The sequence below is a fragment of the Mustela erminea genome, chromosome 16, assembly GCF_009829155.1.
Source record: "Mustela erminea isolate mMusErm1 chromosome 16, mMusErm1.Pri, whole genome shotgun sequence".
Lineage (NCBI taxonomy): Eukaryota > Metazoa > Chordata > Mammalia > Carnivora > Mustelidae > Mustela > Mustela erminea.
In genome coordinates, this window is record NC_045629.1 from 83147975 (window position 1) to 83219432 (window position 71458).

A 71458-nucleotide genomic window follows, 5' to 3' on the forward strand; every position below is an offset into this window, starting at 1 on the left:
CAGGCGCCTGTCCCTCCTCCACGGTCAGGGCTCAGCTCACCTCCTCTTGGCGTCAGGACTGGGCCCAAGCGGGGAGGGAAGGGTAGGAAACTGAAGGCGAGTCCGGAACGCTTCCTCGGAGCAAGGCGGTTCTTGCCGCGCTGTGTAATTTCTCAAGACTTCATTGTCCCCATTTAGTACTTGTGGCAACAGAGGTCTAGGGAGCCGAAGAGATGCACCCAGCACTGAGTAGATGCGGGCTCCAGAGGCCACTGCAGGGCCAACAAGGTGCCCTCTCGACTTCCCCAGACAGCCTCTCTCCATGGCCTCTCGTCCCTGCTCAGGAGATGGTCCTGGGTGCGGTGGGCTGCGTCCAAGGCTGGAAGGCGGGCGTCCAGAAGATTCCAGCCTGCCCCCTGCCCTGGGGCATGGTGAGGGTCCTCCCCTTTCCGGGGTGCCCCATGAAACCACCTGGACTGGAGACTATTGGAGGGAAAAGTCGCCTTGCCCCCAGCTCCCAGGGCCGGACCAAGACCACAAGATGAAGGACTGCTGGCCGGGCTTGGATTGAGGGCTCCTGATCACTGGTATTGGAGCAGAACAGTGAGAAAGAGGTAGGAAGTCACAAAGAGGATGTAAAACCATGTTTGGCAGGATGCCGGCTGCTCCAGAGCTGAGCCCGAAGCCTCCTGTGCTCTCCTGATGCTCTTTCTTGCTTCTTGGTTTTACCAGCCTGAAATACACTAATTGGCCAGAAGTGAAAACAGGAAAAAAACAAAACCAAAAAAACACATCTCAGTTCAGCAAAGGAAAGCCATACCAGCGGCTGGCCCCCTCCCACATCCCTGTCCCAGGGAGGAGAGCTGTGCCCCCGCCAGCCCGCCCTCCCCTCTGGGGGTCCACAGAGCTCCCTCGTCCTGGCTAGGTGCCACAGAGGGGCACCCCCGGTTCCGAGGAAGCCCCAGCACACCCCATGGTTACCGGTGCTCTTTGAAGGCTGCAGAACCCAGGGCTGAGTGCGCTGCTTACCTGCAGTCACCTAGGAGGCAGCAGAGCTGACTGCCCCTGGCTGCTAGCCACGTGCTCATCCCAGTGTCGGATCCTGGCATAGCGGCTGCTTTGGGGTGCCCTGGGCGTCGTTCTGCCCGCTGACCTGAGCAAAGACACTGTGCATCTTGTAAGCTCGTGAAGTAACAGCGACAGAGCCATGTCACCCACCGACCCCCCTCCAGGCCAGGCCCCATGCGGGGGGTGCAGGGCGGTGCGGGGCCTGCGAAGTGGGAGGAGGTCTTTCTTCCCAGTCCCTTCAGCAACACGGTGGTTGGCTTTCAGCTTTGCACACGTATCCGGAGACCGTGAACCCAGAGAAGTCAGCCGCCTGCTGGAAGGGTGGCCACAAAGGGTCTATATCTGTTTTCTTCCAGATGCTCAGGTTGAAAACAACACGGATCTCGGACCCCACACTGTTTCTGAGCTCGGGGACGCAGAATGGCTCAGCTGGGCGATGCTAGCAGAAGCTCTTGGGGGCGGGGGGGCTGCATCGTCTGGAGGTTTGACCAGGGGTGTCCACGGCCCCCCCCCCCCGTACAGCTGCGTGGGTATCTCTAGTGTGGCAGCCAGGTTTCTATGAGAGACAGAGAGAGAGAGAGAGAGAGGCAGGGGCAGGAGGGGATGCAGAGGCAGGAGGAAGCCACAGAGACTTGGAGCTGAGGCTGTCATGTTGCAAACCCCACTCGTGCTTCTTTCTGTTGGAAATAAGGGCCAAGAGCAGCCACGCTCATGGGAAGGGGAGGGGTCGGGCTCTGAGGGGTGTCAGGATCTGTGAGCAGGTGAAGCCGCCCTAGACTCAGAGTCTGGAGGTGGCCTGGCTCCCCATCTGCCAGAACCCCTGCCCAAGGGTCCTCACCGTTGCTGCCACCCCCACCACACTGACAGGGTGCCAGTCCCCCCATAGTGGTCTCTCGTGAGCCCCCCACTGGGCTCCTTCCCTCTCATTCCTCCAGACACCCACCTCCATAAGAGTGACCCGGTGCCCCACCATGGGGCCCCAGCACTGCTACCCTCTCTTCTGTCCATCCAGCTGTCGGTCCCCAGGACATCCTCAGTGAGAGTGGGGTCCGTGGGGTCAGGGACAGTGACGAACTCAGACTGGCCTAAGAGAAGACGGCGTGCGTGTGTGTGGGCGTGTGAGATTCCATGAGCATGGAACAGAATCTTGTGGGGTTCAGGTCTCAGGTGAGAGGTTCTCCCCATCTCTCAGTTCTGCCTCCTGGTCCCAGAATGGCTGCAGACTTACACCCCTCAGGGAGAGGTACGCACGGCCCCCAGAGTGCAGGGCCAGCGCCCACACCGTGGGGCCAGCTCGAGTCCCACGCTCATTTCCGAGTCACTTGAATTGCTGGGTAGATGCAGATCTGGGACTGGCTGGGCCATATCGATGCTTATTCCTGGAGTCAGGGAGGGCAGGGACACCACTGACACCACAGGGCAGAGAGGGGGTGAAATGGATTCTCCGGGGGCAGGCTGGAGGATGGGCTATGGGAGGAAGCCTGCATGGCAGTGGAGGGACAGCCACTGAGGTCCCCTCAAGGATTCCACGTGCGCACCTGGTCTGGAGCCTATGAACCACCCACACAGCCCCCACCCTCCGAGGCCGCCCCTTAGGGCCTTGTCAAGGTTCCCATGTTCCTCCTACAAACCTCGGTGTCCCTCCTGGGAAAGTCAAATGGGGCCCACAGAGGCCCTTGTTGAACTCGGTCTGAGCCTCTTGGAAACAGGTCTGGAAGTGGGGACCAGAGGACCTGGCTACTGAAGGAAGGGTGCACACGTGCCAGGAAAAACTGCTCCCCACGGGGCTGGGCTGTGTCTCTGGGAGGGTGACTGACAGGCCCCGGGAAGTGGGAAGGGGCAAGGGGCCCTGAGGAGGGGCCAGCAGAGGTTTCAGGGGAGACTCCATTCTGTCTGCCATTCGTAGCCCTGGGGCGGCAGTGAGCGGCCAGGGAGGAGCCTCGGCCTGAAGCCCGTTCTCTGATCCCGGCAGAGCAAGTGCCGTTCGGGGCCGTCAGCCTGACATCTTCCATTAACACTGCAATCCATTTTTAATACAGTCCATTTTTCTTTAATTTCAAATCATATTGGGTCTGGTAGACTCTTCCTCCGTTATTGAGTCGTGCACTGTGAAGCCGTTAGAATGCTGTTCCGAAGGGCACGCTGGCCTCGTTAACGCTTCCAGAGACCCTCCCTGGGAATCCAGCCCTGACAGTCGGTTCAGAGGGTCAGAGTGGTGCCAGCGGCCCCTCCAGAGCCCACGGCAACCGTGGCTCCCCATCCCCCCACTGAGTCTTGGGATTGAACCACTTCCCACCTCCACCCCCACCCATGGGCCCCTGTCCCCTCCGAAGTGAAGTCTGCAGACTCCCTCACTGAGGACCACAGCCCAGCCACTACCCGGTCCCATCTGTCTGTCTCAGCTAAGTCATGCTTTGGGAGAACTCTGCGTGCTTCATGCCTTCTGAGACTCACCACTTCTCCCCAGAACCCTCCAGGTGTCCCTGGAAATAGCGCGACAACCCTTTACATTGTCCCCATGCGTCACGTCGAGCTCATAACCCCTCTGCCCCAGCACGGCCTGTGCCCTTGCCCATATACCCAAAGGTGAGATCACATCCCATTCAGCCCAGAATCCCCACTCCTGTCCGTGCCTGGTACACAGCAGACATCCAGGGGACACCTCCATCCTGAGGAGCCCCTAACCTGATGGCGAGATACAGCCCTTGTGCTGGAAACGGCTGTTGTCCTAAAGAAAGGGCACAGCCTCTGCCTTCTGCAGCCCATAATCTAGTTAAGAAGAAACAACTTTATGCATGAAAGTGACTTGAGAACATTGACTGAGAACCATGCGGGCCAGTGCAAATGAATGCAGTGCACCCAAGGTTGAAATTAGGGAAAAAAATGCATTAACCTGGTGGCTTAAATTAAACCACAGCCACAGCTCTCTTCAAATTAAGTCCCTCATTCATATTGTTCTTCGTCACATTGGAGGAGCTGCTGCTGCTGATGGCGCCGTCTCTCCCCTCCCCACGAATTAGGATGTGGCCCGCAAATGAAAGGACACCCTGCCTGCATCCTCGGGAGGCGCTGTGGACCCTGCAAAGAGCTGACGCCTCAGAACTGGTGCCTTTTCTTTCAGTTCAAAGGTTTCCATGCACCAGTTACCAAAATCAGAACAGTCAGATATGCAGAATGTTCGTGTGGGATATTCATGGTCCTTTCTCAACATGAATTCCTTTTTTTCCAGAATTTCAATGACCCAGACATCTGCAAAAACGACTCCCTTAATCATTAGCAAGGCATGAAGGTCTCTCTGCATACTTGACATTCCTCCTTGTCTCCCCCTTCCTTTACCAGGGGCCTGAGTGTTCTGTCCTTCACGTGGCAAGAAAAAACCCTCCCTGCCCACTTGCCCAGGCTCATCCTGGCCACTGCCCCTCAATCCTTCCCCACCCGCAGCACCAGCTCTTTGCAGTGGCTCATACTCACGCAATACTGGGAACCCACGCTTTTTCCCTTTACTTGGATAATTCTTCCCATGTCCATGACTCGGCTCAGGTACCAGGAGCTTCAGGATGTTGTTTGCTTTGACGTGCTCTGATTACATTTCTATATCCATTTCCAATCAGAAAGAGAACCTCTCAAAAGCAGGTTCCCAACCACCATGCTCTGTTATCAGAACACGAAAAGAAGCTGAGTTAATGTATTCATGAGTCTATATGTATGATTTTTTCTTGCTGCCTGGTCCTTTCTGGAGATGCTCAAGAGGCACTGTGGTCACATGCTTGAATCGTGGAATCTGCAGCCGTGGTTCAAATCCCAAATTGGCCACCTGCTTTCTCTATGACCTGGCTTACTGTGATAGCCTCTCTGTGCTTAGTTGATTATTATTAGAAAAGGACAAATAACCATGCCATCCCACAGGCCATTGTGAAGACTGGATGATGTATAGAAAATTCTCTGCACAGTGACAGACAGGTGCTTGCTTTTTTTTTTTTTCATCAACATATAATGTATTATTTGTTTCAGGGGTACAGGTCTGTGATTCATCAGTCTCCCAAAAGCTTGCTTTTTGAAGAATACTGATTAAGGGCCTCTAGCATCCTGGAGCTGGCCATACAGATGGGAGCTATGACTGCACCATACCACTACTATTATTATTTGTGTTACTACTATAACTACTACTCTTGGTAGTACCAGTACAGGTGCTCCCAGGATGGAGTGGTATGAATTGATAGACCTCCAGAGAAAAGAACAGGTTTCATGTCCTGAGCCTACAACATCAGTATCAAAAAGCGATGGAGAAAACATGGTCATGAGATTCAAAGTACAGAGGAAGAACCGAGATTCCATATGGTGGTCTGGACTCACACCTTTCATTCCAAACACAGAAATGGCTGATGAAAATGGAGGGTTGGGGCACTTGGCTGCCTCAACTCTTGGTTTCAACTTGGGTTTTGATCTCAGGGTCCTGAGATCCAGACCTGCACAGGGCTCCACACTCAGTGGGGAGTCTGCTTGAGATTCTCTCCATCCTTCTCCTTCTGCTCCTCCCCCACTCTCTCTCTCTCTCAAATAAATAAATAAATCTTTTTTAAAAATGGAGGCTCTCCCCCTAGTTATAACTGTATCTCAAAGCTTAAAACCAAGCGATCATTTTAAAGAAATGTATAACGTGTGAAAAAGAGGGTGAGCCTTGGAAGTTCTGTTGAGAAGGTCCAACGCAACACCATGTGAGTTACAGAGTGAATTGGAGAGAGAAAACATTCCTGAAGATCATGATTATGAACATTCTAGAGACAAAGATATAAATCCTCAACTAAAAGGAGCACAATTTGTTCCAAGTAGGAATAAGACATATGTTAATGAAATTGGTAAATATCAAAGAGAAAAACCTTAAAAGCCATGAGGGATAAGAGAAGAAGGTGTATTTATGACCAGTCACATGTCATGCTGAGAAACAAAACAATAATACATCCAAATTGCTGAGAAAAAATAATGTCTTACCTATAATTTTATACCCAGCAAGACTAACGTTCAAGGAGGACAAAATCAATACTTTTCAAATATATAAGGATTGAAAGAGATTACTGATTCTGAATTCTCACTGAAAGAACAAATTATATAATTCAGCAAGGAGAAAACCCCAGGGAGAAGAGTTAAAATTTAGGAAACAAAAAGGTTGCATTGATTGATATAATATATTTGCAAATATAATTCACTACTATTAAAAATATCTCAGTAACTTCCCATGCTTACAAATAGAAGCTAAAATAAAATTTTACATAATAATTCATGGTGAGAAAGTATGTTTAATGCTTAAGGCACAGGAAGGTCTTAATCATGCTCAGCAGGAAGAGGGAGATTCTGAATGTCTCTATAATTTCTGGAATTTTTTAAAGTTAATTCTCTGTGTCATAATTTTAAGTAACCACTAAAATGTGAGAAATGTAATTCATCATTGCCAAACCTGCTGAGATATAAAAGAGAAATGTATCAATCTAATAGAAGGCAAGAAAGGATGAAAAACAGAAAGAAGAGTAAAATCGAAAGATGATAGAAATAAGTCTAATTAATCACAATAAATACAAATGTATTAAAAAGATTACAAAATTGAAATATAAATGGAATTTATATATATGTATAGGGAAAGGTTAAAATAAAAGCATAGAATACTAATCGTAATAAAGCTAGCAATATTGATATCACGTGAAATTGAATTTAAGAAAGTTAATGGTTGAACAGGAGAAGCATTTCCAATTAAGTTAGGAATAAGACATGATTGCTTGCAATCAGCACTACATTTCACTGGAGGCTGAAAGCTGTGCCATAACAAAGGGAAGTAAGACAATAGAAAGAACCAAAAATGTGGTTATTTGCAACTTATACCATTGTCTGGGAAAATCTGGACAAGTGATTAGAGCTGAGAGAGAATCAGCAGAGTTCCTGGATATGGTGATCAATGTATAAAAACAGAGTAGTTGAATATAGAATAAGCATTTAAAAAATCAATAGCTTTCTCTTATACCATAAAATAGCAAATAAGAAATATAATAGAGGAAAAAAAATCCATTCGTGATAGCAACAAAAACTGTTACCTTGGAATAAATGTAATAAAATATGCATAAGAATTGTTATGAAGAAAATGACAAAATTATAAAACTTATTGGAGGACGGTACAAAAAGATCTGTATAAATGAAGAGATTTTCATGGATGGGTAGACGTAATATCATAAAGATTACAATTGTCTCCAAATTAATTAATAAACTCAATGTTATCCCAGTCAAAAATCCCAACAGTATTGTTATGTCAAAATTGGCTCACCAATCCCCAAATTCATGGGGTGGGGGTAAAGTTCAAGAATAAGTTTGAAGAAAATGAGTTTAGGGAGGGGGTACTTTCGCACTACAACATAAGCAGTATATGAAGGCACGGTACGTACACCTGGAATACGCTGGTGCAGGGGATCACAAGTGGGTCAACGGAACAAAAACAGAATACAGAATGGCTCTGAAACAGAATGACATGTATACGACAGCTTGATGAATTACGGAGGTAGTACTCCGATCAGTGAATAATGGATGGATGACTTAATATGGGAACTATCCTTCAGGAAAAAATTAATTAGATTCCCTCCCTCACCGTACTCAATATAATGAATTCTACGATTAAGGCATAAATGAGAATTTTGAAAAGTCTTTACATTTTCTCAAAATAATTATAGGATATTTTCATTACAATCTAAAAGTAAGAAATAGTTTCTTAAGCAAGACTCGAAAAGAACAACACCCAAAGCAAAAGACGGATGAGTGTAACTACGACAAATGAAAACCTTTGGCACGCACACATACACACACAAAACCCAAAACCCATAAGCACGATTACTGGGAATGCAACAACAGGGAAGAAATCATTTGCAGTACATACAGCAAAACACTAGTGTCCAGAATATACAAGTAAGTTTTACCCATCGATAAGAATGGAATAAACAACACAGTAGAAATGTGGACAAAGGGCGTGAACTTTGATTCATCAAAGAGGATTCCCAAGTGGCAACAGAGGAGAAAGATGTCTCAGGGAGAAGCAAATTAAAGAATCGATACTGTTTCACACCCAACACAAAAGCAGATTCACTGGTGCAGCAGTGCGGGGGCTGAGGAGGACAGGGACGCTGGGGAAATGTCTTTCTGTGCAGCAGGAAGGCCTCATTGTTCCAGCACCGTGGACAGCAGCTCGCCCAGCCAACCTTTCCCACTGCGGACCCTGCGGCGCGCCTCTCTACCCTCTTGACGGCAAAACCATAGGCAATATAACCTAACTAGCACACACTGTTGGTTTTTTGGCTTTGTTTTTGTTTGTTTCTTTTTTTACTTTTGGTTGAAGTTTATTGCTTTTTTTTTTTTTAAATTTCTTTTCAGTGTAACAGAATTCATTGTTTTTGCACCACACCCAGTGCTCCATGCAATCCGTGCCCTCTCTAATACCCACCACCAGGCTCCTCCAACCTCCCACTCCACACCCCCTCAAAACCCTCAGGTTGTTTTTCAGAGTCCATAGTCTCTCATGGTTCACCTCCCCTTCCAATTTCCCTCAACTCCCTTCTCCTCTCCATCTCCCCTTGTCCACACTGGCTTTTTTTTTTTTTTAATCAATATCATGCCCCATCTATCATGTAGAGTAGAAACAGAAGGAGAGCGATTTATAGTAAATGCTATGTAACTCAGTATGTAAATGTTTAGGCTCGGCTAAATGGGAGACTCAGTAAAGTGTCCAGTGCTTATACTTCCTTGATGAGTTAGTTTGTATTTGAAATATTTAGCTGAGTATTCTCTCCACTGTCCTTGACACACCGCATTTTGAAATAAGATTACTTTTTTAGAAATACTTCTGGGTGTGTATAACCACTGGTAATCGTCAAGGCAGTGCAGATTAACAGAGATGCAACCGTGTGTGCTTGGAGCGGATTGCGTGCTGCACAACCCGTGGAGGGGACGTTTACACACGGCAGGATGAGCCCCTGGGCGGTCTGCTACTGGGGCGGTGCTCAGACACCATTGTTGACGTGATAATCTGAAATGGTGCCGGGATCTCAGGAAAGGTCTGAACAAAACACATCTCAATCTAGCAGCTATTACATGGTAGTGGCATCTCTAGGTTCTGCATATACAGTTCAGTTTATATTAAACCCGTGCAAAAATATCTTTATTTATACATTAAATGAGGTAAACATTTGCCAGCATGAATGCTCAGTTAGGGCCTGTGACAGTTATGAACAATTCAGGGCAATTCTTCCTGGGCGCGTTGACTCACACACTGTAGGATGTCTAGACTCGTGCCCTCCAAGCACTGGAAAGCACTGAGCCCTCCCGCAGTAGGTGATGGCAGGGATGGCAACCCTGTACTAGGCACCGGAGCCTGGGGACCACCCTCAGGCCTGTGCACCGGGGTCCTTGCACACAGCTGCTCTGGTGAATGTTCAGGGAATGACCACGTGTGATGGACTACCAGCCAGTGGTTAAAAATCAGTGAACTTAGGGGACTTCCAGTACTAGTAATGGTGGACTCAGGAGTTACGACCAACTTTTCAGCTCAAACTAGCTCTACCGCTAAAAGCAGCCTCTGAGAAGCGCTGAACAGTGGGGTAGGATAGAGTCTAGAAATGGACCTACACGAACACCATCCGATGAGATGTTTACGGCAATTCAAGGGCAATGGCCTTTGCCGTGGAGCAGGGCAGTCTTCCCGACAAATGGTGCTCAGCCAATGGGCCATCAACAAAGAAATCTTGACCCACAGCTCTCATGTTACTCAGAGAGTAACTCAGACTGAGTTGCACACCTGAAAGTGAAATGCAACAGTACAAAACTTCTAGAAAATACAGAGGACATCTTTGTGACCTTGGGTTAGACCAGGACTCACCAAACCATGACCTGTGAACCAAATCCAGCCCAAGGCCGGATTCACATGCCCCTGGTGACAAATGGCTTCGTATTCTTAAAGACTTGTGAGGAGAAGAGAGAGGGAGGGAAGACACACACCCCACGACAAAGCAGGCACCAAGAACACTCGGACAAGCACGGATCACATGTCCACACAGACTCTAAGATTTATCATCTGGTCCTTTTCAGGCAGAGTTCACCGATCCTGGGATCAGCAGAGTTTTCTTCATATGACAGCAAAAGCATGATACACGAAGGAAAAACATTGACAAGCTGGGTTTTATCAAAATTAAAACTTCTGCTCTGTGACAGACACTAGAAAGGAACGCAAAGATGTTTTCATGAGAGATGTACTTGCGTCTGGGGGAAAGTATTTGCAAATGATCACATACCTGATAATTAACTTGTATCCAGAATTTATGAAGAACTATCATAATTTAATAAAAAGAAAACAAAAAACAAGTAAGACGTGGGCAAGATATCGGAATATACATTTTACCCAAGAAAATATACATTTTACTGGTGACAAATGAGCAGATGAGAATCTGCTGGACATTATTCACCAGCAGGGAGATGAAAGTCAAAACCACACAAGTTAGCAATACTTCCCTATTAAATACTTATCTATTAAAATGTGAATATATACGGATATGTGTGCGTGTGCGTGTGTGTGTGGTGGGAACAACTATGCACACGTATGTGCGTGTGTGTGTGTGTGCGGTTGTGCACACATGTGCCGAGTGCCGGGAAGGGTCAGAGCAACCGGGACCCTCACTGTGCTGGTAGGAATGCAGAATGATACAGCAAGATCTTCAGGGACACAGTGAGGCATTTTCCTAGAAGTCAAATGTGCGCCCCTGGTACGGCCTGGCGACACTCCCCTAGGTATTTTCCCAAGAGAAGGGCAAGCCTCTATTTCCTCTAACCCTGTATGTGAAGGTTTATTGGGGAGCCCCCGGATGCGCTCCAGCGGGTGGAGGGATGAGCGTCGCGGGTCCCTCTGTACCCGGGCGGGTGGGTTGTCCCTTGGCAATGTGCAGGAGAAAACTTGAAGCACCCAGAAGCACGCACGTGTCTCAGAGGCCGACCCAAATGCCACATGATCTACGATTCCTTGTGCAGGAAAGAGACAGAGAAGAGTTCAGGCGTTGCCAGGAGTCGGCAGTGGGGCAAGGGCTGGACCCCAGAGGGGCAGGACCGGGACATCTGGACCCTGAACCCTTCTGTTCCCTAACTGTGACTCTGAGCATTTGTCAGACCTGGTCACCTGCGTACCGGAAAGAACGGAGGTTACCACACGTAAGCAAATAAGGATGCAGATGGTCAAATATTTGCCCCATTGTAGCTACTTAGAGGAATGGGGGATCTTGGAGAAATCTGAAGGAAAAGCCAAGAATGTTCCCGGTGGCGACGTGTGTATCGGAAGGCTTGGAAATAACTCTGTTCCAGCTACAGGCAGGTGTGAGCGAACTGCGTATGTGACGGATGATGTGGCCAGACTTCAAAAGCACATTGACTGGAAAAGGTAAGAGTGGAATGAGCCCAGTGAGAGTGTAATTATCCCAGGTTCTTAGTGAGTCCTGATCTACACTCCCCTCCTGCTGCCGCGAGGGAGATAGTCCGTTTTCTCTGGGCCCAACGCAGCCCAGCAGATCTCAACTTATCAAAATCACCCATTTCCTTTATATTTTAAAAATTGGGAGCACAAATGGCAAAATGTTAATTTGGGTGAGTGGATGTGGGTGTTAGTTTTTAATTCATTGCAAAAAAAAAAAAAATCTATCAATTAGCCCAGAGCTGGTTTTCCCTGTGCCTCTCGGCCTCAAGCCCACACTCACTTCCCCTGCTCTGCGCCTGGGGTTGGGGCTGCCCAGTCTTGTCCCTACACACACACACACACACACACACACACACACACACACATGCACACTCCGCCATCTGACAGCTTTCAGTTTCTCCCAGTGGTTGGCCAGAAGGCAGGCTGGGGAGAAGGGACTCCAGGGCACGCGTCTGTCTGCCCAGTACCCTATAGCAGCTCTTAGAGCTGCCCCGGGAGACCCCAAAGCCAGCCTCGCGGGCTCACCCCTAAGCTCCTGGGAGCTGCAGAGTCACCAGTTTTGGGACATGCTGTTCCCTGTCACTCGTGTGGCCTGAGTCAACTCCCACCCCCTCTGTCTGCTGCCCAGGACACCCAGGACAGCCCTCCCAGGCCAACTCCGCGGGATCCCAGCTGATGGCATGTTCTGGCTTTGTCAGCCCCGCAGCTCTCCTTCCTGTGCGCCTGCTGGCCCGTGAGCCCACCCACCTTCTCCAGCAGCCCGGGTTCAGCTCAGCTTCTTCCCTCCACCTTTCGTGGGCCTGATGCTCCACTGAACCACAAACGTTCATGTCCATAAGATCTGGTTTAGCAAAAATGCATTCCTGCGGCTCAGCTGCAGAGCGAGGTCCCCTGAGGCAGGGACACGGAAAAGAATATGGTGGTCCTTACCTCCCGGGGACATCAGACCCATCCTGAAGACAAGTGAGAACCAACGAGTGTGTTCTCTGCCCCACGTGGAACCGCGGGTCCCCAGCATAGCTGAAGCCTGGACTGCCCACGGCCGCGGTTGGATGGGTTGAGGCCGGGACAGCTCAGCCCAACAAGGTCAGGGGCTGTGGCCGGGGGCCACACCCTGCTGCTGGGGAGCCACTGACGACCGTGACCAGGGGGGTTGACATGATGGAAGCTCTCCAGGCCGTGTAAGCTGTGAGGGTCCTGCGGGGCTGAGTGTGCTGGGTTCGGGGCACAAGAAGGTCATGGGGCTGTTAGGCTCCTTGGAGCCTTCCCTTGAGTTAAGACGATGCCTCCACCCGACTCCTGACAGCTCCTGGCTGCCCCGATGTGGGATCCGTCAGCAAGCCGACAGGATTGAGCCCCAGACGTCCTGCACCCACTCTGTCTCCACCCTGAGCCACCTCTGCCTTTGAGCTTGGGCACGGGGGTCTTTGAGCCTCGCCCTGCCCCTCTGCCCGGTGCCGCTGGACAGACCCTGAGTCCTCCTGTGGCCTCTGGCTCTCCCGCTGGCCTCCCTCCTGCACCCCTGCGCCCCCTTTCACTGCCCCCCCCGGGTCTGTGCTCCAGTGACCCCGCCGAGCCCTTCCTCTGCTCTTCCAGTGGGAGCCGCGCCATCCCACGAAGCACAACCTGGGTTTGCCCCTTTGGACAAACTCCGGCACTCGCTCATGGCAAAACCCTTAGAAAACGGCCCGGTTTGACGAAGGGCCCCACACGAACTCTGACACCTGCACAGCCGGCCTCGTCGTCAGCGGCGAGGGAGTGAGGGCCACATGGGGCGGCAGCCACGGGCAGAGGCCAGCTCGCCACCGCCAACCACCCGCCCTGGAGGTGTGGCCGAGCAGGCCGACAGGGAGGACTGCGGAAGGGACACGTGTGCACACGGCTCCCACCAGACCCTGCTGGCTCGCAGAGGAAGGAGGGAGAAGCTCCTGGAACCAGCAGGTGGGCTCAGTGAGGTCACAGCTTCGAGAGGAGCCGAGTCTACACACCACAGTCCCCGAGGCAGAGGCCGCGCTGGGCCCTCTGGGGATCCTGGGGGATGTGGAGGCAGATGGGGGAGGGGCGTGAGGAGTGTCCCTGCCCTGCTCCCTGGGAATGGTACAGTCGTGGGGTGGGGGGGACAGTGCAGCCTTTCAGAGCCGGGAAGGGCACACAGGACAGCTGAGGCCTCCTGCTGAGAGGTTTCATAATTAGAAGCAAAATCAAAGAAAGCCCGGCCAGTGACAGCTTCAAGCAGGGCTGCTCTGGAAACAGTGCCAGGACTTGTCAGATGGGGCGCCGACTGGAAAGAAAGGTGTGAGTGTGTGAGTGTGTGAGTCTGCTCGTGTGTGAGGACGATGGGGGTGTGCGAGTGCCTGTGCGCGCCTGTGAGTGACTCTGTGTGGCACGTGTGAGTGCGTGTAGTGTGCCAGGTATGTGCCCGCCTGCTCGATGCCTGCTTGCGAGGGCAAGTGTGCTTCTGTTTTCCTCGGAAGGTCCCTGGCATTTTCCCAGCGTCACGGCCCGGTGCGCGGACTGGCAGCTCGGGGTCCGGGAGGCTCTGCCCAGCGGGTCCGGAAGCAGACTCGGCTCCCTGTGTCTGGCAGGCGGGTCAAGCTGCTGGCGCTGAGCGGCAGGACTGGGTCCCAGGACACGGTGGTGGGAGCAGCAGCATCGCCAGGCCCTGCTCCCCCAGCCACGTGCTGCAGAGCGGGGTCAGGGTGGAGAGGGCCCTTCTGGGAAGCCCGAGACCTAGGGCTGCTCCGAGCGTCAAGGAGCTCCTTCTGGAAAGCAGGGGCGCGTCAGGCGGGCTAACCCTGGAGACAGACTTCCAGCCACCTCAGAGTTCGGCAGGAACAGGGAGTAGGGAAGAAACTGTTTCCTCCTCTATGGACGGACCAAGTCAAGCAAACTGCACAGGCCTGAACACAATTAAATGTCACAAACCGACCAGCTCCCCTGTACCAACTCCATTCCCAGGAGCCAGCCCTGGCCCCCACTCCGCCCCTGGACGGCCCACAGTGCAGCCCCACCTCAGGCTAGGCGGCCCCACAGAGCTGCACCGGCTGACCCCAGTAGCTGCCTCTGCCTACTGCCCAGAGCCCCTGCACGCAGCCGCAGGACGAGAGCCCGGCTGCTGCCAGCCCTCCCCCACCTTACCTGACAGCCTGGCCTGGACGGGGTGAGCGGGCACCTGGGCAGGAGGTGGCCTCCTGGTAAAGTTAACCACCAGGCCTTGTGGCAGCTCTGGAACCTGCCAGAAATGCAATCTTGTTGAGGGAGCACGGATCTGCTGGGGTCAGGGGTCTATGAGCCTGCATGGGTGGGGAGATCAGGAGGATCCCAGCTGTGCCTCTGACCACGCCGCCTGCCGAGGCCTCACGCCTGGGCTGGGCCGGGCCAGGGTCCTTGCGTCCCATCTGCCCGCAAAGTCGGCGCCATCCTTCAGAAGGGAAGCTGCCATCCGCGGACGAGAGGCCTGAGTGGAGTCTGACGGGCTCCCGGCTGAGACCCGTCAACTGTCCCAGTGTGATTTCTTAATCATTTTGCAAGTAATTAGCTGGCATCCTCATTAGTGCACGGGCGCTCCATGAAAGTTTCAGGGGGCAGGCAGCTGCGCGGGCCGAACTCAGATTGGGTGACTGTTAATTACAGACGGACCCGCCAGGGACAGACGCCTTGTCAGGTTCGCTGCCTGTTTGTTCATGTTTCCCCACTTCTTGGAAATGAAAAGCAAAGTGCTTGTCACTCACCTTTGTGCTCGTCTGGAGAGACAGAACAGGACAAAGGGGATAGAGACCCGTGGTTGGGACGTGGCGAAGGGAAGCCGCGCGGCTTGGTCGGGGCAGGGACGGAGAGGAGGAAGCTGTGCGGTGGGTGAGGGGCAGGCTGTGTGCAGAGAGGGTCCGCGGAGGGCGGGCGCCCTTTCCCCGGCTGTGCGTGTGTGTGTGTGTGTGTGCGCGCGCGCGTGTGTGTATGTGTGTGTGTGTGCACGCGTGTGTGTGTGTGTGTGCGCGCGCACGCGTGTGCACAGGACACCAGGCCGCTGCCAGCCACGGGGTTGGGAGCCTCCCAGGGCCACACGGCACCAGGGCATCGACGCTCTGTGAGTGGGAAGGAGGGACACACCTGCTTGTGTAACCAGACGCTCCCCACGTGCGTCCAGCACTGCCGGCCGAGCATCCTGCTCCGCTCACCTTTCCCACCACTGCCCCAGCCTTGTAACCATCCCTGAACTTTACAACATTAACAGGTAACTCACCAGCCTTGAATCCTGGAAAATCCAGCTTATGAACTCCCGATTTGTCATAAACCTACTGTGCCCCAGGACGCACCCAACATCCTCCCAATCCTCCCAGAACCCTGGGATCTTGTCCAGGAGGACGCTGTTGTCACAGACGTGGCCTCTGCCCACCACTGTGCTCACGGGTGGTGGACAGAATTCCTCCCCAGAATTTCGCGTGACCAGCTCTCCAGGCCAGGTACCACCTCTGCTGTCTGACGGCTCCCTGACTTTTGTCTCCATCGGGCTGTGAGGACCCCCTCCTCCCCACTCCTCTGGATAACACGCTGACTCTCTGGGCTGCACACCTGGAGGGGTGGACCCAGACCCTGCTTGCAGGGTCTCTCCTAGCCTGCTTCCATGCCCTCCACACTGTGGCCCAGCACCTCCAAAGCCCACCTCTGGTCTCAAGCAACCAGCGACCCATCCCACACGCCAACCTTTACCTAGATGTGGGGTTTGTTCGAACTAAAATTAATTAAAATTAGAAGCAACTAAAAATTCAGTTTCTTGGTTGCACTAGACACATTGCAGTTGGTCAGTGGCCTGTTGTGGCCAGTGGCTCCCATCACAAAGAACATCACCATCTTCTAGAAAGTTCTGTTGGATACTGGATAAAGTAGTTTATATTTTAGGCTTTGCAGCCCCTATGGACGGTCACAACTCAACAGTACCACTGCAGAGCAGAGAGGTCCCAGGCAAGAGACTAGCCAGTGGGCGCAGCTCTGCTCCAGGGACACGTTCCCTGCAGAGCAGGTGGCCGGCCCCTGGGCAACCAGAAGCCCGCTCTCTCCTGGGGTTAGGGAAGTGGGCAGTGAACTTTTGCTTTGCTGCAATAGTCTGGTGATGAAAGCCCTGACTATGGACATCCTGCACACTCGACTGTATTTCAAGGATGTTCTCCAGGAAACGGCAGAGTCGCCAGAGGCAGAGGGGGTCCAAGCAACTGGAGGGGGGCACCAGAGGTCAGGCCCCAGGACAGCAGCACCACCACTGGACGTCAGAGCTGGCTGTCTGCAAGGCGGAGAAGGGGAACTCCATGGGAGTCTCTCACAGATGAAGATTTGGGGGGAAGAGGAAAATGTGAAGAAAAGGATAAAAATTCCAGGAAGAACAGAAAAGCTCCCGGGGCCGGGGGTGGGGAGACGCAATTAGTGTGCCCCATGCAGAGTCCTGTAGGACTTAGACGCCACTGTAGGTGGCTTCTAAGTGGCGGTAGTGGTGGGAGAGTTCACTGGCTTCCAGATTGAAGATCAAGCCAGGACACAGCACGGTGTGCAGCTCTGTGAGCTTGGGCGGTATCCCCGCCCTCAGCCTTAGGGGACGCGGGCCACAGACGAGCCAGGTGCCCTGCCCAGGCGCTTGCGTGCCAGGACCTCCATTCTCTGCCAAGGGAGGCAGCCGGCACCTTCTGTGTCCGGTGGAGAAAGACACAAAGCCTAACTGCATTATGTAAAGTCACAAATTAAATCCTGATGCTCTGGTTGGGGAGCAAGGGGATGGGAGCTGAAGCCGCTTCTCGTCCTGAAGAAGGTCAACAGATGATGCCAGGAACCGAGAACAGAAGTTACAAACAGGGGTTGAAGAATTCTATTTGAAATATAAATGCAATTACTGGAAGATCCAACCAACGGGGTTGCGGGAGGTCGACGAAGGTGGGCAGGGACAGGAGAGATGCGGAAGGCAGCTGTTTTTATGAGATGCTGATGTCGTCTACTGGTGCCTGTTTTACAAATGAACGTACGGTGTGGATTACACTCTAGCAACTCAATAGACACCAGGCGATTTCTTGGGCTTGCTAGACGTGCTCTGTGCAGTGCACCTGCTGGTCTCTCTTTGCCGTCTCTGAGCCAGTCCTGAAACCACATAAAATGTTCCATTGTTTGTTTCATGATGGACATTTCGGGGACTCCTGTGTGTCCTCATGGCGCTGGGATCCCAACCCACCCGGAGGACTGGGTGAAACTCCCTGACCAGCCCAAGAGGCAAACAGGAACCCAAATACTCTCAGCACGGCCAGTGGCTGTGCAGGGGTGCGTCCTGCCCCTGCCCCAGGACAGCGGCAGGTGCAGAGCGTGGGGGAGGGCGGGATGGGGCACACACTTAGGCTTGATGCTGCGGGACCATGAGCAGGTTGCTTGGCCTGTTAAAGGATGAAGTACCTTCCTCTCAGGCTGTTAGAAATCATTAGATGAATCACTGCGTGTGCGGGCGAGTCTGACTCTTTGAGGGGCTATAATCAACAACGTTGCTGGTGTTCTTCCAACAGGTGCCGAGCAGGTCGTGAGCTGGGAGGAGGACCGGGGACCTGAGGGAGGAAGGGTATCAGCAAGGTGCACCCCTGGCTCCAGCGGAGGTCTGGTTGGTTCACTCATGCAAGCAGCTCTTCGGGACCAAGGATCGTGCTTCCTGCTGGAGGAAAGGACCCCAACCCACCCCACTCTCGGGAAAGACAAGGATATGGGCAAACGTCACAGCTGAATTCAGGGCTCTGTTTGGAGGCAGCCCAAGATGGTGGTGACCAGGGTCTATAAACAAGGAGCGAAAGGTGGGAAACAGAGGAAAATGTCAAGACCGAAGACAGCAGGTTGCCAAGGACACATGTGTCTGAAAACCCCCCAGGGCGATGAGCTACACAGCGACAGCCTAGATGCCTGGCACCCGGAGATCTCTGGAACTCGTGGTCCTGTGGCTGCCACTGCAGAGCTCTCCGTGGAAAATGGGTCCGTGCAGTCAGCCAGACAGCGAGAAGCTCAGAAGGCTGCGGGCTTGATGCTACCCACATCCAAAGAGGGGCGGCCAGATGGGGAGTGGGCGGCATTGATGGCGAGGGAGGGACATGGGCTGGAGAGTGAGGAAGTGCCCAGGGGCTCCCGGCAGGCTCTGCCCGGGGACGGAGGGCCAGCTGTTGAGAAGGGGGACGTAATTGGATGGGCAGTTCCGGCAGTGATAGAGGACATGTGAGGCTCTCGCTAATGGACAGGCTTACTCTGCTGCAGGTGAGAATCCTGGAATCCTTGGGGATTTGGCTGTCCATGAGTCATACAAGACAGAGGTCCAGTGGGGCTGCAGCCCTGGAGACGGCTAGTGGGACCCTGGGGGAATGGCAGGCCCAGCTCCAAAAGGCCAGTGGGGAGGGACTCACAGAGAAGCCTAGCAGAGGAAGAGCCTGAGAGGGAGCCACCAGGAGAGGTAGGAGAGAAACCAGGAGAAGGGAGAGAGCCATGCGTTGGAGGGAGGGGAGTGAGAGAGAAGAAGCCAGGGCTGCCAAGAGCTGAGGCAGAAACTAAAAAGTCTCCTGGATTCAGCAATTCAGCAAGAGGTCTCCTGGGGTCTGACCGAGGAGCTTCAGGGAGCTCTGCAGGAAGAAGCGAGATTACAGTGAATTCAGGGCAGACGGTCAATGAAGTCACAACGCAGAGCGGGGGGGTGCTCCAGGGAAGCCTGGCGGCAGAGCGAGGAGGGAGATGGGGCACGAGCTCTCAGGCACTGTGGGGCGCAGAGCAGCCTTGCCTTACTCTGCAAGAGGGAGCACGTTTGCTTGTTAAATGCAGATATCAAAGAAAGCAGATTCTAGACACAGCAGAAAAAGTAGGTTTTTACCATTTGAGGCCGAGTCAAGAAGACATAAAACGACATGAAAATGCTCACAGAAAAGAAATGTAGTAACCTTGTAAAATGGCAAACTTGGTAGCTGTTTAAATATTTAAAAATACCTGTGGAAAAAAAAAGAAAGAAAAACCTTCTTGAGAACATCTTTGGGTGGGCACATAGAAACACTCAGCTGAGACACAAAAAACTCAGGGATGTGGAGAGGTGAGCAAAGGGCACAGACCCCTGTCCGATGGCACTTGCCAACCTGTGTGACCTTATGCTTCAGACCTCAAGGTCTTGGGGGACAGGAAGCAAGGCTCAGTTCCATCCAGGACAAGGACCTGGCCAGGAGCTACCCCTACTATCCACTCAATATCAAGGTGAGCCAGACAGAAACCCGGGCCCTCTCTCTGGCATATTGCAAAGTCAGATGACTCAGACTTTGGCCTAAAAAGGAAATCACTTGAACCACAAATAACCCATAAGCATGTTTATGGTCTGACATCCTACTACCTCCATGGTCTTAAAAACCTCAAGACAACAACTTAATTTAAGGACTGATAAGGTCCCTGGATCCTGAAAGTAACAAATTCAACTCTCCCTGGAACCTATTTCACCATGAGATAACGTGTGTGTGTGTGTGTGTGTGTGTGTGTGTGTGTATAGAGAGAGAGAGCATCTATCATTAGAAGCTGGGGGAAAACTAATAAAATAAACCCAACGTAGAACAATAGAACAATGAAATCAATAATAAAAATAAGGAAGTAAATTGATGAAATAGGAAAGAAGCAGATAAGAAGGGGTCAACAATGTAGAATTTTACCCTCAGAAAACACCACTAAAAATAACAAACCTTTGGTGAAACTGACCTTGAAGAGAAAGGACACAAATAAGCCATAACAGGAAGAAAGAGGGGACAGAGCTGCAGGTGCGGGATAGAGTGGCATAAACTGTCTCACTTGAAAAATGGCTTAAAAAGTGGATAAGATATATGGCATCTGGTTTCTACGAGACTGGACATCAGATAAGGACAGGGACCTCTGAAAGGTGGGGAGAAACAAAGCGAGCCCCCTGATTTCTCCAGCTTACTCCCTGGGGTCAGTGCTCAGGTCATGACACAGGGAAGGGACTCAGGAAAAGCCAGAAGACTCTCTGGGTTGAGGAGCTGTGAAGAAGACCAAGTAGCTGGTGCTCACAGCTCAGAGTGCCATGAGGAAGAGAAGAGAGAGCTACACGCAGGACGAGCTCTGGTGATGCACACAGTGGTCATAGTGTGTATGAAAGGAACCTGTCCAAGTCTGGGGGGGAAAAAAACCCAGACAGGATCAGGGGTTGCAGCACCAAGTGCACCAGAACAAAGAACAGCTCTTGCTACCAGCCAGAGGGAAATCCCCAGAAAACCCCATGATTGTTACAAGCTGGGTAGAGCACTCATGACTGGTCTTGTCTCAGGAGTGTACATTGATTAACACTAGGTTAAATGCTGCTCTGATGATCTTTAACAAAGTCTTAGAAGGAATTCCTGAACCTGTTTCCTCATAATCGGAGTCCCAGAATAAACTTAAGAATGTCCATATGAATACAAATGTAGCTAGCATCTAGCAAGGTAAAACTCACAAGGTAGCAAATTTGACGAAAAATTGTGAGGCAGAAAAGTATGGCCAATAATGGAGGAGAAAATTAATCAGTTGGCTGAACCAAAACTCATACAGATGTTAGAAAAAAGCTGATAAAGGGGTTCCTGGGTGGCTCAGTTGGTAAAATATCTCCCTTCAGCTCAGGTGATAATCCCAGGGTCTTTGGATTGAGCTCTGAGTCAGGGTCCCTGATCAGCAGGGAACCTACTTTTCCTTCACCCTCTGCTTCTCCCCCGAGCTTGTTCTCTCTCTCTCTCTCTCTCTCTCTCTCTCTATCTGTCTCTCTCTCTCAAATAAATAAAAAAAATCTTTTGGAAAAAAGCTGATAAGGATGTTGAAACAACTATTATAAATGTATCCAATGTATTCCAGAAGCTAGAGAAAGTACTGAGCACATCAACAAAGACATGAAAGGTATGAAAAAGATACAAGTCACACTTCTAGACGTGAAAACTGTTTGAGATGAAACATACACTGTATGGACTGAACAGTAGATAAGACACTGCAGAAGTGGAGATTAGTGAACTGGCAGACAAAGCAAAAGAAATAATGCAAAATAAAACACAGGGTTTTTTGTTTTTTTTAACACTGAAAAATTTCACAAAGCCCCAGTGAGTTCTGAGATAATATTGAGCAGCCTGATGTGTGCATAACTGGAGTCCCTGAAAAAGAAAGATAGGTGAGCATTTGTAAAACTAATACCTAGAGTTCTTACAAATTTGATGAAGTTGTAAAACCCATAGGTCCTAGAGACTCACTGAATTTCAACAAGATGCATGAAACAACAACAACAACAACAATAACAACAACACAAATGCAAGGTATAATCAAATTGCTCAAAACCAGCCATTAAGAGAAAAATCTTAAAAATAGGCGGAGGAGGAAGATGGCAGTGGAACAGGAGACCTAAATATTATCAGGTCCCAGGAGTTCAGCTAGACAGTTATCAAACCATTCTGAACACCTACAAACTCAATGGGAGATTGAAGAGAAGAGCAGCAATTTTAGGAACAGAAAAGGGACCATTCTGGAAGGTAGGACATGCGGAGAAGTGAATCTGAGGCAATATATGGGATGACAGACCTTGGGGGAGGGGCCATCTCCCGGCAGGCAGTAAAGTCTTTTCCACTAAGGGATGTTGCTCCAGAGACTAAGTGGAGCCCTCGGTGGAGCCCTCATAGGTACAGTGTGGTCTCAGGACCCATGGTGTCACAAAAAGACCAGGGGTGTCTGAGAGTGGCAGAGCTCCCATGTATCACAGCGAAGCCAGCTGCAGAGATAGAGCTGAGGGTAGGCTCTCAGTTTGGAGTTACCTTAAACCATTAGCCCTGAAACAGGCCACTGTTCTTCAAGCAGGGACACTATAGGTGGCAGATCCAGAGAGAAAGCTTAAACCCAGCAGGAGAAGAGAAATAATAAAGATCAGAGCCAAAACCAATGAAATAGAAACCAAAAGAACATTAGAACAAATCAACAAAACTAGGAGCTGGTTCTTTGAAAGAATTAATAAGATTGATAAACCCCTGGCCAGACTTATCAAAAAAGAAAAAAGAGAAAGGACCCAAATTAATAAAATCATGAATGAAAGAGCAGAGATCACAATCAAATACAAACAATGATAAGAACATTTTATGATCAACTATATGCCAGAAAATCTGACAATCTGGGAAGAAACGGATGCATTCCTAGAGACTTAAAAACTACCAAAACTGAACCAGGAAGAAATAGAAAATCTGAACAGACCCATAACCAGTAAGGAGATTGAAGCAGTCATCAAAAATCTCCCAAAAAACAAGAGCCCAGGGCCAAACAGCTTCCCAGGGGAATTCTAGCAAACATTTAAAGTAGAACTAATATCTATTCTCCTGAAACTGTTCCCAAAAATAGACATGGAAGGAAAACTTCCAAACTGATTTTATGAGGCCAGCATTACCTTGATCCCCAAACCAAACAAGACCCCATCAAAAAGGAGAATTATAGATCAATATCCCTAATGAACACAGATGCAAAAATTCTCACTAAAATACTAGTCAATTGGCTCTAACAATACATTAAAAGGACTATTCAACATGACCAAGTGGGATTTATTCCTGGGCTCCAAGGATGGTTCAACATCTGCAAATCAATCAAAGTGATACAATACATTAATAAAAGAAAGAACAAGAGCCATGTGATACTCTCAATGGATGCTGAAAAAGCATTTGACAAAGTACAGCATCCTTGCTTGATCAAAACTCTTTACAGTGTAGGGATAGAGGGCACATACCTCAGTATCATCAAAGCCATCTATGAAAAATCCCACAGTGAATATCATTCTGAATGGGGGAAAAACTGAGAGCTTTTCACCTAAGGTCAGGAACACAGCAGGGTTGTCCACTACCACCACTGCTATTCAACATAGTACCAGAAGTCCTAGCCTTGGCAGCCAGACAACAAAAAGAAATAAAAGGCATCTGAATCAGCAAAGAAGTCAAACTCTCATTCTTTGCAGAGGATATGATACTTTATGTGGAAAACCCAAAAGACTCCACTCCAAAACTGCTAGAACTCATAGAGGAATTCAGTAAAGTGTCAGGATATAAAATCAATGCACAGAAATCAGTTGCAGTTCTTAACACTAACAGCAAGACAGAAGAAAGAGAAATTAAGGAGTTGATCCCATTTACAATTGCACCCAAAACCATAAGATACCTTAACCTTAACCTTAACCTTAACCATAAGATACCATATCTTATGGTTAAGATACCTAACCTCTTTGGTTAGGTTTACGGTATCCTATGGTATCTTAACCATAGGATACCGTAAACCTAACCAAAGAAGCAAAGAATCTCAGGAAACTATAAAGTACTCAGGAAAGAAACTTAGGAGGACACAAAGAAATGGAAAAATGTTCTATGCTCCTGGATTGGAAGAACAAATATTGTGAAAATGTCTGTGCTACCTAAAGCAGTCTGCACATTTAATGTAATCCCTACCAAAATACCATCAATGTTTTTCAAAGAAATGGAACAAATAATCCTAAAATTTATATGGAACCAGAAAAGACCCTGAATAGCCAGAGGAATGTTGAAAAACAAAGCCAAAGTTGGTGGCATCACAATTCCAGACTTCAAGCTCTAACTGTTATCACCAGGACAGAATGGTACTCGCACAAAAACAGACACATAGATCAATGGAACAGAATAGAGAGCCCAGAAATGGACCCTCAACTCTATGGTCAACTAATCTTCAGCAAAGCAGGAAAGAATGCCCAGTGGAAAAAAGATAGTCTCTTCAACAAATGGTGTTGTGAAAATTGGACAGACACATGCAGAAGAATGAAACTGGACTGTTTCCTTACACCACTCACAAAAATAGACTCAAAATGGATGAAAGATCTCAATGTGAGACAGGAATCCATCAAAGTCCTTGAGGAGAACACAGGCAGCAACCTCTTCGACCTCAGCTACAGCAACTTCTTCCTAGAAACATTGCCAAAGGCAAGGGAAGCAAGGGCATTTTTATGAACTATATTGGGACTCAAAAGTTTTTGCGCAGCAAAGGAACCAGTCAACAAAACCAAAAGACAACTGACATAATTGGAGAAGATATTTGCAAATGACATATCAGATAAAGGGCTAGTATCCAAAATCTATAAAGAACTTATCAACTCAATACCCAAAGAACAAATAATCCCATCAAGAAATAGGTAGAAGACATGAACAGACATTTCTGAAAGGAAGACATCCAGATGACCAACAGACACATGAAAAAGTGCTCCAAATCACTCAGCATCAGGGAAATATATAAAAACTATAGTGAGATACTACCTCACACCAGTCAGAATGGCTAAAATTAACAAGTCAGGAAATGCCAATTGTTGGTGAGGATGTGGAGAAAGGGGAACCCTCCTACACTGTTGGTAGGAACGCAAGCTGGTGCAGCCACTCTGGAAAACAGTGTGGCGTTTCCTCAGAAAGTTGAAAATAGAGCTACCCTATGACCCAGCAATCGCATTACTGGGTATTTACCCTAAAGATACAAATGTAGTGATCCAAAGGGGCACATGCACCCCAATGTTTATAGAAACAATGTCCACAATAGCCAAACTATGGAAAGAACCTAGATGTCCACCAACAGATGAATGGATAAAGAAGTGTACATATACGCAATGGAATACTATGCAGCCACCAAAACCCTGAAATCTTGCCATTTGCAATGATGTGGATGGAACTAGAGGGTATTATGTTGAGTGAGGCAAGTCAATTGGAGAAAGACAATTATCATATGATCTCTCGGATATGAGGAATTTGAGAGGCAGGGCAGGGGTTTGTGGGAGGATAAGGAGGAAAAAAATGAAACAAGATGGGACCGGGGAGGGAGACAGACCATAAGAGACTCTTAATCTCTAGAAACAAACTGAGGGTTGCTGGGGCGGTGGGGGGTAGGGATAGGGTGGTTGAGTGATGGACATTGGGGAGGGTATGTGCTATGGTGAGTGCTGTGAATTGTGTAAGACTGATGATTCACAGACCTGTACTCCTGGGGCAAATAATACAGTATATTTAATTTAAAAAATCTTAAAAGTAGTCAGAGAAAAAGGACACATCACATACAGAAGAGCAAAGGTAAGGATGGCAGCAGACTTTTTGGAAATAATGCAAGCAATGAAAGTGTGAAGCACCGTTTTAGTTGCTGATAAGAAAGAACAAAATAAAATTTTATACCCAGCGAAAATATCTTTCAAAAATGAAGGCAAGACTTCCAGTTCCTGCTCCAAGGTGTAAGAGCTTGGAAGTTGTTTGCTCCCATTGGCACCCCAAGAAAAAAATCCCTGAAGCAACCGAAAATCAGTGACTTTTCTTAGATTCACCAGAAAACTGATGTCCCAGGACAGACCACAACCCCCAAAACTGAGTCACTGAGTTGGGTGAGTGCAGAGCCTTGAAGCGGAAGTCACTGGAGTCAGCAACAGGTAGGAACAGTTGAATGTTCAACGTTCATTTGTCATTAACATTCATAACAACTAACAAACAGCAGAAACACATTTGAGGGTTAAGTGGAGAGACCATTCCTTTTGAGATCAAAAGAAAGGCATGAACACGTTCCGGTATCACTCAAGGTTACACTGGAGGTTGAGGCCCATGCAGTAGCCAAGAGAGGAAGTGAAATGTGTGAGGTCGAGCAGGGGAGAGAGTACACCAAGTTGGTGCATAGGGGAGGTCCAAAAGAATCTGTAGAGGTGTCATTAGAATGAGTATGCTCTCGTACAGTGCTGCTTGACACAAATCAGATCTCAAAATCGATTGTATTCCTACCTAGCAGCAACAACAAGAGACTTGTGAGAACTTTCTGATGTAGAACTTTTGGAAAAATATCTATACTTTGGAGAACATCAAATAAGCTTATTGAGAATCTTTAAAGAAAATCTAAGTAAATACTTTTCCATTTTTATGGATTAGAAGCTTGAGTATGGAAAATAGATTACCCAAAACTGATTTAATGACTCAGTGCCATGATAATTCCTAATAAAGTTTGGGTGTGAAGCATGACAGATGAGTCTGAAAACACTTATGAAAAGGCAAGGGGCCAGGAATCACCAGTGAGTCTGAAAGCTAATAACAGAGATGGACCTGTCGTTTTGGTCAACAAAGCTTTTATGGGCTAGGTTAGGACACACGATGATGGTGCACAATCTGGACAGTTGCACATGGAGAACAGAATGAGGCCAGAAACAGACTCGCAAATGTATAGACATAGCTACGTATCACCACTTTTATTGAAGGTCAGAGGGCAAAAATTGAGCTTTCCAAGAAATCATGCTGGGAAATTGGGTGCCTGAGCAGAAAATAAATGAGATTGAATCCTTATTTCATACCACTTGCAAAAATAATTCTATATGGATTTAAGACAGGAAATGCAAAGCTATAATGCCACTAGGAAATGTTAAGAAGGAGAGAAATTTTATATAAGGAGAAAGCATACAAACCCAAAGGAAAAGATTTATTAATCTGCTTGCATAAAATTAAAGAATCCTTATTTATTGAGTCAAATCATCAAAAATAAAATAGTAAGCCACAAACGACGAGCAGAGGCTTGTGTCATTGTTAATCCAACAAAGTCATTGTTCTACACATACGAAAAACTCCTCTGAAACAGAAAAATCAGACAGAAGACTCCAGGAGACATCTCTCACACACACAACCAAACCCCAAAATGTCTTGTAAGTATGACAGCATGCCCTAGTCATCAGGAAAACGCAAATTGAAATCACAAGATAGCAGTGCGCATCACTAGATTGGCAAAAATCAAAAGACAAACGACATTAAATGATTGCAAGGATGAGAAGCCACGAAAATTTCCCCCCGTTTTGGAAGGCGAGTCTTTTGAAACATAACCCAGCCTTCCTGAGAAATTGGAACACGCCCAAACCTACCATACGGTTTAGCAATTCCACGCATGGATCTCTAAACTCAGAACATGGGACACCTGCCCCAGAATGTCCCCTGCAACCTTGTTTCTAACAGCGCCAACCCTGAAAACCCCACGTTCCCATCAAAAGAAAGTGGATACACAGAGAGTGGTACATTCACCTCAGGGATGCTCTCAGCGGGGGCCACAGCCACTCACAACCCTGAGTTAAATCCCATGTGCATGTGGAGTGAAAAAGCACGTCCCCGAAGAATGCTCGTGTGTGCTTCTGTTTACACAAACCCCAAAGCAGGCAAGAGGATGTTTGTGTCGATGCTGAACTCAAGAAGGGGCAACAGGAAATGATCGCAGGAACTGGGCTAGTGCTCCCTCGGGGACGGGGGAGGCTGGGGTGGAGGAGAGAGCCCCGGCAGCACCGAGGCAGTCATATCAGGGACACCTGCTTTGTCACGACCCCTACACCCGCGTGCCTCACCCGTCTCTGTGCATCTATTCTGTGGTCGTGCTAGCAAAAGAATAAACAGCATCCTCGTGAAGGTATCAGAAGAATTTTGGCAAAGAATTACCACTCAAACCAGAACACACTAGAAAATGGGCATCTTGGGTTGGTTGAAAAATGCCACATTGTTCTCAAAATCAGGGCACAGCCTCCACGAGACGTCAGTGAGCTGAGAGGGAGCGAGCTTGCGGATGCACCGCACACGCCGTCCGCTCCACCTCCCGTGCGGGCTCAGGGACGGACAGGTGTGACCTGGCAGAGGATCACACCAGCGACAACCTCGAGGTGCCTCCCCAAAATTTAAAGAGAAATCCTAACCGTCGGAGTCTTACATGAGAAGAGCTAGAGTCGACGGAGAAGTAGGAACTCAGAGCGGAGAATCACAGAGACGCTTCTCAGGAAGAAGCTGGAGAACCTAGAGTAAGAGCGATGGTCCAAAATCTCACTGAAGGGCTGCCTGGGGGGCTTGGTCAGCGAGGGGTCCGTCTCTTGATCTCGGCTCAGGGCTTGACCTCATGGTTGTGAGTTGGATTCCCCCATCGGGCTCTGCGCTGGGCGTGGGGCCTAATCCGACAAACACAAACCCGCCGGAGAAAGCTTGATGGGATGGAATAAAAACAGAGCAGGAAGGCCAGAAGGTCTGACTTTCCTAAACAAGATCAGAGCCACGGCTACAGGCCTGGCAGTTATGTTTCTGTTTATTGCATTTCGAGACTGGATATGTCATCTTTGGCCGTTCTGGCGGGGAAAAATCGACACTCCCCAGGAACAGAAATGGGGTCGCCCTCGAGTTCTCAGCGGCAGTAATACATAGAGGAGATACGGGGCAGGTGCACAGGCTTTTGAAGGAAATTGAGGTCTGGGTTCAGGACAGGCTTCCAGGGGGTGAACGAAGGCTGGTAACGCACAGACAAGTGAGAGCAGGTGTCCTAGGCAGAAAGAGCACGCTGGAAAGCTCCAAAGCGTACAGCGGCTTGAGACTGTGAGGTGGGCACAGGAGCCGTAGGTGTGTCCCCAAGCTCCAGGAGCCCCGGGGGCAGAGGGAAGAAATCTCAGATCAGCGTTTAGGAGGACTTGACCCTGCAGCCATCTCCACTATTTGGGCCACGCAAGTGGGGTGCTTAGGGGACCCTGCCAGGAAAGGCTCTTGTTAATCCAAGATGTTAGCCCTGACACCTCCTGGTGAGAACCCGAGCTGTGGGGGGCCGGTCCCAACCCCGAGAGGCCTGGGGACAGCTCCGGCCACTGGCCCAGGGCCAAGAGAAAGGATGCGAGACATGTGGCCATGGCCAACCTGCTGTGCTGGCATCCAGCCCTGCCGGGGGACAGAGACAGGGACTTCTCCAAGGCCCGATGCAGCAGCCTTGTCCTGGGCGTGGGGCTCGGTGGCCACACCCAACTCAACAGGGGGACAGACAGCAGCAAGACCACGGCTTTCCTAGTCAGGCCACGTCCTACTTTGGACACAGACCCTCGGCAGCAACTTAGGCAGGCCTGTTCCAGAATCAGGTGTGGCCTTCCCGATCTGTGGAGGGGGGCAGGGAGGTGACCCTTCACAAAGGGCGTGTCACTCTCCAGCTGTCCATTACAGGGACAGCAAGGTGGCCCCACGGCTTTCGGGGTGCTGAAGAGCAGGACGGCAGGCTGTGAGGACGGGAGCCCAGCTACTTCAGCCAGGGCCCCCGGGTGACCTGAAGCAGAAGGGGAGAGTGCGCTGAGCCGTGTGGGGGTGCACGGGGCCAATGGACACTCGGGGTGGTGGAGGGGGTCCAGGGAGGGGTCCCCCAGGGGAGAGAATGGGGTCGGACCGAGGAGGTGAGGTCAGGGGGAACCAGACAGTCCATGCAGAGTCTGGGGGACAGAGCAGGGGTGGGGGTCCTGCTCGCCAGAGCCAGATATCCAGGAGGGACTAGCAGAGGCTCCCACAGGAGATGGGAGGGTCAGGCTGGGAACCAGCTTTCCCACGTGCTTGGAGGACGCAGCCACAGAGTCCGCCCACGGACTCTGGGGAAGAGGAGAGGCGGCAGGACCCCGCGTCCCTGCAGAGCACTGGGGTGGGCGTGGGCCCTTCACAGAGGCATGGACTCGGGGCCCAGCCAGCTTGTGGGTGGGATTTGGGAGATGCTGAGCAGGCAGCGGGTACAGGGAAGATACCAGCAGAACCCACGTCCCCGTGACTCAGAGGAGGCCCCCGTGTCACCCCCAGCCAGGACTGGGACTCAGCTGTGTGGCAAGAAGCCCTTTTCTCTCCTGCCCTAAAGTCAGAGGAGCCACGTCCCAGGAGAGGGAGCACTTGTCCTCAGACCAAGTGCCACCCAAGAGCTGTTTAAATGACCAGAGCAGCACGGGGTGTCATCAAGTGACCAGGCTCTCATGTCATCATAGCAGAGCCTGGGGCTTGTATGGGGGATACCCTGGGTCATGGGCCCAACCCAGGTGCAAACCCAGGTGCTCCCTGCCCCCAGCTGGAGCTGTGTCTGTCCAGCTCTGGGCTCCCAGTGCCCCCACCATGCCCCCGGCTACCACAGTCCCTCATGGTTCCCACACACCCCATTGTTCCTACAAATCCCCATAGCTCCCACAGCAGCCCATTGTTCCCAGCCCCTCTACGGCTCTCACAGCCTCTGTGACTTTTCCCACCAGCCCTCTGGTGATTACCACAGCCCTCCGTGGTTCCCAGCAGCCCCCCTTGGCTGGAGCCCTTTGGGCTGATTTCCCAGGCTCCCTCCCCAGATGGGCAGCAGCAGACAGACATCACAGCACAGCCTGGGCAGGCGGGAAAGGGCTGTGCTCGCGGACCACCCAGCTGGCGCTGAGTTCGCCACCAATTACTGCGTCCGCTTGGCTGGCTTTCCTGTGCTGTGCAGTCAACACTCCCAACCGTTCCCGGGGGCCAGAGGTCACAGCCGAACCAATTAATTTGAACCAGCCCATTCCACGCTTAATGACTCCCCACACCGAGCCCCTCTTGGTGTCAGCATTCTGTCTTCATTGCGAGGCTGATGGATTGGTGATGTTCTATTTTCCTCTATTTTACTTTATTTTCCACCTGCCCTCTGCAGGGGTTGAGGTGGGGAGGGGGCCACCAATTTCCCCGGGGGAATAATTAAGCTCTTTGCTTCAGAGCCAGATTTAACAAGGCTAACGGTCCAAGCGAGCCAAGGCTCTGGTGCGGGATGAGCGCAGGGCAGGAGGGAGCCTGGCCACGCCCACGCGCCGGGCTCCGTGCCACTCCGGGCTGTCCTGGTCACAGCGAAAGCCGTGGATGCGGATCCTTTCCCTCAGAGAGTCCTTGTGTCCGTAAATGGGGACCGTCACGAGCATTTACCTGTGCCCAAGGTTAGGAGGAGAGCGTGGACACGAGCGTGGACACTCTGCTGACTCACAGCCCAGCAGACAGGCAGGCTCCGAGACTTTGTTCCCAAATCATAGTTAATAAATATTTCAAGGGTTTAATACTAAATAATATTAATTCAAATGTTTTATTTTTTAGTAAAGAATCATTATTTAACTATTAACTGAGGTCCAGACCCATGGAAAGGAGCCAGGATGCAGCCAGGGACCTGTCCTGTCCCCTGTTCATGGCTCTTGGGACCACCATGGCTCTGTGATAAGGGGACCGTCTCAAGACGCCCCCAGGAGCAGCACAAGTCAAAGCCTCGGTCAGGAAGCTGGGTGTCCGGAGACAGAAACCTCGACTCTTGGTGTATCAGACGCAATAAAATAGAAGAACACGGACGCCGTCGTAGTGTCGCAGCGTGTAAACACTCCGTACGCCTCCCAGGGCTCACACCCAGGGGCCCAGTGCCACTTGGCGCAGAAGGAAATAATGTTAGAATACTGTCAGAAATAAAACCTTTTTTTGCTCGTTTGTTTGTTTCAGCAAACCCATCTTAGGCTCAGGATTTGCCCTAATTTCTTCCTTCGATAAAGCCTTTAAGATGATTAACGTGTTTAGTTAAGAACCTCGTTTCATTTCCTTACACTGGTCCACAGCTCTGCACACTGTCCCTCACGAGTGTGTGCGTTCTTGTGCTGCTGTCTCTGCTTTTCCTCCCCTCCTGGCGCAGAGCTCCCAGACGCTCCCTTCCTGTCCCACCCCATGGGGCGACGCGTTTTCCCAACAGAAATCACGATTTCTGCAGCGTCCACGTGCAAAGCGCTCTACAGCCCCACGGGCTTGTGCTCACCGAACCGTACCTGGTGCTCCTCAGGCAGGACCTGAAGCACACTGCCCAGAATGGGAGGGGGCCCCACGTGCCCCCCTGCAGGTCCCAGGAACCCTGGAGGGCGGGATCTGGAGCCTGAGACTCCCTCTAGCCTGTACGTGAGATAGAGTGGCCCATGGGAAAGGCATTAACCTCACGGGGTCCTGTGACCAGCCTCCAGGTGCCCAGAGCCCAGGTTCTGCTGTGGTCGTGAAGACGGGGACCTAGGGGGTGGGTGTGGCCCAGCACCCCACGCAGGATTCATAGCTCCCTGCTTCCACGGCTTGTCTGCAGCGGGAGAGCGCGATCGAGCCGCTTCACCCTGCTGCGCCCCGTGGTGCAGCGGCCCGCACCTTCGAGGCGCTGAGGGCTCGTGCAATTAAAGCGTAGGGCAAGCCGCTTGGTGAGCTGACTGGTTGAGGGTCTACTCGTGCTGCTGTCTATTCCTTACTTTCCTGCTTGGTTCCCCGTGCATTAACTCCCTCTCGTGGGGCTCCTTTATTCGCTCACTCTGTCTCCCCGTAGAAGGAGACGGCCAGACGGCTGGGGCTCTGGATCCGTAGCTCCGCATCGTGCCCACCACCCACCCCAGTCCCCCGCGGATTCACGCCACAGAGGGTCCCTTGGAGCGGGTGGCCAAAGCATGTGTCCAGCTGGGATCAGACTCAAAGTGGCCAGTGGACTCTTGTCCCCTGGGTTCTGGGAGGGTCACCTTCAAGGACACTCTGTGAGCCCTGATCTATCCCTGCCTGAACGACCTCCGTGAAAGCAGCCTTGGGGCTTCCCAACCCTTCCCCCGGGTATGGTCCCGGCCCGTGGCCTCGGCCTCTCTATCGGATGGAGAGCCAGCAGCGAGAATGTGAGCCGAAGGGGGATTTCTCCTTGGAGAAGTGGTGAATCTCCATAAGGCCAGGACAGAGCGGGGCTGGCCACCCCGGGCCTTCCCAGCTGGTCTGGGGGCCACCTCCGGCAGTAGAGACACCGCTTGCAAGGGCAGATTTATTAGCAGGAATTTGACTCCAAAACAGGACAACAGGTGCTGTGCAGGTGCTGGCAGATTTGATGGCCATCGTGGTCCTGTCTGTGGGGTGTACCCACAGGGTCCCCAGGGGCATTGCCAGGGATGGACAGGTGGAGCCGCGAGTGGCAGGTCCCCATTTCCCGCTCGTCTCTGCGCTAGCCTGGGCTCCTTGGCACGGAGCAGACTCTTCCTAACCTGTCTTCCAGCATCCAGAGTCCACCCCCGGGGCTGGCTCAGACCAGGTGCTCAGTGATCGCTGACCAACACAGATGGACTCACTGGTGTCCCGGCCACCTCCACCCTAGGAGGTGCCCCTGGACTCAGTTTCCCTGGGACCTCCAATGGTGGCGTCCCTCTGTGTCGCCCCACTCCCAAGAGGCCTCCGGTTGGCTCGGAGACAGCCATGTCTGTAAGAGTTTGGCCCTTTCTTTGGAAGCGGGCAGCCTCCACAGTTCCCTGTGCACCAGAGCCAAGGTTTTCCCGGCCCCACAGTTAAACGACACGGAGGCTCCTTTATGCTCCTTTTATGCAATTCCTCTGAAAAGTCCTTGTCATTCTGGGAGACTCATTGCAGCTCTGTTCTTCCTTGAACGTCATGACCTACAAGGCAGTCTGTGTGCACCTGTCTGTGGTTCTGGAAGTTTCTCGGTGATTTCCAACCTGAGCACCCCTTTCTGGCCGGAGCTGTCGAGGTGGGCGGCGGCGGTGGGGAAGCGTGGCCCTCCGTGAGCACACCATGGACGACACCTGCCTCGCATCCCCACCCCCTGCAAGGGACGCCTCCGCACCCTTCCCACCCCCGCCCCCTCTTGCAGGTCCCAAGACCGCCGCCTGTCAGTGCCTCCCACGGGACCCCACATGTCAGATTTTCTCCCCAGAGGCAGCTCGGCAGCGGGCCGGTGCCTCAGGAGCGTGACGGAAACCACCCCGGGGCTCTCCAGGGCGTTGGTGGCAGAGAAGTCACAGCTGCTGTGTGTGTCACCTGTGGGCCTCTAATTAGAGCTCTGCTGACAGCCCCAGACGTTCGGGAGCCAGGGAGGCTGGGACGGGGGGCGAGAGGAAAGCCCGACTAGGCTCCTCCGGGTTCAGGCCTGAACGGTGAGCAGGAGGGAGTGAGAACAGCCCCTCGCCTGTCCGCAGGCGCGCACCTGCTCCTACCCCAGCCCTCCGTCCCGCGCAGCCTCAGCTCCCCCCACGGCCCTGCCGGCTGCATTGCTCCGGGAGGCGACGGCAGCACAGGCTCTGTGGGCCTGGCCGTGGCTCTGAGCCCTGGTCCCGTGTCAACGCCCAGGGCAGGGACAAGCGGCCGACGCCCACAGGCCTGGCTGCCCCACCGGGCCTCGTCAGCCCTGGCTCACGGGGAGACGCCCAGCGGGTGGGACGCACCGGCTTCCCGGTTTTCTAAGTGCGGTGAGGTCCTTACACGTCCAGACGCCAGGAGGACAGGATCTCTGCCAAGCGCACGCCGCGCCTAGCGCGTGAGGGACAGGGTGTCCCTGCGGCCACAGTCCCTCTCCGGGAGCACCTGTCCCCTGAGGGCGCCTGCTCCCGTCTCCGTGCAGAGCTGCTGTCCCCTTTCCGACCCGGTGCCAGGCCCCGGTGTCCGCGTCCCTGCTGGGCTCAGCCAGCGAGGGGGCCTGGGTGGGGGAGGGAGACCGTGGACAAATGGCGGCGCTGGGCCCCCGGCTGACCAGGCTGAGCTTTCTGGTTCCCGGGGGCCCGCGGGTCCCACCCTCACATGAAGTCCAGACGTCGGTCTCACAGGGTTCCCGTAGGAGTCACGCAGCCAAGGGGGCGACGCCGAGCAGGGACGGGAAAGGCACCGGCTGCCCGGGTCCTTGCGTCTCTCTGGCTCCCCGACTCTGCTTTCTGGCCCGTTCCCTGCCAGTTCCCACCTCTGAGGTTCTTGCCCCGGACCACCGTCTCTTGGGGCCATCCCAGCAGGGCCGGTGGGAAGCAGCTTTGTCCCTGCCCCGCAGCCCACTAGACGCCAGGGACAGTCCCAGGACAGGGCCTGCCGAAGTGTCTCTGGACACGGCCCTGCGTTCCCCCGGGGGACAGCTAGGCCATCGGGAACCCCGGCTTGCCCTCACGGTCCTGGGTGTGAGCAGGTGCTCCCCACACTCGCGCAGAATCAGACGGGGGGCGCCCGCCAGCTGGTGATAAAAAATGACAGCCCACGGCCCGTCACGTGACCCGAGCGCTCTCCCGGGCTCTGCTCCTGTGTGAACTGGCACAGCCCTGCTGAGGCCGGGGGCATCCTCGTCCCACATCACAGGAGCAACGTCGTGTGTTTGTGACCGTAACCCCTGAGCTCTGCCAGCCCCACGCCCGGCCATCCTGCTTCACGGGGTCCGGGAGGGGCCCGGGAGCCGAGCCCTGCCGCAGGGATGCACACCCCTGCCCTGAGAGTCCCCATCGGAGGGGAGGGTGCAGAGCTCACTGTAACACCTCAGGTGAGGGGCCCCACCCTGTCCTGCTGGCCCTGGGCTGGTCCTTTCCCTCCAGGGACGCGCGGACTCCGACGCGCCTTAAATAGACCTCGCTACCAGCACCGCTTTCCTGCGTGGTTTCCTCTCCTCGTGGTCGTCGTGAAGGGGAGGGGAAATCTATTTCTGCTAATTGTAGGTTCAGTGAAAGCAGCGTTGGAGCACGCAGTCACCGAAACCAGCTTATTATCCATCACGACTCGACGGAGCCCGGTCGACAGGCAGACGGGGCCCGAGCCGTTGTCACAGGACGCTGACATCCCTGTGCCGGTTTTCAGCTGGTAATTCCTTAAAGACGGAGACAATAGGCATTTAATATCGTTTGCTCAAATGAACAGTTCCCAGAGCAAATAATAATAATAAAAAAAAGTCCCTGAGAAGCCAATTAGATGCTACAGCTTGTACCGAGCGACGGCCTTTTTAATAGACGCCCTTTTTACAAGTGCAGCTGTGTCCCCCAGATGAAAAGCCACCCCCCCCCCCCCACTGATAAGTAAATAAATGCAGACAATTGCACACGGAACGGCCCTCTTCCACCAGCAGGGCACGGAGCCCGACAGGAACGCCAGATAAAGCGGCAATTTGTGGAAGAGACTTCTTCACACAGGACGGGGGACGGCGGGGTGGCAAGGGGCAGTCGGGAGACTTTCTGGGGTCGAGAAACGTGGCCAAGCCCCGAGGAAGAGCTCATGCATAAGGAACAAAAGACCGACTGCAGACCTCTCCTTGCAAGGACCACGGCGGCCGCATCGCGGGTGGCCTTCCGCTGGCACACACCCCGCCACCCTCAGCCGGGGGCACACACTCCCCTTTCAGGGTCTCATAACCGCTGGTGACCTTCTCCAGAGAGTGCACGTACGCACAGGGTTTACACACAGATCCAGGGCACGGGGGCCTAAGTCAAGACCAGAGCGTCCTGGTGTGGGCGTTCTCAGCCAGTGGCCACGTGGCCGCCAGTGGACGTGTGGCAATGTTTGGAGGCAAGTGTGGCTGTCCCAGCTGGGAACAGAGGAGCTACTGGCACCTCACGAGGTCGGGTCAGAAGGTCAGGAATGTCTCTCAGTGTCCCACGGTGCACAGGTCAGCTGGACCCCAGCCCCTTCCGCAGCTGGACCCCTGCTCCTGCCCCAGCTGGACCCCAGCCCCTTCCTCTGGAGATGTTGCCGAGCCCCTGGTGACTTGTGGAGGAAGCAGCTCACTGGTTCTCCAACGTCCACTGAAGGGCCTTTGCCTGGAGTTCTGCCTGTGTGTCCTGAAGCAAGGGGAGAACAAGCTGATGACCCCCTTCTGACTCTGGGGCCACAGCAAGGCTAGCCTCTCGTGGCAGCCTGGAGCAGGGCCTGGGTCTTCTCGGGGCCCCTCAGGAAGGCTGTGCTGGGGGACACCCAGAGTGTGAGGGGAAGGCGGGGAGCCAGACAGGAGGAGGGGCCAGCCTGGGGGCTGCTGGCTGCTGTGGGCAGAGCGGCTGTGGGTGGGGTGGGTGCCTCCAGCTCCCTCACAGGCCACGGAAAGAGGCTGGCGGTGTGGGGTCCACGCGAAAGGCCCAGCAGTGGAGCCCTGGTGCGCCCCGCAGTGGGCTCACAGCCCGGAGGCAGCCTCCTGGCCCCAAGAAGCTCCTGCCCAGGGGCCTACGTGGTCTGTGCTAGGATGGTCCCTCCACGTGGCCCAGGAGTCCCGCTGGACACCCCTTCCCAGAGAGTCCCAGCTCCCCCTTCCCAGCCTCCTCAGCGCTCGCGCTTCTGGAATGAGGAAGGACAGCTGGGGACACTGGCTGCTGCCACGATGTGCCCCTCCCCCGCCAGGGCCCAGCCAAGCAGCCCCGAGTCCCCAGCCCTCCTGTCCGCACAGCCCGCCCCATGCCCGACGTCCCCCTCATGAGCGATGGCTGTAGTCCCCGCTTTTTTTGGCTTCTCTATGAGAAATGTCATTTGAGCCCTTAAGCATCCCGGGCCTGTGTGCGGAAAACCCGAATTTCTCCACACCCGCCCCCCGCCCCGTCGTGTCCCCGTGGTGACAAGATGGCGCCTGCCTGGCTTCACTTCCTTTAATCCCAAACACGGCAAAGCGTCTGTGTATTTGTATCCCATTTTGCTGCTTTTGCTTTTTCACTGAAGTGGAACCCCACGGCCCCCTCCCCGGGCCCTGTCCTGGCGCAAGAACCGATGGCGGCTGCGGCTCCGGGTCCAGACCCTCCCTGCGCCCCGCGCTCCTCGAGGGAGGCGTGGGACTCCCCCAGCTCGGTCACCCTGACGACACGCGCACACAGGCGTGCACAGGCTCAGACGTGTTCACGCGCGCGCGCGCACAGACACACACACACACGCTCTTCCTGGGGCCGGAGCGGCGAGGACCACCCGTGGGGTCCCGAGCCCCCGCGCCCTCCTCATCCGTCTTCCCGCCGCACGGCGCGCGGCGAGAGTCCCGGAGCAGGAAGTCTGTGGCGGCCGCGCTGAGCCCGGCGGTGAGCAGGGAGCTGCAGGTGGGCCCGGTCGTCCCCCGCTCTGTGAGCCTCAGCCTCCGGGCTCGCCTGCAGGGACCACGACAACTCGCACCACAGACTGGGCGAGACGACAGAAACGGGTCTCCTCCTGGTCCTGCAGGCAGGACGTCCGCGACCCAGGGGCGGGCAGGGCGGGTCTCCTGGTGTGTGGCGGACGGCTCCCTCCTCGTGGCCTCGCGTGGTCGTCTGGTGTGCTTGTGTCCTGCTCTCCTCTTGTAAGGACACCAGTCAGCTAGCATGGGGGACCCGAGGGCCTCCCTTACCCCAATCACCTGCACCAAGACCCGTCTCCAAGCACGGTGACCCTCTGAGGCCCGGGGGTGAGGCCACCGATGTAGGAATCTGGGGACACGGTTCCCTCCGTGGAGTCCCCGTGCTGGGACAGGAGGGATAGACCATGAAGTGTCCCCGTGAAGCCAAGGTGTCTCGCCGGTGGAGCACAGGACGGGGGAAACGCACCCCCCGCCCCGCCTTTCCATCACATGGAGCCTGAGAAAGAGGCCATGTCAGGGGAATGGGAGCACAGATTTTTCTCTTCCTTTTTCTCTTCCCAAAACACCCACTCAGGCCCTCCTCGGTCCTCCTGAGGGGACCGGCCAGTCACAGCCTGTGCAGGGAGGCGCCGCACCCAGCGCCGCGTGGGCGGGCGGGGCCACCTCTCCTGTCCTCCCTGCTCCCCACCCCCTGCCCGCGGGGAGGACTCAGACCTGAGGCCCTTATTGGTGTGTGGGGGAGGGGGTCCGAGTGTGCGGCGGGGCTGGAGCACCGGGGCCCCTCCCCCGGTCCTGAGTCTGTGCCTGATTCCTCCTGCGCCCCCTTCCTGGGCTCGCGGCCCGGCTCTGCCCAGGCACGTCCGCTCCCCGCCTCACGCCCCCTGGGTCGGATGGGCCCCTCTCCCACATCATCGCTCGGGCTGGACGCAGCCCCAGACCCAAGGACCAGCCGGCATCTGTGGGGATCCCCCCGGGGTCGGGGTGAAGGCCTCGGGCAGGAGCTGAGCTGTCCCGCGTCGCGAGTGAGGGAACCAAGGCTCTCAGCCGTAGAGTGGCGGCCCGAGGTCACACAGCCCGAAAACTGCCCAGCGAAACGGTAAAGCCAGTCGGTCTGACCCCAACGCTTACGAAGAATGGCTCTGGGTCAGGGGCAGGGTTCAGAGACCAGCAAGGGATGAGCGAAGGAACGAACCGATGTGAAGGATCGAGGCTCGGAGAGCTGCGGACGGAGGCGGAGTAAGGCCACACGCTTGCTGCTGACCCCTCCGTCCGCGGCCACCCGGGGCTTGTGGCTCCAGCCATGGCTGGGGCTCCGGGGTCCACCAGCGCTCATCAGGTCAGGATAGCAGGTCACCTCTGCAGACCCCGACCTTGGCCAGAGGCAAGGAGTCGAGGTCCGAGTGCTGGGCCGCGGGAGGGGCACCGACGCTCCCAGCCCTCAGGTCCCCTGGCGGAGGACAGCAGAGAGCACCAGAAGTGGGAAGGGTGGAGAGATGTGACCCCCCCCAGCCCCGCCCACCCTTCCCGGGGCCCTCAGAGTCCTCATGGGTGGACCCGCGTCCCCACGATAGAGCCCGTCCTGTAGGGAGCACTGTAGGAACGGGGTTTCTGGAAAGCACAGGCCCCTTTCCCTGGAGCCCGGACACTGGCCTCCCAGAAAGACACCTGTGCTTCTAACTAGGGAACACTTTCCCCTAGAGAGTCAAGCCTTTAAAACCATGCTGAAGGAACCGGAGTGTTGGTTGAATGTCCAGCATCAGAGGCTGCGGATGTGGGCACCAGGCTGGGAGCCAAGCCCTGAGGCTCTGCCCAGACCACCCCAGGTCTAAGCGCCACCCCAGGGGAGGCCTGTGCTGCCCCGGGCCAAGGACCCTGGCCAGCAGATGGGATTGACTCTGGGGTCTGCAGCAGTCTGACCCAGCTAGCGGGAGGACAAGGTCACGGGCTCCCTGTCCAAGGCGGCATTTTTGGCCTCAAGACTCCCACTGTCTTCGTGTCTGCAAGCTCACCCTGCCCAGAGCAGTACAGGAAAGACCCAGAAGGTTCTGCAACCTGGCCCCTGATGCTGGAGCAGCTGGTCGGCTCCAAGGTACCACGAGATAGCAGGACTGGGTTTGCCACTCAGGGGCAGGCAACGCAGCATCCTGCCCCACCCCCCCTGCGAGGTTTGGGGCACTTCCGGGGCGCTGGCAGGGGGCGGAGGGGCACAGTGGTACTTGGCTGGAGACCTGCCCAGCCCTTGAGACTCACTGCAGATTGGCCAACAAGGCCAATGTCTCCTCCCTTGCTGTGAGGATGGGGAAACCGAGACCAGGGAGCAACGTGCCGGAGAGCACAGGGCAAGTCAGGGACCGTCTCGGAGTCCGGCCCTTCCCACAGCCCTGCACTCCCGGAGATACAGCCAGCCTGGGGTTGGCCTTCTGGAGGCTGCAGCACTCGACGTCGTGAGCCCCTGGGGCATCTGTCCTGTTGTGAGAGTGCTGAACCCCCAGAGGGCTCCGGCAGCCCAGGGCTGGTGGGCAGAAGGCGAGAGTGCACTGACCTCACACCCAGAAGCAGCTCCCAACCCCGTGAGCTCGAGTTCTGTCCTGTGCCCTGCACCTGGCCTGCCGGGGGTGACTCACCTCACGGCATCTCCTGCCTGGAGGCTGGCAGCTCTGAATCCGCGTGGGAGGGACGGAGGCCAGAGTTCCCCGGCCTGTCCAACCGCAAGGACACTGAGGCTCCGGCCTCCCTCTCAACACAGGTGCTAACATGCACACACAGGCCCGTAAGTGTGCAAACGCATGTGCACAGGGCACCCCTACAGGCACGAGCAGGCACGCACACGTGTGTGTCCCACATGTGGTGCATACGCACGAACACATGAGCATGCACACATGTGTACTCCTGCACGCACACGCATGTACATGAGCACACGGGCGCCTGCATTCATGTGTGCCCCACACGTGCACACACACACAAACACACGCAGAAGCACACACATGTGTACCCACATGCACACGCACACACACAAGCGCACACAGGAGCACACACATGTGTGGTTATCAACGGCCATGCACAGGCTCACCCCGCACACGTGCAGAGACTCCCTCACACATGCTCACCTCCCCCCGGGGCCGGGGGTCTCCACGCTACAACCAGGATTCTTCTGGCATAAAACCCAGCGGCACACTCGGGGCCACCCCCATCCCTCCTCTGAGACCCGTCTCCAACCGCGCAGACCGGACACTCCCGCGGCTTCTGTTCCCCAAGACGCTCACTCGGCCCCACCTTCTAGAGCGGCAGCACCTGCGGCGGACCCCACCCAGGCCGGGGGAGCTCAGGGGCCACAGGCATCCCTCCGAGGCGAACAGGGGGATCTTAGAAAGTTCTGGACCAGAGTCCTGGCTTCTCCACTTCTTCTTGTGACATTTATCGTCTTGGAAACAGGGCGACAATATGCTTTCGCAGAAGCAGACGCAGGCTCACCGGGAGGTGCTGCGCATCGGTCAAGGCTATCGTGGATGCCGCCCTCCCCCACACACATCCCTGCTCTCCCGGGGCCCGCAGACCCTGCCTCCGGGAGCCCTGGAATAGCCTCTGCGCCAGACGGCAAGAGGGGCCCGGGCAGCCAGAGAGAGCCCGGGCCTGGCCTGGGTCCATCTGTCTTCCTCCAAGCCTGCCGGCCACACATTCAGACATGCAGTCACATCAGCATTTTGTAAAATGCCAGCTCCGAGTGGGGGGCCCTTGTGGGCTGTCATTGCTGCCGACCATCGGATTTTGACATATTCTCGCCAGCGTGAGCCAGGCGTAGAAGGGTCCAGAAAACACAGAAGGGCATTCAAAGTGCCCAAAAAGCCACGGTTTTTGAGAACACACGAGTTAGGAAGGGCCCAGGGACCCCCTCGTCCCCTCTCTCCCAGAGCAGCAGCTCCACATCCGTGTCCCAGCACAAGCCAGCCGGCTTCGCTGGAGCCCTCCGGAGGGCAGGAACCAGACCGCCTCTCCCAGAGGCAGCAGTTCTGGATTCCGGGGCTTTGAAGCATCCTTCCTCCACTGAGCCGGCACTCTGCCGACAGCATTCCACTCAGCACAGACCTGCCCTCTCTGCCGGGCCCATCCGGATAAAATAAGGGAGACAACGTGGAGGGGTCTGCAGGGGGCCTGGACACCCAAGCCACCTCCACGCAGGTGACGGTAGGGAGGAGGGAGGCGGGCAGGAAAACTGGCTCAGACAGCAGCTGAAAATAGTCAAGGATGTTCCTGTTTCAGGCGTAGCTGGATCCAGGAGCTCAGAGACTGTCCTGAAAGCCCGTCCCCCTGGTGTTCGGTTCAGTCGTCCCTCCACGTCGGTGCACTGTAGGCTCTACATGTGGCCCCAGCAGCTCCAAGCTCCCACCACTTCAGGTCCCAGTTCAACACAAAATTAAGGGTTTCTCCTCTGAAAAATGTGAGTCCTGAGCCTACCCCACTGGTCCAGGGCACCTGTCCCATCGCTGAAGCAGCAGTACGATGATGTCAGGGCTTGGTCTTGTCACCCGTGGCGCCCTGGTGTGGGCTGCAGGTGAGGCAAAGTGGCAGATGCGAAGCGGGGGCTCTTGGCAGAAGGCCGGGGGAGAAGGCACAATGTCATCAGCCCAGCGCAGCCTCGGCGTCAGCTCGGGGCCCTGCACACACCAGTGCTGATGGCGGGTAGGGGAGGCAGGATGGTAAATCCACGCTCATGAAGCCTTCAGCCATGTGTCAGATGTCACCAACCCAGGTGGTGTCACGTTGCATCTCCAACCACAAACACTCCGTGACGGGGCCTCGTGGCCTTGCCTCTTGCTGGAGGTCCGAAGTAGGGCTGGTCCGCTGAGGTCCCCAGATGGTTCCATTCAGTGAGGAAAGCCCCGCATTGCCCAGGGGCCCGGCTTGGGCAGGTCTGGTGTGAGAAGATCCACTGTCGGGCACGGCACGGGAGTGCAGCCAGGGACAGCCTGGAAGTCAGGCGGGCGGGCCCCGATGGCTACGTTGGTCTGTACAGCCAATGCTGGGGCTAAGTAGCCCGGCCATAAACGGGACCCCAGACAAGCCGGCTGGGGCTCACCTGCCCGGATCCTGACCGTGCACTGTGAGGAAACTGAGGCAGGACTCCTCTTGCTGGGCCAGCACGGCTCTGAAACACACCGAGCAGGTGGGGGAGAGGCAGGCCTCCCCCGGCCCCTCTCCCTGACCCCCATCCCGGCTGCAGTCTGGTCCGGGGAGGGTCCCCGAAGCCTGGGCTGGTCCTGGCCGTGCATCAGCAAGGGGCCGGCAGCACTAGACCCAGGTCTGGACTGAAAGACCAAGGAAGGGTGTGAGCGAACCGGGAACCACCTCCTCCCTGGGGTCACCGAGGAAAACCCTTCTCCAGAGACTAAAGCCCCTTGGAGATTCCGCACACCTGGACGGGCGATTTCACCGAGGACTTGCATGTCGGTCCCCAGGGTCCGCCCGCCTCCACGCAGCCTCGGCCTCCACAGAGTCTGACTCTGTCACCCTGAAGGCCACACAGCGGCCTTCTCTCTGACTTTCCTGGTCGGTGGCGTTCACTGCCCGTGCCCTGGGGGTCTGGCGGGACCCCCTTCTGCGAACTGTCTATTTGATGCCCAGATTCCACTGTGTTTCCCGTCCTTTGCCTCTCGCCCATGAGGATGTTGCAAAGCACTGTGGCCCTCCCAGTCCCCGCCCGGTGTGCGGCATGCGCCCTGCAGCCGGCCTGCCCGGTGGCGCCTTCTGTCCCGGCGTCTTTCAGGGAGGAGAAAATTCTGTCTGCTGGGGGAGTCTCATCAGTTGTTTCCCTCCCGGCTTCTGCTGGGCGGTCTTGGTTAAGAGGACGCTCCCGCCCCCCAAGGCCACAGAGATATCCTCCTGTTTTTTAAAAATTGTCATTTTACTGCTCTTACGTATGTACTGAATCCATCTGGAGTTGATTCAGTTAATATGGTGGCAAGTGGGAGACCTAGTTTATGTCTCTCCATGAAGAGCTGCCAAATTTCTCACGCTATTTAATAACTAACCTCCCCTTCCCCAAATATTTGTTGCCGTCTGCCAGCTTCTCGCCCACGCAGCGGTGTCCTCCGCGGCCCCCACGCCCCGCTCGCTGCAGGCACACGGGCCCGCGCGCCCTGCTTCTGCGCCGCGCCCCGAACGCCAGGAGCGAGCTCGCCTCACGCGCCAAACTTTGCTCATCCTTTTCAAAACGTGTGAAGCTATTCATAGAGCTTATTTTTCTAAATGTAATTTAGAATCCATTTTTCAAGTTCCAAAAATTTCGATTGAGAGTCTGATCAGATAATGTGTTGAATTCATAGATGAATTTAGGAAAAGTCGGCATCTGTACACTCTCTGGCTATCCCGCTCCCAAGAAGGGCCGACTCGGTCAGCAAAGGCCGAGACAGTTGTGCGTGACAAGCAGCCCCCACGGCTCACGGTAACCAGCACTTCACGTCTTGCCCCCGTGCTGGGCTCATCCTGCCTGGGCAGCCTGGGCCTGGCCGCTCGGGCTCAGAGCTGCTCACCAGTCTCTGTTCTCTCTGGACCCGTGGACCCTCCTGGGGCCGGGAGGAGGATGGAGAAGGGGCAGGAAACCTGCCTTGCCTCTCGAGGCCTCCGTTCAGCAGCTGAACCCCCGCTCTGCCGGCCTCCCCCCTCCCCCCGTCCCGCCAGCCGGCCAAGTGCCCCGCCCGCCTCCAGCTGAAGGGGGAGGCAATGCGGGCTGCTCCACGCTTGGCCGAGGGCCGCGTTCACACCCACTGCAGGGAGTCAGGACGTGAAAACAGTCATTAATCTGCACGGGCTCACCTCCCTATTTCTCCAGATCTGCCTGCAAGTCAGTCAGCAGAGCCGCCAGGGTCTTCTGCCCCCAGACCCTGCCTGTCGCTCAAATGGCTTACCTGGGCCAGGCAGCTGGACCGGAAGACCGTCTGTTCCCTGGTCCCAACGGCCCCGAGGCCGCTCCTCCTACACAGGCAAGGGAAGCGCCGCTCTCTGCAGCCATCAGCTCGGGGCCGTGCATTTGGGACCACAGTGTGGACAGGTTAGAATGGGGTGTGCACTGGCCTCCAGGACTCCGCCCAGAGTCAGGCCGCATCCACTCCAGGGTTGACGCGGCCGCTGCTGGGCCGTGTGTTCGGGCCCATCCCACGTGAGCCCTGGGCCTCCAGCTCTCCTGCACGTAAGAGCCAGCACGGGGTCTGGTGCCTTCCAAAGGCACGTCCCAAATCAAGGACACTTCCTGAGTCTGTCATTTCTGATTCGTCTGAAGAAGAGTGACAGGATGGCGGAGGGAGAAAAGCCACGGCCGCTGGGGGAGGGGGGCTTGTGCAGAGACGGGGCCAGAGGGAGCCGGTGATGCATTCAGGGAAGGGGTGTGTGTGCCTGTGTGTGTCCGAGGGAGACGGTCGAGCAGGATGCTCACCTTGTCCACGTTCTCAAGAGAAGTAACGGGGCAGGGAGAGCAGAACAGTTGTCCGTGGCTGGAAGCATCAGAACTCGGAACCCGTGTCCGGAAGACGCAGGGACAGACGCCAGCCTGATCCTGGCAGCGGCTTCTCCCAGCTAGAGCTTCCCAGTAAGGAACCGGCCTCCCTCGTCGCGCTGCTCTGGCTGTGCCGGGCTCCGGGCTGGCCAGGGACGCTGCTCTGCTGCCTCTGACCCGTAGGACTGGTCGTGGGACTAAATGCTCCCTCTGGACGACTCTTCTTCTGTTTGTTTGTTCTTAAGATTTTATTTATTTATTTGACAGAGAGAGAGCACACAAGCAGGGGAGCAGCAGGCAGAGGGAGAGGGAGAAGCAGACTCCCCGTTGAATAGGGAGCCCGAGGCAGGACTCAATCTCAGGACCCTGGGATCATGATCTGAGCCGAAGGCAGAAGCTTCATCGAGTGAGCCACCGGGAGCCCTTGGGTGATTCTGCTTTTATCCCCAGCAACAGAGGATGTCCCTTTGCCTTATCTTACCCTTTCTCTCTTTGAATTCACCCCCAACCCCTGCCAGAGGGGCCATGCGGCGCGGGCAACCTGAGGAATCCCGCGTCTCGGATGCCCGAATGTCAGGTTCCCCAGCACGGTCTGCCTCGAGGGGCTCCTGGTCTATGTGCTACAGAGGGAAGCTTGGGGGGTCCAGGCGGGCAGCGGGGGCAGAAAGCGAAGACCTTCCTGCCACTCAAGCCCTTGCTTGGTTCTTGGATCTGGGCCTCTCCGTCTGGCCGGGGGTGTGAGGGCAGACAAAGAGCTCTGTGTCTGGACACACCCGGAATGCACGAGGCCAGCTTCCCAGGTGATCAGAGGACACGACAGCAGGCGGCGGAAGTGAGGGGAGGGAAGAGAGAACCCTTTTCCCAAAGCCTGCGGGCCGTGTGTTCCAAGACCCCACCCCACGGCAGCTCCGTGTCTTGGATACCATCTGGGTCCAACTTACCCAGCACGAGGGTCTGCTGCGTGGTGGTGGGGCAGAGCTGCGGACAGTGGGCTGGAGCTGATGGGGGGGCGAGGCTGGACGGGGGCTGGGATGGAGCCATTGTCCTCCCAGTGCTCTGGTTCGCTGGGGCTGCCCTCTGCTCCCCTTGGCTCCCCTGCCCCGCCATGCCCTGAGCAGGCAGCTCAGCGAGCTGGGGAGTGGGATCTTCTAAAGGTCATTGGAGCAGGGGGGTTCGGGCCATGAAGTCACGCCCCACGGCCAGCTCCGCCGGACCTCACTGTTGCCGCGCGTGCTGCCAGAGCTCCACCGCCTGAGCCACCTCCAGCTGCCCCACGGCTCTCCCATGTGCACAAGCCATAGGAGCCGGGAATCCAACACAGGAGCAGCCCTTGGCTACTGATCACTTAGCATATAAATACCCCAACTCTCTTGCCCTTGAGTACAACAGCCTCAAGGTGAGTGCGGGGTTAGAGGTGCCCAGAGTCCCGGCTGCCATGGCCGCCTGCTTGGAAATGCACCCTTGGCTGCCACTTTCTTCCCTGTCTCTCCTCTCCACGCCAAAGTTGGTTCCCGAGACTGTCTCCCAAACAAGCAGCGTCGGCTTGGATTCCTCCACTCAGGGTCTGCTTCTGGGGAACCCAAACCAAGACACGGGCTTCGAGTGTGGGGTCGGACCCCGACCAGCCCCCTGCCTCGTGAGCAGTGACCACATCTCCCCAGTATGTCTCCTCCTGGCTCTGCCTCCTCCCAGTGGGAAGGGCAGGGCAGAGGGAGCGAAGCCGGTTCAGGTGCCTGGGCTCTGGGCAGAGGCAGCCCGTAAGCCTGGCTCAGAGTGCAGCCAGTTCTCTCGAGTAGGAAGCCACAAGAGAGTTGGAAGGAACACGCCCACTTGTTCTAAATGCTCCGGTGCACCCAGTCAGCAGGGTGTCCCTCCAGAGCACGGACTGGTGGTGCTGCCCCCTGGGAATGGCGGGGTCTTGTGCCCTGGGTCTCATTGCTCGGGCCAACCCATGACTAGCCCCAGCTACTGGGGCATTGGCTCGTGAATTTGGGGAGAGGGGAGTCAGAGTCATTGCTCTCTCTTCAGACTGACGGAGCTAAGGTGGTCCCGTCAGAACAACAGCCTGAGTGACACGGAGGACCCCACCTGACCCCCTGGAGAGCTCTGTGCCTGCCTCTGGTCACGGGGACCAACGCACGGGGACCCACCCCTCCTGACCCTGAAGGGTTCCAGAACCCCTCTTCCTCGGGAGTGGGAAGGCTGCGGGCCGTGCTGTGGACTGGGTGACGGGAGCCGTTGGGCTATGGGTGTGCGCTGAGCTGGGGACCCAGGGAGACGGAAGAGGCTCGGAGCATCCGAGGCGGCAATGATGACAATAAGAAGATAATGGTGGTTCCTGCGGTGTCCAGCATTGTTCCGACAAGCGTGTGCCGAGTACCTTGGGGTCCCTTGGCAACTCTCAGAGGTGCGCGTTCATGTTGTCCCCGTGTTCTCCCCAAGAGCCCGGAGGGGAAGACATGAAGTCTGCGGCTCGAGATCACATAATTAGCGTCAAGAGGCCGGAGCTGTGTGGGAGACAGAAGAGAAGCGAGCGCCCTCGGGAGGCTGGCTTGGGACACCGGCCTTCACACCTGATGCTCTTGGGGGTCTTTGCTTATCCACAACTTGTGCTCACGTCTTCTCCTGAGTCTCCCAGAAACCCCTCCGGACAGAGGAAGCCGTCAGGGCCTGGGGGTGGTTATGTTGTTCTGGACAGCCAGCGGCTTAGGAACCCGTCGGTGTCCTACCCCGCGCCCCCTTCCCTGGCTTTCCACTGGGCCACCTCGCGCGCTCTCCTCTTGGAGGCCAGTTTCTGCAGGGGGAGGTTCCCCCCACAGCCCGGTGGTCAGTGCCTGCAGAGCACTCTTCACGTTTCCATGGTAACCACATTTTCCCGGGAGGACTCACAGGCCCGTGTCTGTCACCTCCTTTGCATGCCCACAGCCCCGCACAGAGAAGGTGCCCACGGACTGCCCCGTGGCCCAAGCACGTGAGCAAGTCCCCCTCCCAACCAGCAGAGCTGCTGTAGCTCCTCGTGCCAGGCCCTCTGCCCGGGTTGGAGTGGCCCTAGTCTCCGTCGGCAAGACACGGACAGGCCTGTGAAAGCAACCTGCCACGGGGCTCCACGCGGGGCAGAGAATAGCTTAGGAGAGAGAGACGGGGAGGGACATGGCCTCCCGGCTGTGCGGGTCATGGCCTGTGCTCGGCTTTCGGTCCCTTTGACCTTCATGACCAGCATCGGACGCAGGCACGGCTCTTCTCCTTCAAGGAATGAATACACGAGAGCCTGGAGAAGTTTGGAGGCTTCTGCAAAGCCGCGCAGGCTAGAACAAGAACTCAAACCAGGCCAGCCTGACCTCCAAACCAGCCCCTGAAGACCGTGAGGACGCTGGAAGGACAGAGCCGTCACGTGATGTCGGGGGCCCTCGGAGCCTCGTGAGCTCCCTCACCTTGGAGGGGACACACCTGCTTCTCCTCACGGCCGCCCCTGGATCTTCCGACACGGGAGGCTCCCGAGCTGGGAGAGGCCGGCGTGTCCGCACACGGGGACTCCCATCTCTCTGGGAACAACAAAGCCAGTGCCATGGGGCGCATACGCGGTTGGTCATGATGGAGACTGAAAACGTGTCTGTTGTTTCCGCTCTAGAATGCTGCCCAATTAGTCCTCATTTTCTCTGAACTTGGTCCAGGCAGCCTGGGTAAACACAGCCCAGATGATTTCTACTGAAATTATCCAAGTAATTGCTCTTGTTTTTGCTTTCTACATAAAACTGTGTTCGCTGGACCCCGAGAGTATGCTCAGGACCAAACTAGGTTGTGTGAAATTGAAAATATGGGACAAACCAGACCATGGAAGCGTGTACGCTGGTTATGGGGAAAGGTCAGTTAGAGGAAGCAGATGCCCTTCACTCACAGAGTCCGTCATGCCAGACCAGCCCCGCAGAAGACGGCCGTGAGCGCGGGACCAGAGGCAGGATAAACCGCCGCTGGAAGGCACTGGGGTAGGACGAAGATGGCCACAATCCTCACGTCCCTGAGAGGAGGGGACAGAGATGAGGTAAAGCTGCTCCCCCGGGGACATGTGTGATTTGTTGGGCAGGACGGGGAGTCCAAGCACAGAGTCACGTAAGGGGGTCTTGTGGGTCTGGAAGGACCAGAGAGTTCAGGACTTCCCAGGCAGTCAGCTCTGGAGGGGACAAGGTCCCTGAGGAAAGAGAAGCCACAGAAGTGAGCTCACCATTTTGAACAAATGGTTCCCTTGGGGAATTTGCCAAATTCCAAGCCTCACAGGGTCGTAAGAGGCACAAAGCAGCGGCTCAGGGCCAGGAAGCCAAGAAAAGCGTAGAAGAAAAAACTGGAAAGATAGAGCTTTCCAAGCACCCTGTGCTTTCAGGAGAGGCTCCCACAATGCAGACCGGGGGCGAAGACCAACAGTACAAGCCTTCTGCAACCCCTGAGACCCGGCCTCACCCCTGGAGTGGCCCCCCGGCCCATGGCCCCAAGCTCCATGGAGAAGCCATGACCGAGGCCCCTGCTAGGTGCAGACGTCCACAGAGGGGCCACGGCCGCCAGCCCCGCACGCTGCCCACAGCCACCCACGAGCTCTGAACTCAGGAGGAAAGGGTCTGAAGTGGGAGCATCGTAACTCAGGAAGGGAAATAAAGTAACGAAGAGAAAGTATGTGGGGATAATCCTGAAACGGTGCTCTTCGTATGTACAGACATAAGACAAGGTCAGCCCGACTTCCACAAACAGCAGGACAACTCGGATTGGACTAAGTGTTTCGTCGTAACAGTTGTAAATCTTAGAGAAAATATATAAACAACTTCTCTTATGAAAGTAAATAAATAAGTCAAGTCCACACACGAAGCTTCGTTTCCTTTCCATACGAAGAGCGATCTGAAAAGGAAATCACAGGGACAATCCCGCTTTCAACAGCATCGAAGAATAAGCACTTGGGGACGGACAGCCGAGGAGGAGAGAGACGGGTACAGTGCCAAGGTCAAAACCCTGCCCAACGGAGTGAGAGAAGGTCCAAATGAGCGTAGACGCACCCGTGTAGACACATGGCCACGAGTCTTACAATGGCCAAAATGTCAGTATTATCCAAAGTGATCTACAGATCCCGTGCAAAGCCTATCAAAATCCCAGTGACTTTTTTTGCAGAAATAGGAAACCCCATCCCAGAGTTCATACAGAATCTGAAAGGACCTCAAACAGCCAAAATAATCCTGAAAATGAAGAACAAAATGCACTTCCTGATTTCAAATCTTACTGTGAAGCTACAATAATCAAAATGGTGTGGTCTGGGCATAAAGGCAGACATATAGACCAACAGGATGGGTCCACGGCAATTATTAAATCCAGGGAAAATACAAAAACCACTGCTGGAAAGCTTTGGAGAGGCATCAGAAACAGAAACCGATATGCCACGACCCATAAGTAAGGGAATCAGTCCGGTCAGGCTTGATGTCCCTCTGGCTTTTCTCCTGAGGGACTGAATGCCCAGTCTTCAAAGCACAATCGAACTAGACCTCGAGAGGAAATCCGCAGTCTTATTGCTAGGAAGTCAGACATCAACATTTAGGACTGACAAGGAGGCTAGATATTGAAAGAGAAAAATCCTGGGTTGGAGGATGATACCCCAAATCTGTATGCAAAGTCCTAGCCAATCCTTGGCTCCCACACTGCCCGTGGAAGGAGCTTTCCCCAAGCACAGCCAGGAGACCGAGCGGGCCGAGCGCCCAGTGCCGGAGAAGCGCGGTCAGAGGGCCTTGATGAGCACCTTGGGCACTTGCCTGGGACCCCAGCAGGGGCTTGGGGTTCAGACCCGCGTCTTAGACTGACGTCTGCACCCCACAGCACAACCACGGCCCCAAGATGATATACCAGTAATTTAATTACCTTCCAGAACAAAATTTAACACTCTTAGACGAGATAACAGAATCTGGAGAATGTATGACTCCCGGTCCACAGTGTCCATTATGAAAACGAACAGGGACCACGGAATGGGGGAGGTGTTGCCTAAGGGCACACACCTGGAGCTGGTAGATGAGTAGTCTTGGAGCGCTAATGCAGAGCACAGGGGTCACAGTCAATGATAATGTATCCTAAGCTTCCGAGTTGCTAAGAGACTGGATCTTAATTTTTCCCAGCAGGAAAAAGAAATGATAATTATGTGACACGATAGAGGTGTTAGCTAATGCTACGGTAGTAATCACGTCGCAGTGTACAAATGCATCAAACCAGAGAGCTGCACACCTTCCACAGACACAGAGTTACGTGTTAATTATATTTCAGTTAAAAGAAAACAAAAGAGATCAACATGACATGAAGCAGGAATCTGTCGTACAAGGTCAAAAGGAAGAAAACGGTTAATAAAAACAGATCTGCACGTGGTCCATACTTTGAAATTAGAAGGCAAAAGCTTTAAAATGTCTGCGATAACTGGTTTTTTAAATTATTATATATATATATTTTTTTATTTACTCATATATTGACGGACACAGGTTGCTTCCATAGCTTGGCTACATAATCACATGGCAGTGAACTTCGGGGTTCATATATCTTTTCAAATTTGGCATTTTTGTGTGTATGGGTAGACAGACAGAAGTAGATTTACATGGTCATGGGGTATTTCTGGTTTTAATTTTTTGAGGCGCCTCCGTACCTTTTTCCACAGGAGTTCCACCGTGGCTGTTCCCGCCAGCCGTGAGCGGCGGTCCTTTCCTCCACAGCCTCACCCGAACGTGTTATTTCTTGTCTTTCCGGCCCTCGCCAAAATGAGTGATAACGCACTGCGGTTTCGATTTGCATTTCCCTGATGATGAGCGTCTGTGATAACCGCTCCCGTACCTGTAGGTGAAAGTGGACATGGGGAGGGAAGAGGCTGGGAAACTTTAGGAGAGCTATCAAAGCTCTAGAAGCGGATGGAAAAACTCACCCGACTCCGAAGAAAAGCAGGGCAAGTCCAGTAAACTTGAGGACAGGTTTCTTTTTTTTTTTTAAAGATTTTATTTATTTATTTGACAGAGAGAGATCACAAGTAGTCGGAGAGGCAGGCAGAGAGAGAGAGGGAAGCAGGCTTCCCGCTGAGCAGAGAGCCCGATGCGGGACTCGATCCCAGGACCCTGAGATCATGACCTGAGCCGAAGGCAGAGGCTTTAACCCACTGAGCCACCCAGGTGCCCCTCTCTAGGACATTTCTTTTCTTTTTTTTTTTTTTTAAATATTTTATTTATTTATTTGACAGAGAGAAATCACAAGTAGATGGAGAGGCAGGCAGAGAGAGAGGAGGAAGCAGGCTCCCTGCTGAGCAGAGAGCCCGATGCGGGGCTCGATCCCAGGACCCTGGGATCATGACCTGAGCCGAAGGCAGCGGCTCAACCCACTGAGCCACCCAGGTTTCTGTTTTGAATTTTGCTGTTGTCGTTCAGAACTGCTGTGGACGTGAGTACCCCCGAGCATGGAGAAAGTGAGGCACAATAAAAAACGGAGCAGCATTTAGCTACGGGACAGCAGGAAGTGACGCAGCCGGCGTGACTGAGAAGAGGAAGGAAACATTGAGTCTCTAGAATCTGAAATTTCATCAATGTGATTAAAACCCTGGTCTATCACATCAAGAAACTCAGCAAAACAGAGCAAAATAAACACAAAGGAAAAGGCCGTCGGGCGCATCGTAGCCCAACGCCGAGCTCTCCAGCCAAAGGGAAGGTGGGGAAGTGCGTGGACCGCGGAGGGGACTCTAGAAACAAAGGTAAAGACAAAAATGCCAGCCGGTGTCTCAGCAGAAACACCGAGGCCATCTTTAAATGGTGACTGAGAATTCAATAACCAGGAAAATACGTTCCATGGTGGGGGTCAAAAAAAGACCTTTTTATGGAGACGAAGTCTGAGTGTCTCCATCAAGGCACCCCGGAAGCCGGACAGAGGAAGTCTTCTGCGGCGACAGGAAAGGAGGTAATCCTGCAGGGGGTCAGCATGTAGGTACCTAAGATGACTTTTCCCTTAAATTCTTGAAAAGTCAGGTGACAAATAGTAAGGAAAAGGGACGACAGGATTAGGGTATTCCCCCTTTGCAACTGCACATGAATTAGTGGGCACAGGCGTTAAAGATCTGTGGCTGCTCACATAGCAAAGGGAGATACAATCAGAAATCCCACGCCTCCGTCAGTCTGGCCAAAGACCAAATAATGTCTTCAGAAAGGGATTAAGCCCACGTCTGACCCAGGATCTGGATCTAGCAGTCAAAATGCAGAAAGTACAAAGGGCAGGGGAACGTGCTGGGGTTGCTATCAGCGAAGTCCAGACTGCGGAGAGTCTGGCAGGCAGGGGAATCAGGCTGCCCTGCCGATTGTGGCAGGGAATCAGGAAAATAGGAGGGACTTATGGAATAAAAGAAAGGGAGAGGGCATGTCACATTTTAAAAATTGGGCAAGGCTATGCTGTAACATCCAGGGACTCAGCCTGTGAATCAGAAAGCTCTTTCTTATGAAAGATGTCATCACTATGAAAATCAGAGTAGCGGTTCCCTGCAGGGCTGTGTGCGGAGGGAGAGGGATGCTCGGCTGAGGCGAGGCTGGGGGTGGGGCTCCCTGCTGCGGACCGTGTTCCATTTCTCACCCTGGCAGTGGTGACCAGACGCTTGCCCGGGAAACGTAAGCTACGCGTTTCTTTGTGTCCCGGTCTGTATCTGTATTTTGTCTAACAATGAAAAGGTTTTTACAAGGTTAAGGTGACACTTTACGGGGGACCCGAGTGGCTCAGTCATTAAGCATCAGCCTTTGGCTCAGGTCATGGTCTGGGGTCCTGGGATCGAGACCCGCATCGGGCTCCCTGCTCAGCGGGGACCCTGCTTCCCCCGGTCCACTCCCCTTCTTGTGTTCCTTCTGTGGCTGTCTCTCTGTCAAATAAATAAATAAAATCTTTTTTAAAAAAAATTAAGGTGACATTTTAAAGCAAAAATGATAACAATTGGGTGTTGGTTTGAAGGACCGACTTACTAGGAGTAAAATGGCACGCGTGCGGGGTCGGCGCAGGCTGAGGGAAGAAAGGGCATAAGAAGGGGTCCCAGGGCTCACCCAGGGCAGGGGACGTCGGGCATATTTCTCATCCCAACAGTCAGCCTGCGAGAGCTCACGGTTATCCAGAAATCTGGCCCCAGTCACGGGGAATAATTACTTCTAGACCAGATGGGACCGACGGGTCCAGACCAACAAAACAGAAAACCCAAGAGGATGAAACGATTTCCGAGTAAGCAACAGGATCCCAGAACAAAGCTCAAAAATGCTTGTAGGGACACAAGAAGACCCGGCACCGACAGGTGAAACCCACAGTGCGACAGAGAGAAGACTGGACACGGCGAGCGGCGCTGTGGCCGTGTGGGAGCACCAAACGGGGCCTCCGGGGCGTCAACTGCTTCGTCGCCCGAGGTCGGAAGGGGGACGTGGACGGCTCAGAAGACAAACCTGAGACGGTATCTGACAAAAGGTAGATTAAACCAAATATTGTCAATAATCAAGTGCTCCCAACACCCCAGTAAAGGCAGAGGCTTTCGGATTCGATGAGCAGACCCGAGCTCGTGCTGCCTGCAGCAAGCGGTCCGGCGAGGAGGCTGGGGAAGGATGCGCGCATGACGGACAGCCGCGTGCCGCGCCGGCGTCCGCCAAGCGAGCGGGCTGCCGGGTCAGACGGAGTAGATTTCGGAGCAAAGAGCGTCGCCAGAGATTTAAAAGCTCATTTCAAATGACGAAGGGTCGCCTCCTCAGGAGAACTTAACAACCCTGCGTGTTTATGCACTTAATAACAGACGTCCAGAGCACACAGAGCAGAAACCACTAGGAACGCAGGGAAAACAGACAACTCCTCAAGAACAGTGTGATTTCAACCCCCGTCTTTCCACTGCAGGTGGAACGGGCGCACAGAGCCAGGCAGGGCTCAGAGGACGGGGACACGATGTTCACCGACGTGGCCTGAGTGAGATTTGTCACACACGCTCTCTCTGAGCGCATGTGGAATGTTCACCAGGACAGACCCCATTCCGGGCCATTGAACCAAGATCTCGATGCATTAAGACGAATCAGGTTGTATAAAGTATGTGCTGTGACCACAATGAACTTAAATGAGAAATCGATAGTAAAAAGATTTCTGGAAAGTGTCCAAATATTTGGAAGTCAAATAACGCACTTGCAAATAACCCATTGCATCAGCAAAGAAACTCAAAGGGAAATTAGGAAGTATTTGGAACTGAATGAAAGCTAGAACAGAACACATCAGAATTTGTAAAATGCCACTGAAATGTTAGGAAGAAGGAAATTTATAGCTTACAGACCAACATTAGCAGAGGAGCGGGCTTTCCAGTCAAAGCTCACCGCTTTCACCCGGGAGAGCCAGCAGTTGAGCGCGGAGGAGACGGGAAGTGGGCAGAAGGCGAGGAGGAAGTCAGCCAAGCAGGGACCGGGAAGAGGTCCCGGAGGCCCATGGGACCAAACACCAATGTGCTCAGAAGGTTACTAAAATCGGCAAGCCTCTAACCAGACTGATCAGGAAAAGAGAGGAGACAATTACGGATACGCAAAGTGAGACAGAAGCCATCATTACAGATCTCGTGGACATTGAAGCACGGTGAAGAATGTGACCTTGACGCCGTCGATCTGACAACTCGGACAAAATTCACCAATTCTTTAAGTACACCAGTAACCAGAGTTGAGTTCTCGGAAGAGACAAAAACTGGCATCGCCCTTTATCACTTAAAAAAATATGAAGCTGCAGGTGAAAATACTCCCACAAAGAAAACTCACCGTTTTGGACCAAGCGCCTCGCCCTTCCGTGGACAGCAACGGTCCAGTCTTTTCAAGAAATGGCGTGGGCCACGGATACGCGTGTGGGGGAAGCCGGCCCTCACCCAGCGCCCTTGGAAAGCTGTTTACAAACCACATCAGAACCCCCGCTCCGTGATTTCTGAGACATAAATGTGAAGAGGGAAGCAGTAAAACTTCCGGAAAGTAACAAAGGGCACTTTCCTCATGAACCCGAGGCAGCCACTAACCATGAAAGAGAAGAGGAATGCATTATACTTTGTTAGAATGAAGGATTTACGTCCATCAGGGGACTCCTACTCAGAATATATTTAAAAGAGAGCTTCTATAAATCAAGAGGAAAAAAACACAAACAACCCAATTTTTTTTTTTAAAAACGGCACAAGTAGCTCGAACAGGAACTTTCCAGGGATGGTGTTGAATGGACAATAAGCAAGTGTCCTCAATCTCCTTAGTTGTCAAGAAAATGTACATTAAAAATCACAAAATAGAAAGAAAAAAAAATCACAAAATAGTACCACTGCACAGAATGGCCAAGTATTTTTTTAAGATTTTATTTATTTGAGGGGCCCCTGGGGGGCTCAGTCGTTAAGCCTCTGCCTTCAGCTCAGGTCATGATCTCAGGGTCCTGGGATCGAGCCCCGCATCAGGCACTCTGCTCAGCGGGAGCCTGCTTCCTCCTCTCTCTCTGCTCCTCCTGCTTGTGTTCCCTCTCGCTGTGTCTCTCTCTGTCAAATAAATAACATCTTTCTAAAAATGAATAAATAAATAAACAAATAAATAAAAGACTATTTATTTGAGAGTGAGAGAAAGACAGAGAGCACGAGCGAGGGGCAGGGGATGCGGGAGAAGGAGAAGCTGATTCCCCGTTGAGCAGGGAGCCTGACGCCCAGGACCCCGGGATCACGCCCTGAGCCAAAGACAGACGCTTAACCAACTGAGCCACCCAGGTGCCCCGAGCATGGCCAAATTTTTAAATCCTAAATGTTAGCTAGGACGAGCAGTAACTAAAAATCCGCAGCCCATGGGAGGGTACATCAGAGCAAGCCCCGTGAAGAAGGGTTCACCGGAGCCCACGACAGCTGAGCGCACGTCGTCTGGGACCAGACTGCCAGTCCTGGATGTGCACCCACCAGAACCGGTGTGTGTTCATCGGCAGACATGCGCGTGCAGATCTAGAGCAGATCTAATTATAATAACCGAAAGATAGAAATGATAATATTGTGCAGCTGGAGGCCGGCTAAGTAACTCTGTGTAGTCATGTGTGAGTAACACAGGGAAACAAGGAAGGGCGTGTTGCTACTTACAGCAACATGGGTGACTCATTAACATAATTTCAGGAGGAAGAAGCCGGTACAGAAGGCTACAGGGTATATGATTCAATTTATATGAAGATCTGAAGTTCTAACCTAGTATGTGACGCGGGCACGGTGGCTGCCCTTGGGCTGGTGATGGGAACGGAGCCTTCCAGGGCAGGAAGACCTCTGTCTCTCCCCCTGCCTGGCGGCTACGCGGCTGAATTCACTTCGTAAAGTCTCACCACCTGTTCGCTTAGGATTCATGCATTTTTTCTGAATGTGTATCCCACTTACCTAAAACGCCCAGTAGTTGTGTGGAGTAGATGACCAGGGAGTCCAGTCTGGGCAGTGCTGGGGCCGCACCCGGGCCGGGTACCACCGTCCGGAGAGCTGAGTTCAGATCGCAGCTCTTCGATCGCCAGCCCCGCACTGAGGGGAGCCCCGCAAGCATCCTCAGCGTCAAGGGCCCCATCGTCCTGCCCTGCTGTGGGGCAGTTCGAGGGTTGCTAGACAGCCTTCAGCGCTGCCCCGAAGGCCGGTGGAGAGCGGACAGGCCATGGGAATGGGGCACTGGGTGTTGGGGAGCATGCGGGATCTGGGGCCACAGCAGGGCTGCAGGTCAAGCTCTGCCCCTCACTCTGGTGACCTGGACCAGCTCCTCTGAGGCTTGATCCTTCTGTTTCCTCCTCTGTAAACCGAGGCTCTGGGGGTGAGAAGTAAGTTGGTTACGATGTAGCCTGTGGCCGTGCCGTGTGTGTGTTCACGGCGTGTTGATGGGTCCGGTTAGTGTCCGATGCCAAATTCGTAGAAGGAAAAGGCCGTGACAAGGGGCAGGCTTGTGGGAAGGTTCTCGGAAGGTGGGCATCGGGCCGACTTGCAAAGGGCCCTTTTGGCTCCCTCTCTCCCCGACTCGGCGACCTAACGAGGACCCCCTGTGAGGGGATTCAGAGACCCATGCAGAGTCCAGGCCTAACACTTCGGGGTTCCAGGAGGGGCTGAGACACACCCGGGGGGGGGGTCACTCCTTCTCTGCTCCCTGAGTACCTGGACGCACGGCCTCCCGCTCCCAGCCCGGACAGACGCTGGTGCCCGGAGAGAGCTTTCCTCCGTCGGACGGGACTGTCTGGGAGCGGACACTGCTCTCTCCCCGGTGTGGCCTCCCACCTCACTGAGGACCCCTGAAGTGCGGGATGAGCCCACGCACGTGAGACCCCAACCGTTCAACTCCGCCTGGACACGGGGACCCTCCCCCGCCTCCCCCAGAGTCCCTTCCTCCTCCCGACTTCGCAGCAGCTCGCAGGGGAGCTAATGGGCTCTTACATCCAACAGACTAATTATAGTTCAAAGAAGCACGTGCGGATTCAAGCATTTTTCTTTTACCACGTCTCCTGATCTTTAGGAAGAACTAATTAAAAACTTTTTTTTTCTGTTGCTGCTTGTCTGACAGTTTTGCCAATTTGCAGTCTGACGTGCGGAGCTAATCAGAGAAGGCCGTCAGCAGGTCCCCCGTCTGAGGTTCTGGGGCCCAGGGACGCCAGGAGGATGTGGTGCATCGGAGATAAATCAGCCCGTAGGGACAGATTCAGTGAACACTGTGGGGGCCCTCACTGCCGGGCAAGGTGCCAGCCAGAGACGGAAGGAGACTGACGTGGTCTAACTGGTGACGCCCAGCTTACTGTCTGCATGCAACGGGCACCTGCGTGGGTAAGTGTAACCAGCATCCCCTAGCCCCCATGAGAGACATGGGGACCCTCTGAATTTAAGGACCCAGACTCAGTCTCCCTAGCACCTCGCAGCGAACCCCATTTTCCACACGGAGAACCCAGCGCTCAGCGTTCAGGCGGCACACAGGACCCTCGCGGCCAGAGAACAGAAGTAGAATTTGAATCTGCTCAAACCAAAGCTCCAGCTCCACGATGTGACGCCCCACGGAGTCACAGGGCTGGGGAAAGGGACACAAACCCTTATCACAGGAGCCTCCGATGTGGTTCTTTCTGCTTGAGGATGCTGTCTTCTCCCTATAAATAGGGTACGCATACATACCCCTCCCCCCTCTCTGTGTGGGGTATGGGCACACACATGCACACATGCACACATGCACACACACACACACGCATCCCTTCCATCTCTCCGTAAAGACGGATTCCGACCACAGTTGAGAAGTAGCAGGAGCGCGATCCCTTTTCATAGCGAGCATCTGCGCCTCACCCTCGGTTACCAGATTTACAGTGCTGCAGAGGGGTCAGAGCCGCTAAAACTCCCTCTTGCAGCGGACACTTGAGGCCCGGCACTGTGCCCTCCGTCATCGACTCCTGTCGCGTCCCCCTCCTGTCAGGACCCACATGCCCGCGGGAAGGGCTGTGCTGGGAAGCGAAGTCTGGCTCTGCCGTGCAGGGGTGCACAGCCAGGGGGCGGCAGTCTCAGGGATGGGTCTTGGTGACAGCAGTAATGTTCATGCACAGCATAATTTCCAGGAGAGCCAGTCCGTGCATCAGCCACTGAAGGAGCTTCTAGGAGCACAAAGGCACATAAGGGCGGCCCTCGCCCTCAGAGAGTTTGCTCAAGAGAGGAGGCAGTCACACAGACCCAGCGATGACAGATGGTGTCGAATTCAGTTTGAGACAGGGGAGCACTAAGGCCGACGCAGGAAGTCCTAAAGGATGGGTCGGAGCCGGGCAGGGAAAGAGAGGGAGAGAAGAGGTTCTTTGGGGAGAGGGATCGGCAGCCCCCTGAAGGCAAAGAGGCAGGGGACAGCTCAGCGTGCCCGGGAGACAGCGGGCTGGGTGAGACGTGAGGCCGGAGAGCGCAGGATGAGCTGCTGCCGATATCCATGACTTTGATTTTCTTCTGGAAGCAGGAAAAACTGTGGGCAGTTACTGATGCTCAGGTACAGTTGGCTTCACTCCTTCAAGGCTGCGCTGGCTTTGTGGTGGGGGGTAAACTTCTTGGGAATAGAATGTGAGGCCTGCCTGGTGAGGGTTCCAACACCGTCATCGGGACGGGGACTGGTGGCGACCCTGACCAGAGTAGAGACAGCGGGTGGAGACAAGCAGACGGATTCCATCCAGAGTTCAGAGGCAGATGGGACGGAAGTTGGTGAGGGGCTGACATGGGATGAGAGAGAAGGAAGAGCCCCGGGTTTCGATTTGGAAACTAAGTGGGTGGGAGGAGAGGAGATTGGGATTCAGGATGAAGAACGGAGACGATGGTTGTTGGGGACCTGGTGGATGACATGAGCTGCGGATTTGGTGAGCAATCCCGGGTCCCCGGGATGAGGGACGCATCTCTGCAGTCAGTCCTTCCCGCACTGCCCAGGCTCTGCCCTTTTATTCCTCTGAATCGAGGTTTACTTTCGTCCCTTCCCTTTGGGTACTGCCTTCTGGCATAGTTAAGAAAGTCCTCAGGAGCGTCATAAATGCCCTTTTATTTTAGAAAACATCTGCTCTTTTTTGTGATTGGAATTCAGGAATACAGTTAATGCTGCGTCTTCACCCCAGTGGGTGGGCAGGATTTGTGCAGATCTGGTTGGGAAGAGATTGATTTGGGTGATATTTGCTGGTATTAGGGCCAGGGACCCAAGAGTGTCTGAATCTCACCATGCCAACCTCCTCCTCAGTTCATTCCCCCAACAAGATTCTCAAGGATGATCCCACAGTGAGCCACGGCAAATCACTGACATTCGATGTTCTTGAACCACAAAAATGACAATTTCATGGAGTGCGGCCTAATATATGCAAGGAAACAAAGTGTTATTTTATAATTAACTGAGGCCACTGCAGATTCTCTGGTGAAAGGTAGACGTAGAACATCACGTAGGGCCGCATGCTGATGCCAGACTCCTTTTCCCTGTAAGCCCTTGGTACCTCATCCCTCTCTGTCCAGCCACATGGCACAGAATGCTTGCAAAGAGAGGGAGTTGGTCAGATGACCTTCAACCCATGTTAGACCCAACCCTAAGAAGTGGAGACCTATGAGGGACGTTTTGTGAGAAACGAGAGGAAGTTACGAAGAGGTGGGATGGTGGTAAGCCATCCTTTTCCTTATAATCAGTCAATTATTGGTGCCATATAATGGGGAGTTCTGGTAATTAGTGGAATCCTTGCAACATAGGTGTTGAAAGAACCTTGATCTAGAATGAGGATCCCTGATTTATCAGGGCCATGCACGCACACATGCACACACACACATGCACACCACTGCACACAGAGAAATGGTCACTGAGACCTTGGTAAGAAGCAGCTCTGGTGCAGCAGCCCCATTTACAAGTTAGCTCTACCTGTCTGAGCTCATCTGGATCCATTAAGAAATGAGTGCCAGGAGGGGGTTAGATGTGCAGGACATTTACTGGGGAAGCATCTGTGGGATCAAGGATGGGCTAGAGAAGGTGAAGGCACACAGACACCTCGGCTCTTTTGTACATTTGTTGCCTATTAAAAAAGGGGGGAGCAGAAGGATTGGACGCCTTGTTGCAAACACAGCTGTGGGTTCAGAAGGGAAACTGCTGGGTCCGTCAGTCACGCTTCCTACAGCAGGACATCTGAGCCGCCGTCTTATGACCAGCATCCCATCTTCCTTGGAGAAGTTCCACTGGTCACCACAGAGGATGTGAATGACCGCACTGAAGGAAAGTAGTTCCACTGGGGGAAAGCTATTGATGACGTTTAACGTGGGAGTGGACTGAGGACATTCTCACTTTATGAAAAGAAGTGAATTTGAGATGAATTTGAGATGAATTTGAGACTTTGCATGAAGATCCTTCCATGATATCTGTCATTAATACAAGATGGAGCCTCCCCAAGTTTCTTCTGGTTGCATGAGCTGACCCCTGTCTTTGTCCTGTGCCCTCCTGACCTCAGGAAAGCCATTAAGGAAGGGGATGGGAGTAGCGATCTTCCCACGGGGGTAGTAAGGTCATAACATGCACAAGGGCATGGAGACAGACCTGGATTCTAATCCATCTCAGTGCCTCCCCCTCACTTGCTGTCCACACATGCACACACTGAACTCCCCTGAACCGCACGGAAAGAATGGGGTTCCAAGCTCTCACCTCTCAGCGTGGTCATGGTAACCACAGGAGATGACCTGCGAGTGCTTCCCAGTGCTGTGCCTGGCATGTCATGGCCTCTACGTGAAGAGCTAACCCCTCCTGTCCTCCGATTCTCCTTTCCCTGTATTCCATTCCCTCCAGTATCGATGACATCCAATAAATTATGTGATGTTCATGATTTAATGGGTGATAAAGTAGCAATTAAATATACAGACTGATGTAGTTAAATGCCAAACCGTAAATCGTGTGTTGAACACCCCCTCCGGGCACGCGAGTGTGGAGTGTGATCTTGGCCGGAGCCAAGCAGGGTTCAGCACCACGGACAGCACCCCAGGTGCCAGGCGACAAGCCACGTTCAGCACCACGGACAGCACCCCGGCGCCCCAGACTTTGGGGTGTGTCCCGCCGGGCTCAGGGCAGGCCTGCATGTACCGCATTGGACCACTGTCTGCCTGTTTCCTGGGGTCACCGGACCATACCTTGCCTCTATCCCCCCGGCATCAGATTTCTGCACTCGACTGAATCACAGGATTCTGTTACGAATGTCTCTCATACACATGAAATGGGTGTGTGAGTGTGGAATGCACAGACACACCTGTGTGTGTGCGCGCAGAGACTAGCCCTCTCCCCCCATGTGCAGTGCACCCCTCGTCGATCCTCTCCATTGGTTCCCACTTTTCCTCCCTCCGTTATCCCCTGAATCCCTGCAAAATTTTCTCCCACCCTTCGACCAGAACAGCACCTGTGGTGTCTTCACGTTGCTAGACGCAAGGGTCACGTGTCGCCCCCCGCGTCCTGCACCCTGCTGCGTGCAAGGGGCCTCCTCCCACCGTTCTGCGCACCCTCCCCACCTGGCTCGCGCGGACGTCCTCTCCTGCTCTGCTGGGCCCTCTTTCACGGTGTCCTTTGCTGCTTTCCCTCTGCTGACCTGCCTCTCGGTATTGGAGTTCTCCTGGGATTCACCACCAGGTCAGCTCTTTTCTCCAAACCCACTTCCAAAGTGAAACCATTCCCCAGCCTGACTTTTTTCCCTCTGAGTGCGATTCCTATGTCCAAATGTCTAACACGTAAATGTCTTAAAGTCAGTCAAACTTAACATGACCGTAACCAGCATTGCGTCTCCATCCCAAAAATATCTGCTCTCGTGCATTCTTCCCCATCTTAGTAAAGGACAGCTACTTCCAACATTTTCTTATGTGAAACAGCTTAGAGATGGTTTTGATTTCTCTCTTTATGTCACACCTTACATCTAACTCGGAAGAAAATGCCTTACTTTTAAGATCTATCAGAAGTGTCCAATCACTGCCTGTTACTCGTCTGCTGGCACATTCGTGCCTCCACCGTCATTTCACCGGGGTCATGGCATTGTTTCCCCTCCCCCTCCCCCTCCCAGCTCCTTCCCTCGCCCGTCCCCTCTGTTGCCTTCCCCCATCAGTTTGCTTTCTACATAGAGCCTAGGACGATCTTGCTAACGTACAAGTCATGTCTCCTTTCGCTCTGTTCAAACCCTCCAGGGGCTTCCCTTTCACTCAGAATAAGATCCCAAGTCCTTACAATGGCCTAGAAAGTTCTCCCTGGTCTGAAGTACCTTCTCACACACACACAGTTTCTCTAAAACCCTATCCTATCCTTCTTTCTATTGCCTTCTCCTCTCCAATCACACCCCCACCCTGGGGTCTTTTCTTTGCTGCCCTCTATCTCGAATGCCCTTCCCCTGATACAGCCATGGCTCCCTCGTCATCTTTAGAGACAATATTCAAATATCACCTCATCGAATGCCTCGCCCGAGCGCTGTATTATAACACAGCACCTTCCACAATCATTCTCTTTACCTTTTAGCGTTTGCCAGTCCGCATGTCCTTTACTTACTTTTTGCTTTTCCCACTAGAATGTAAGCTCCATGAGAGCAAAGAATACCTTCCTTGCTCACTATCCTGTGGTCCGCACCTGGTCCATGACACTTGCTGAGGAGAGGAAGGAAAGGGAGGAAGAGAGGGAGGAAGGAAGGAAGGGGTGGGAGACAGGGAGGAGGGAGGGGGGAGGGGGGAGGGAGGGAGGGGGGACAGGGAGGAGGGAGAAAGGAAGGAAGGGGTGGGAGACAGGGAGGAGGGAGGGGGGAGGGGGGAGACAGGGAGGAGGGGGGGAGACGGAGGAAAGGGGGGGAGGGGGGAGGGGGGAGACAGAGAGGAGGGAGGGGGGAGGGGGGAGGAGGGAGGGGGGACACAGGGAGGAGGGAGGGAGGGGGGGAGACAGGGAGGAGGGAGGGGGGAGGGGGAGGGAGGGGGGGAAAGAAAAGGAATAAACGCGGGCGCAGGCCGTCGCCCATATTTGGTATTGAACACCTGGAAACCAGAGACCAGCTCCGACTCGTCCCCCCTGGGGACCCAGCCCATGACACACAGCAGGGGCTTGAGAGATGATGGCTCAGTGAGCACACCCTGGAATGAGTGAGTGGGTGGATGGATGCGTGAGTGGACGGCAGACCCAAGCAGCCGACCCAAGCAGCCCAGGCCGGGGCAGGGGTCTAGCTTAGGTCCCTGCCATCATCAAAAAGGAGGTCAGGGAGCACGGCCCGGGTGATGGACATGCCGTGGGTCCAGGTTCCGGCAGAAGAGCGCTGCTGTCTCAGGGTCCCTGGACCTCTGCACGCGCCCCCTGGCCGGGAACAGCGTCTGGGGTGTGGGGGGGAGGGTAGAGCCAGTAGGCTGCAGGCCAGGTCTCATTCAGCCTGACAGGTTCTCCTCCACGAGGAACGAGTGTGTAGGACACAAGGGGTCCCTGACGGAGGCCGAGGCTTCTCCACTGGCTTCCCAGAACAGAATCACGGGGTGGGGATGGGGGCCGTTGCATCCCCTGCTCAGATTCCTGCGGATGCCTGATCCGTGAGATGCCCGCTGGGGCCCGTGGGTCTGAGCTCTGGGTGCCCATCACGGCCGACGGGGTGTCCTTTACGCAAGTCGTTACACAGAAGCTGCCGGGATTCCCGCCGGTCATGAAGTTCCCAGAAAGCTCTAATGTAATTATCACTGGACAATAACCGGGTGGTGTGTTGGTTTTATCAGTGTGCGTATGCACACACACACACACACACACACACATTCTTTCCAAGTGGCTGTGAACAACAAATAGACCCACACGCGGACACACGTGATTCCGACCTTGAAATGCAATCAGACTGGGGGAAGAGCCACTGGGTTGGAGAAGCGCGAGCGGCGGCCTCTGCCTCGGCGGGGTCTGCACTCCGGCCTGCGACGCGGCCGCGGAGACACCTTCAGTCACCCTTAATGGTGAGCAGGATGTTTACGAGTTCGCTGGGGTCGAACAGCTTGGCCCCGGGGCGATTAGAATCTCTGTTTGCAATCCCCAGCGAGGAGAATGGACAGGAACAGGCTCCCTTAATTGGCGTGACAGCCCCGCCTCTCCGAGGCTTCCTGACCAGTGGAGGCATCCTTCCCAGGGAATCTTATAATGGGCTTTTCATGTGTTGGTGATTTTAATTACCTTTTTATTGCTATGCAAATCTCCCTTCATTTAATCTGCCAACTGAGAGGAGGGGCCCAAGTAGCCAGGGGCCGGGGAGTGGGGAGGCAGAGCGGACAGGTCCAGGCGGTCAGGTGTGTGGGAGCGGGAAGGCAGGCCCGTCCGGCGGAGGAGCCCCGGAGCCCGCCGTGTGACTGTGGTTCCCAGCCAGGCGGAGCGGAGCTCCAGGATCCGGGAAGCTGCCCGTGAAGGTTTCCCTCTCAGCGACTACTTCACTTCTCTGGAAGGGCGTCCCGGGGGGAAACTGAGGCCGACACACAAGAGGAAGCGGCAGGCAGTGCGGGCTCCGGTCCCTCTGGGCGTGCGGCCTCTCCACGCACTGTGCCGCCTGCTCCCCCGCTCTGGAGGGGCCGTCCCCGGGGGCAGGCCGAAGGTGGCCGCCGCAGGTGGCATCTGGAAGCAGCAGCAGATCCCCCGCTGGGGCGAGAGCTCTCCAGGGATTCTGTCCAGGGCTGCTGGGAGGGGGCGTGGGATGCGGGGGTAAAAGACCTCTCCCATGCCTTCCCTCCCACACCGCTGTGGCCTCTAAGGAGGCGGTGGAGGCCAGGCCAGGGCAGAGGGCCCTGACTGCCTAGTGCAACCCTAGCTTGGCCTTCGAAGGCCCCAGAACCGGCAGGCATGGGGCTGGGAAGGTGTGTCCTCGGGCGACAGTCACAGGCCCACCTCCCCCAGCACAGGAGAGCAACCCCCCGCCACTGCTCAAGTGGTAGGTGGGTTTTCCTGACCCCTCAGGGTGGCGGGGAGGGGGCAGCTGGCGCTCAGGTGCGTGTCTTCATGCGGGAGAGCAGAGGGGCTCCCCAGAAACCTCCAGCAGGGGCAGGAGTCTGCATCTCCGTGGAACGGAATCTGGGAGATTTTAAAATGAGCCAGCTGAGGGGCATCTGGGTGGCTCAGTGGGTTAAGCGTCCGACTCTTGATTTCGCCTCAGGACGTGATCTCAGGATCGTGAGATCGAGCCCCGTGTTGGGCTCCGCACTCAGCTCAGACAGAGTCTGCTCCCCCCGCCCCTCCTCATGCTCTCTCTCCCTCTAAAACAAACAAACAAAATCTTTAAGAAATAACAAACAAAAGGAAGAAAAGGAGGAAGGTGCAGGGAGACCACTCAGCAGGGCCAGAGGGACCGGGCTCGGAGCTGGACCGCCCAGGACAGCCCCCCAGACCGATGCCTCTGCCCCAGGAGCTCCTGGCTGCCCCACTGTGCCTCCTGTGTCCCGATACTGTCCTGTCCTGTCCCCAGCATCTGGAGGGTCGAAGGGGACAAGTTCACCTGTTTCAGTGAATGCTTACATGACCATTTTAATGTGTATTAATAGAGCCATCCTATCCCATCTAAGACTTTATAGATTTTTAAAGTAAATATGGTATCTTTACACACTTAATTTCCGTGAGAACGACAAGGGAATGTGAATGCCACTAGGGTCTGGATTCAGCGGTGCTCACTGAGATGTGGCTTGACATTTGAGCAGCATGAGGAGCTGGCTGGGGTCCAGGAGACCACGTTCGTGGGCGGCCTCACAAGCGCGCACCCGGGGCCCTCTGGATGGTTCTCAGCTTTTCACCCGAGCCCTGACAGCCTCCCACGACCCCTGCTCAGCCCTGCACACAGTCCCCGGGCCCCTCCTTCACACAGGGAAAAATCAAGAAGGCACACGTGTGTGCACACGCACACACACACGCACACACCCACTTCTGTCCTGAAAATCAGGGAACTCCTCCCGCCGTGTGAACATTCAGCAATTCCCCTGGCCGCTCCACCGGGGCCTGGGATGGCTCATTAGATCGTACGAGGTGCGGGTAACTACCCGGAAAAGCTACACTACTTCCCCGTGATGCCTGATTTCCCTCCTCAGCATCCCTTGTGGCAAGGGAAGGATTTGGGGTCCACGGCCACGTGTGAGCTGGGGGGGCTGGCTCTGGGATTCAGGCCCCTGTTTCATGCAGATGGGGGGGTGTCCACTGCTCAGGAGGAGAGCCAAAGGAGGCAGCCCCCTGCAGGAGCCGGACTGCTCCTCGGGGACACCCCACGCCCCAGTCTGTTTGGCCTCCCTTCCCCCAGTCTGGGTGTGGGATGATGCTGGGGGGGGGGGTGGCCCTGTCCACAGCAAGGCTGGGGGAGCAAGTTCTCAGGCTTCTGGGAGAGGACAGGGCCACCCGGCCTGGCCAGATTCCTCCACCGCGGACCTGCGCCCAGGCGAATGGGCAAACAGAGAGCAGGCGGTTCCCGGCACGTCCCAAGACTCCGTGCTGACACCGGCATGCTCACACTAGACAGCTGCGAAGGGCCACTTGCGATGTGGGCTTGTCTCCGCCAGCCACAACTTCCACGGTCACTTACCCACACCAGCGGCCACGTGGGCCATGGCCACCGCGCCCTGAGGACCCGTGGTCCCGTGCCCAAAGAGGCTTTTGGAACAGGGAGGGACAGGAGTCGAGAAAGATGAGTTCCCCCATTTGGCAGGTGGATAAAGGGAGGCTCCGTCCACTCGGCCACCCGCCAGGCGTCCTGCACGTCGCGGGGTGTGCAGGGCAAGCCAGTGCCCAGTGGCTCCTCACCGTCTTCCCGAGGCCCCTGCCTCCTGCCTGTTGTCTGACTTGCCCTTCTCTCCGGGGAGCCCAAAAGAGTTCGCCCCCTCTCCAAGCCGCCTGGTGCACACGGATGAGGCAGGGTTTCTCTGGGGCCTCAGATGTGGGCCACCTTGCTGACTGCTGGAGAGGGCTGGTGGGGGCAGGAGGCAGGGCTGGGAGGCGGGCCCGGCTGGGACCCTCAGAGGGCTCGTGGGCTCATAACTGGACTGGCAGCCGGGAGCATGTGCGGGCTGGGCTGGCCTGGCTGTCCAGGCTGATGTCCACAGTGCTCTCCCGAGCAGAGCTTGTGGGGACCCCAGGCTCAGAAACTTGAGTTAAAGCCAAGAGATGACCCAACTGCAGCATGTGGTGTCCGCACATATGAGCACAGTCACGTGAGCATGGGGCACATATAAGGGCTCAACAGGGACAGGGGAGCCACAGGAAAGGGGTCCTCCAGGGCTCGCGCCTGCCGTGGGACAAGGAGGACAGGTCCCTGAGGAAGGGGCGCGTGCGCAGGAGGGCAGCCTCACTCTGGGAGAACAGGGTAAAGGGTTTCGCTCACCTCGGTGCTCTGTCCCATGGCCTGTAGGACTCTGTCCTCCAGGCGTCCCCCTGCCATGTGGGGGAGGGGGACGCTGCGTCTGTCGCGGGAGAGGCAGCTCCTCCCTGAGCTCACCTTGCCTGAGCTGCCGGGCGCCGTGCACCCTCGGCAGACCAGAAAGTTACTTTGGGCCGTGGGTCCCCTCTCCGAAGCCAGGACATGGATGAGGGAATCAGCAGGGTTTGGAAGGTTCCAGACTAAGTGGTAAGAGACTCGGGGATGCCCTAGCTTTGCTACGGGGCTGGAAGAGCCCTTCCCTCCAGCTCCTGAGCCATTTGAGAGTATCTGGGACTGGAGAATGTCTCCCCAAATTCATGTCCCCTCAGACCTTCAGAATGTGACCTTATTTGGAAACAGGGATGTGATGAGTTGAGAGAGGACGTCCTGGAGTCTGGCGGGCCCTGGTCCAGGGACAGTGTCCTCCTAAGGAGGCCACGTGAAGACACGCAGGGGAGGGCCACGTGCCGGCGAGGCCAGAGACTGGAGCGACATGCGCACAGGCCAAGCAACGCCAAGGACGGCCGCCGCGGGGCCCCGAGGAGGCCTGCACTCACCCCGCGGGCCCCGGGAGGAGCCAGCCCGGCCGACACTCTGGCTTCCTGAGCCGCGGCGGCGTACAGTTTGGTCACTGCAAGCCACGCAGTCCCCGGCAGCTCACTGCGGCGAGCACGGGACAGGACGCAGGAGGCCGAGGGACGCAGTCCTGCTCTCTCCTCTGCCTCCGATTTCCGGGAAGAACCTCGGGCACCCTGGGGGGAGCGAGTGATGTGGGGCCCAGAGGGGTCTTTCTGGCCACTCAGATCTGCCCCCTCTGCTGAGGTCTGCAGTGTAGACCTGAGAACATGCGCAGGGGGCCGGCTCCGTGGAGCTAGAGGGACACGTGGGGTGTGCCTGCAGCTGGCCCCAAGGGCAGGTGGAGCTGGGAGGCGGCACCCATGATACGGAGGTGTGGGTGGGACAGGGCACCTGAAGGACCAGGCAGAGCCTGCTGGGGGACGGGGACAGAGAGAGCTGAGTGTCTGGCAGGCGGTGCCCTGGCCAAGGCCTGAGGGGGGCAGGGGAGCCCGTGTGCACACTCAGCGGCTGGCTCAGCAGGCCTCATGCAAGGGGCTGGGCAGCTGCAAGAGCTCTGCCCCTGGGGCAGGAAGATGCAGCCTGGCAGGGTCAGGGCCCAGCCATCACCAGCGATGCGGCTCACAGAGACCCCTGGCGGGACCAGGGAGAGGCCACAAGGCACATCACCAAACCAGGAACCCAGGTAGGTCCAGGCCCCCCTGCAGGCTCCAGGAGATCTCAGGGATGGGCTAAAGCCCCTCTGAGCCCCGGCTTCTGGTTTTGCAGCGTAAGAATTACCCTTCCCCTTCGTTGCAATGTGAGGGTATGTACTGGGCGCTTTCATCGAAGCTGGGCCCTGGCAGAAAGGGGGCAGCTCTCTGTCCAGAGGGGGGGTAGCGAGGGCCCAGCAGAAACGGGGGACCGAAGGCGTAGACAGGGATCCGATGAGAGCCGGGCGCTCAGCAGTGAGGACGGGGGCTGGGTGCTGGGAGGAAAGGGGCCGGTCCAGCAGAACGGCTGAGGCCAGGTGCATTCAGGTGCAGGGCGGGGACGGAATCAGGCTGATGGTCAGAAGGGCCCAACAGCTCTGCTGCTCCCGAGGTCGGGCTCGTGCAGATGGGACGCCGGGAACCGGGTCTGGTCTCCCCTGCCCATCACTCAGGTCCCCCAAGGAGTGAGGGCCTCATGAGCCCAGGAGGCTCCGACTGCCTTCCGGGTGGCCCCTGTGGGCGGCCAGCAGGAGCCGGTGGGAGCCACTATCATCTGGACAGAAGCAGGCTCCGGCCTCCAGGGAAGCCCCCGTGTCTCCTTCACTCGCCGCCACTCACTGAGTCAAAGAAACGAAACAAAGCGAAAACGAGACAAACAGGATGCCGAAAGGAGCTCTGAGCCCTGGGGTCCACAGCTGGGCAGGCTTTGCGAGG